This window comes from Bos mutus, chromosome 5, assembly GCF_027580195.1.
Source record: "Bos mutus isolate GX-2022 chromosome 5, NWIPB_WYAK_1.1, whole genome shotgun sequence".
Taxonomy (NCBI): domain Eukaryota; kingdom Metazoa; phylum Chordata; class Mammalia; order Artiodactyla; family Bovidae; genus Bos; species Bos mutus.
In genome coordinates, this window is record NC_091621.1 from 45106690 (window position 1) to 45176875 (window position 70186).

General features: G+C 47.8%; 3 protein-coding genes across 4 annotated transcripts; all 3 read right to left on the bottom strand.

Moving 5' to 3' along the window:
- Positions 1-9184: 9184 nt before the first annotated feature.
- On the bottom strand, positions 9185-21284 carry LOC102269495 (keratin, type II cytoskeletal 72). Of its 2 annotated transcripts, XM_005906997.3 has the most exons (9): positions 20823-21284; positions 18411-18625; positions 15710-15770; positions 15275-15370; positions 14339-14503; positions 13628-13753; positions 10913-11133; positions 10243-10277; positions 9185-9493 (listed from the first exon to the last, which is right to left on the bottom strand). In XM_005906997.3, the coding sequence occupies exons 1-9, from the start codon at positions 21282-21284 to the stop codon at positions 9300-9302; spliced, it is 1575 nt and encodes a 524-aa protein (XP_005907059.1). In that variant the 3' UTR covers positions 9185-9299. The 2 variants fall into 2 exon arrangements, with proteins under 2 accessions (XP_005907059.1, XP_005907060.1); XM_005906998.3 differs by lacking the exon at positions 13628-13753.
- Positions 21285-31829: 10545 nt separating this feature from the next.
- On the bottom strand, positions 31830-41653 carry LOC102269962 (keratin, type II cytoskeletal 73). The gene is made up of 9 exons (XM_005906999.2): positions 41207-41653; positions 39744-39958; positions 38863-38923; positions 38119-38214; positions 37218-37382; positions 34499-34624; positions 33895-34115; positions 32889-32923; positions 31830-32086 (listed from the first exon to the last, which is right to left on the bottom strand). Exons 1-9 carry the CDS (start codon positions 41651-41653, stop codon positions 31830-31832), a joined length of 1623 nt encoding a protein of 540 aa, XP_005907061.1.
- A 5294-nt stretch (positions 41654-46947) lies between these two features.
- KRT2 (keratin 2) lies at positions 46948-54688 on the bottom strand. The gene is made up of 9 exons (XM_005907000.3): positions 54110-54688; positions 52620-52834; positions 52199-52259; positions 51285-51380; positions 50496-50660; positions 50111-50236; positions 48794-49014; positions 47631-47665; positions 46948-47527 (listed from the first exon to the last, which is right to left on the bottom strand). Exons 1-9 carry the CDS (start codon positions 54686-54688, stop codon positions 47172-47174), a joined length of 1854 nt encoding a protein of 617 aa, XP_005907062.2. The 3' UTR covers positions 46948-47171.
- Between the last annotated feature and the right edge of the window lie 15498 nt (positions 54689-70186).

Genomic DNA, 70186 nt, shown 5'->3' on the forward strand with positions numbered 1-70186 from the left:
TGACTCTTCCTGGGCCAAGTGTGCCCCTCCACTGCCTAGTGGAGTATGAGCCCTAATCTGTTAGGGGAGCTGGACCTCAACAAAAGAGAATTTACAGGAAAGGGATGAGACTAGGTCTTCAAAGCTGGAGAAGATTTAGAATAGATCAAAACCAGAGTTTCAAGTGCCCAGGAAAATGCTACAGAATGAACTGGGCCCATCTATGCTCAGAAGTGACAGGCTGGGGAGAGCCAGGAGCAGGGCTAGGGGTCCCTGCTCTCTCTGTATTCATTCTGCAAGCAATCAGTGAGTGCTGGCGTGGGCCTGGCCCAGTGCTGAGGGCTGAGCAGTAAGAGTCTAGAGCAGTAAGAGCAGTAAGATAGTGATGATGGTGATGGTCGTGGCCGTGGTGGTTGCAACACAGAAGGAAGAGGAGGAGGCAGAGAGGAACTTCCTGACGACAGTGTGGCGATCGTGGCCAAACACAGAGGCCCCTCCCAGGAAATTTAATTGCAGAGAATTGCCTTTGCTACACAGTAGGATCTCTGACAGTTCCAATCTTCACCATGCGGGCTACCCTCTAATTACTCATCGTAGTCCACACCCCAGTCTTTGAGTTCACAGGACTAATGAGTGTCCCAAGGCTTGAAGAGATTGGTCCACTCAATAAGTAGAAAATTGAGCGCTACTCGGTGAATTGCTCTAAGCTAAGCTAGACATCGAAAGAGAAACAGGTAAGACCTTCTCCTTCCAAGAAATTTAAATTGAACAGGAGGAGACAGCATATAAGCACGTGAAAGTTGTTTTGCTGTTGTTATTGCTACAGTTTAATTCCTTATGTTTAAATGAGTAATTCAGATAAGCTGTTACTGAAATTCTGCCTTTAAAAATAAATCAGAATAAAATATATTGGTCTTCCTGAGGTGGGGGCTGGGAATGGGAAGGTGGATAGATGCACAAGCATCCCAGAGGCAGTGAGTAACCCAGGTGGACTGTAGGGGAAAGTTTGACTTGGGAAGCAGAGGTTGCTAGGAGAAAAATGACAAAACAGGCCAAGGTATTTCCCTTCTCCCTGAGGATAGTGTGGAATCATGTGAGGGTCCTCAAGGGAAGAAACCTCACAGCGTGTGCTTTAGATTAAAGAACATGCTCTGGGTTGCATGAGGAGAACTATGCGGGGGAGACAAGTACCCTAGGGAGACCGGAAGGAGCTGAGCCCATGTGCACCATAATCTCCTGCCATCTTGGTGAAAGCTGCTCCTGGAGGGGAGAGGTCTGCAGAGCACACCACACTGGAGGGGAGTAGACAGTAGTGCCACAAATAATCCCAAATGGACATAACTGAGGTCATGTCAAATTGGTTTGAGAATGGATGCCAAAGGTCTTTTTTCTCTAATCCATTGTCCATTTGACTATTCCTAGACATAGTCAAGGAAGCCAGCATTCATAGAAGGTAATTAATGGGGAGAAGAAGAAGCTTGACAGATTCTTGAAGGAAGCTTGATGGGTAATAAGACTTGGGGGCAAACCACAGCACCTCAGAATGGAAAGGACATGAAGCTGAGTTCTCTGCTTTCCTTTCAAAAATGAGCTCAGGGCAGAAACCAAATACTCTCAGCCTGTCTGAACCAGTTTGAAAGGAGGCTGTTTTTCCATCCTCATCCAAAGTTAACTAGAACAAGCAAGAGAGTTCATTTGCTTTTCTCCCTCTCTCCCCATACCCTCTCCCAACACCCTTCACCTTCCTGACATGAAATTCCCTAGGTCTTAGGGTATCAAGTCCAACAGCAGATGGGACTGAGGCTTGGGTCGAGTTCACTGCTGCAGTCTAGAGGCCTGGGCACCTGGCTGGGGTACAGTGGGTGCAAGAGGATGTTCAGAGACTGAAGTTGAAAGTCCCGTGTTTGTAAGGTGGGATAGGGGGAATTCTGGGCACATATGATGAGGGCCAGCACCCCAGGCCAGACGACTGAAGCAGCTAAAGACCATTTGGTAGGGTGACCAGCTACTCCAGTTTGCCCAGGACTGAGGGTTTTTCTAAGTGGGACATGGGACTTTCTATGTTACAACCTGGACTGCTCTGGAAAATCTGGACAGTTGGTTGCCTGACCATCACCCACCACACCACAGAGTAAAGAGTATCAAATTCTCTGGTACTTTAGGGGGGTCCCTGAAGTTAGAACATCTCTCCAAGTCTGAAACTTACATAGTCAAGCAATTCACTGGCCTCTCACCATCCCCACTGTTCCCTTGACTCCTGTCCCCAACACACACCTGTTAACATGAATTTCCCAGATTATTAAGAAAACAGCTGGATGGCACCAATATAAATTCAGTTCCACTGTCATATATTCAAGTCCTGTTATAAGGCACTGTATTGAGTGAAAACCCAGACAGGCAGTCAACAGGGTCAACATTTCTGCTTCTTGGTGCCACATTAGTATAAAGGACAGTGTGTAGTAAGCTTCTGTTTATTAAAACTTAGCAGAGGCTGTTCAGTGACCTGAAATCTGGAAGCAGCTTCCTTATCACAACTGGTTTCATAGAACTTCCTACCCATGTCTCCACACACCCCATCTCTGAGTCTGGGGCTTTCCGCACGTCTTCTTCTCAGCACCAGCATCTCCTTCTTTCTCTCTGTGGTCCAGCTCAGGAGACAAATGTCAGAGCAGTTTAGCCAAGTGGCTGCAGTGCCTTTAAATGCTTTTGTGCCAGTTAGAAAAAGGCGCCCCTTCCTCTGGGCAGATGCAGCCCTTTGCCAGGTGCACAGCTGGATTTCAGGCCCCCCACTCACCCTCTCGCCAGGCCCTATTGCTGGACATAACCCTCGCAGCCCTCAGGACATTCGTGGGTGTGTGCCCGAATCTAAGGGATAGGCTCGTGTTATACAGGTGAGTTGGAGCCTTTGGTCATCAAGGTCTCCTGGCCTCCCCCCACCACCCTCAAGCTGGAGCCTACTTCTCCAGATCTCCACTCTGACTTCCAGTCCCCTGGATCTTTCCTCTTTGAGCTCTTGAAAGAAAGTGATGGTCCCCCGCCTCCCACCTCTGCCCACTCTGGCCTCTGTCCACTGGGAGCCCTGCCCAGCTCTGCTCCCCTCTGACTTAGGGGACTGCAGATTTGTTTTCACTGTTCCCAGCCTGAGTGTCCTTTGCATTCAACACTTCCTGGATATCCCTCACTAAGCTCCCCATTCTTGATTCTCTTTCTCCTCCTGCTCTGGCTCCTGAGGCTTTTATGGCTGGAGAGACTCCTGATCCTGAGGTGGACATCAAGCATGCTTTAGTTCTCTTTCTGTCCTCTTTTTAGAAAGAAAAGCTCTCTGGACTCTTTACAACTCCACCCCCGCCCCTGCCCAGTCATCACCGGAGCTTTCCTCAGCGCGAAAGCACTGAGGTATGTGGAGACAAGCGCCGTCTTGCTCTGGGAAGGACATGCTGGCTTTCATTTGCTCTTTTCAAAATACCACCAGCCCCCGTATCTCCATTATTTCATCCATCTCCTTACCTCAGACCTCTCCCCACTGCCCCACCCTGCCCCGCAACTCCCAGCCACTTCTGGAAGAAGTTTGTAAGGTACTTTTCTAACCCCCAAACCCCTTTATGGGGTGACTTCTTTTTTTTGAAAGAGAACAGTCAGGCTGGGGGCAAGGCCTTAATCTTTTCATCATGGCTGTGAAGTCTGATGCTTGATCCGCCTCTTCCTTTGCCCATTTCCAAAGCAAACAAACAGGCTGCAAGGCGGGCTGTAATTAAACCAGTTGTCCCAATGACAAGCCCTCTATCTCCCATTGGAGCCTCGCGCAACCTGATCCAAACGGGACGGAGCAGCCCACTCTCACCCCATCCAGTAGTGGGAAGCTGGAATGGTGGGCTGGGGGCACCTGCCTCAGGTGTGGGGGAATAGCCTTCCCCCCTTCCCTGTATCCATATTGTAACTAAGCCTGGGGGCAGGAGTTAGGAGAGGGTGGGAGAAGGGGAGGAACACCCAGCAGGGCAGGAGCACCAAGGGGCTTGGATGACCACAGGCAAAGCGGGAACCGAAAGGGGAAAAAAATCTGAAAGCAGGATGTCCAGAAAGAAGTGTAAGAAATAAGAAGTGTGTGTTTTCAGAAAATGAAGCTTGTCTAGCTCCCTGAGTGGTGGGGAGGGAAGAGTTGGTCTGGAGGGGAGGAGCCAAAGCCTAGAGAGGGAGGAAAATGAGGGAGTGGGGAAGGGTCGGAGGGAGGCACGGGCATGGCCTGAGCCCCTATGGATCCATGACAGACTCCTCATTCTTGATTCTCTCTCTCTGCCTACTCTGACTCCTAAAATGTTTATGGCTGCAGAGACCCCCTAGCCTCGCAGTGGAGATCAGCCTGGGTGGAAAGGATGAATTACCTGCTGGCTACAGGGAACCCCCTCACTGCTGGGAGGAGGGGCCTAAGCTCCACCCCCCAGGACACAAGCCTGCCACGGACTTAGAGGCTCAGGCAGGCTGGGCTGAGGCTGGAGTCAGCCTGTGAGCTCCTCCATCCAGAGCTGAGACCACAGCCGAGCCCCTTCAGAGAGTTGCATCCACTTGCCCTCGTGGAGAAGGAGGCCTCAAGACCAAGCCCCCTCCCCAGTGTCATGGTTCCCCCCAACATTGAAGCAAGTGGGATATTACGTCTGGACATAATGGTGGTACCAGGACGTGAGTGGTCTGCAACGTGGGCCAGGGAACACAGAAGACTGGGCGCACTGGCTCCCACTTGAGGGAAAGGGAACAGAGGGGTAGCAGGGAGCAGGAGTGGAGCTGCACATCATAACAGAGAGCCAAGGAGAGGGCTGAGAGGGACCGTCAGCCGTGGGAGAGAACCTTCTGGAAAAGAACGTCGGCTGGGAGAGCAAAGCAGAATAAGGGAAGAGCTGCCAGCCTGAGACTGGAATCAAGCTGGAAGCTACTCTGACGGTCATGCCAGGGGTGTAGGCATGGGGGGATCACTGGCTGAGCGCTTGCTGAGGACATTTTAATGCATTTCATCTTCACACCAATCCTACTAAGTAAATACCCTTATTTTTTTCACTTCACACATGAGGAGAGGCCATCCTGATGGCTCTGTGGTAAAAAATCTGCCTTGCAATGCAGGACATGCAGGAGACGCAGTTTTGATCCCTGGATCTAGACAATCCTCTAAGAGGAGGAAATGGCAACCCGCTCCAGTATTCTTACCTGAAAAATCCCATGGACGGAGAAGCCTGGTGGGCTGCAAGTCCATGGGGTCACAAAAAGATGGACATGACTGAGCGACTGAGCACTTCGCACATGAGGAAACAGGAGCAGGGAGACTGAGCTGCCCAAGTCGTAATGATGAGCAGCAAAAGAAACAAACTCTTGGCTGGCCGGCTGCCAGTGTGTGTCCTCTCAGACTGGGTGATCCCTCTCCAGCCGGCAGCCACCAAGCTGTGATTCTTTTGGGTCCAATGAGTAGGGAGTAGCTTTAATCTAGAACTTGGGGCTGCATCTGGAGTCTCAGCCAGAAGGATCTGGAATCCCTGAGAGAGAGGATGGATGGGTTGGAAGTAAGACGGAGGGATTCCAGTGATGAACCTCTAAGAGGACCGAATCTACATGGTGGTGTGGTGTGGATGTGCGCCAAGTGAGGAGGGAGAGGCAGGGTGGTGGAAATTGGTCTGCAGGAGAGGGGACCCTCCGCATCTCCGCTGGCCTGTGCAGCACTTGCTAAACGTGAGTGTAAGGGCTGAGGGATGGTGCCTTAAGCAGGGGGCTTGTCCTACAAACAGGAGTGGTAGCGGCCCTGGAAGGGAAACAGGAGGCAGCTGGCAAAGCGCAGCTCAAACCTCAGAGCAGCTGCCAACGGTGGCTTAAAAAGTCTAAGACACTCCCGGTCTCCAACAAGTCATGTCCCCTTCACCTCCTCCAGGAAGCCTTCCCAGACTTTGTTCAGCTCTGATGCCTTCCTTCCTCTTAGCCCCTTGGCTGTGCCTCACCATGCCTCCAAGCCCAGATCGTCCTCCAAGCCCCTTTGCACTAGGGAGTGAGAGGTCTCAGAGGGTTCCCCTTGCAGCCGGGATGGGAGCCTGACACAGTACAGGCGAGGCGAGGGCACAGTACTGCTGAGAGATGGGAGCTCTCCCTCCCAGGACTCCTGGATCAGCCCATCGAGGAAGAGCTGTCGGAAGGTCCCGAATCCTCTGACTAGATGTAAAGAGGTTCAGGCTGTGGCAATGCCAGCACTACCACAGCCCCTACCCACCCCCCAGTCGTGTGAAAGAGGGATGGGAAAGAAGGAGGGGAGACAGAAGCCAGGGCCTGGGCAACACGGAGGCTGGGGCCTGCCTGGGCATGCCAGGGAGCGAAACAGCATCTCCTCCAGCTGGCAGCTCCGCGGTGGGCACAGAGCCTGACTAAGGTTGTCTCACACCGTCTTGGTTTTAAGTGTCTTTCCTCCAGAGTCACAGCGTTGGAAGGTGCAGTACCTGGGGCCGATGGCAGAGGGCGGTGTAGGCACAAAATACCAGCACCAAGGAGTTACTCTTTCTGCTTGGAAATGAGCAGTTGGTGACTGAATGGGACATGTGTCAATGAACAGACCCAGTGTTTGCCCTGGCCCCGCACTTAGCCCACCTGAGTCAGGTCTCTGGGCACAGTGCTGCTCTGGATTGACTGCTCATGGACCAGGGCACAGCTGGTAAACACAAAGGCCCTGTGAACACGCATTAACAGTGATTATTATCGTAACAGCTAACATCTGTTGGCTGCAAACTGTATTCCAGATGCTGTATTACTTGCATTATCCCTTTTCATATGCTCAACTCTCCTCTCCAGTGAGGACTTTGGCAGGTATTGAGGCATTGTGCATGGAAAACATGGACTGGACTCTGAGAGCTGGACCCCCAACTCTGCCATTTCTGTGTGACATTGGGTAGATTATTTTACCCTTTGAGCCTCAGCATATCATGAGTGAGATCCACATTATAGCAAAAATACCTGTTGGGTTGTTGGGAGAATTCATTGTTGCCAGATATAAAGTGCTGAGAGTAGTACCTGGCGTATAGAAAGCACCCATCAAAAGCCAGCTTGTATCAACCCCATTTTACAAGGGCAGGATCTTGTACCCAGTTACAATCAGCCATTAGAAGAGCCAGGATTTGGAGCCAAAACATATGACGCTCGCCAGGACGCCAGACGTAAGATAGCATATGCCTGACACAGTCCTGGCTTATGCCTGCTGTCTGTAGATCCAGTTTCACATATGTCCAGAATAGAAATGCCTCAATTTGGTTCATAAATTCTATAAATAGCATACACATGGATGAATGTAAGACACAAATCTCTTTAACACAATTGTGTTTCATCACTTGCATGCCAAATCATCAGGACACACGTGTGTTACATGAGCTCTTTCTCCCCAGTGAAGGTGGGTGAGATGGAGCCGTGCATACCTGTGACAAACGTTATGCTGAGTGCTGACCAGGAGCCAGACTGAGGGCCCCAGAACAGAACACGGGGCTCTGAGGAATGGGGGAGGGGACAGACATGAGGGCAGCTAACGTGACACCAGGAAAATAGAGCCTCAACTGTCATATGGGTTCAGGGACAGTGCTATGGATGTGCAGGGCCCCGGTCCCCACTCTGCTGCTCATCAGGGCTGTGAACAAGGGCAGAGTGCTTAGCCATCTGGGCCTCTGTTTGCTGGCCTATAATAGTGGGGGGGATTCAAGGAGTTATTGGCCACAAACCCCAATGTTCTGTCTCATTTATGCTTTTATGACTTGATGGAGTCCACATGGAGGGACCAGAAAATGCATGCCCATAGGAGGTGGCAATTCAGCTGGACCACCAAGCATGGGCAGGCTTTCAGCAGATGGGGCATGGGTACTCGAGATTGGAAGTTATATTTGCCAAGGTCCTGAGGTGTGAAAAGTCCTGGCTGCCAGGAAGAAAGACTGGAGTATGAGGCTGGGGAATGATGAGGGGGAGAAGGGGACACAGGCACCCTGAAGGTCACCCTCAAACAAGGTTCATCGTTGGCAGGTGGCCTTGCCCTGGAGGACTCTGCTCTTCAGCACCTTGTTCAAGGAGACTGTGTCAACTGCTTCTGAGAAAGCAAACATTCTTACAGAAACATACACATGTGTCAAAGAACACTCTTCTTACTCCATTTAATTTTTCTTCACAGAAATCATCACTGCCTGACATATCGTGTGTTTGTTAGCTGCTGACTTTTACTCTCCCCACCAGACTGTGAACTACCCAAGGACAGGCTCTATGTGCTGGTTTGCTGACTCCTGCATTCCCTGTGCCTGACGATGCCAGACTCACCAAAGCTCGTGAGCCACTGCTACATGGACACAGTAGACACAGAGGCATACACAGGCAGGTGGGCGTGCTGGCCTCAAACTTGAGGATGGAAAAGAATCAGCCGGAAGAAGAGGAAAGCAAGGCTGGTGTGGGAGAGCAAGATAGGAGGTGGGTTGGCAAGAGACTGAGGAGGAAAGAAAGAAGAAGGAATGACTCTCTGACAACAAGAGACAGTTGTAGGGACACTGTGGGAGCTTTTGAGAGGCGGAGCAGGAAGCTGCGCTGAAACTCAGACACCTGAGAGTCCTGGGGTGACTCAGCTCCTTGATCACAGCAGCCTGAGCGTCTTTGTATGGGGGGCAACTGTTCCCATCTCACAGGGCCATTGTGTGGCCTACCGGGAGTAAGTGCCCAGGTGCCCAGGAAGACCCAAGCCTGCCCAGAGGCAAATCTGTAACAAATCTCTGCTGTGTACAAAGAGCAACTCTCAACCAATGCCTGCCTGGCCAGGACCAGATGGCAAAGATCCATATCAGACCAGGGACCCAGAGGGAAGCAGGAGCTGGACCAAGAGAAGTTGGATGGGGCAACTCAGATGTCAGTATGCCGGGCAACAGATTCAACACTGAGAATCAGATGCTATTGACCATTTATTGCAGAGAAGCAGAGAAGTGGGCATGACCCCAATCAGAGGACAATGAGAACCCCTTGACTGTGAAGACCCAGAAAGGTACAAGGACAGAGGGGCTTGCCTCTGGTCACAGAGAAGCATCCTGGGGATGTGTGTAATCTCTGCATACAGGGCAGTGACCCAGAGAAAGGTGCCCAAGGAGGACACTGAGAGAGCCCATGGCTGGACGCCCTGCATCAGAGCATCACCCCACTGGGAACAAGGAGCAGGGATGGGACCAAGGCTGTGGTTATGGAGGAAGCACTTCCTGACTTGGGAAGGGGACCCAGAAGAGGAGATGAGGACATGGTGAGATGGGTGAGGTTTGCAGCTCTCTGCTCGTGAGCCAGCCTTCATCCACCCTTCATCTCGAGGCCTTTTTGGTTGCACAGCTACTGCCTGAGGTTTTGGCAGGAGCATCCTTAAGCTCGCTGCCTCCACAGCTGCCTTTGGTTTTGACATCCACCGCTGAGGATTTATAGCTGTAGCTGCTCAAGGCACCGAAGCCCATGCTGAAGCCAGTGCCTCCTGCCCCGGTGCTGGTGTTGCTGATGACAGCTGCAATCAGCAAGAAAAGGCCCAGTTCATTCAGCCTCCTGGGACATCCTGATCATTCCCTTAGTTCTCTCCCCTTGGGTGGCTTCACATGGAGACACATTCTCCATTGTCTATTTTTAGTTTATTAAGAGATTTTCATCAGCACTGGTCATTTTTCATGTACTTGACCCCATGTATTTGATCTTTTCCTAATTAGTCTATGTTGATCTATCAATGTCAGACTGTAAGCACTAGCAGATTTTATCAGTGAATTTCTGTCTGGATAGGACTAGATGAAGAAAGGCACTTCAAGGAGGCCTTCTGATGCTTCTGCTAAAGACAGCGGCTGCTGGGAGTACCCTACACTAGAACCCTGCGTTCTCTCTAGCTTTTAAACCTGCTGGAGGTTATTTCTGCTTTTTTCATCATTCAGCCAGTCAGGCTCCTCTCATTCCTTCTTACTTCAGTCCAGTACCTCTCTTATGGACTGGCCTCAAAGAAATGGAATGTAGTCATTAAGCATCATTCACTGTTGGATATCATTTGATCTCTCTACAAGTTATACTTTTGTATAACCTGTATTAAAATAGTATTTCACAATACTGTTTTTCTCCTTCATTACTAAATCCAGCTCCCTCTTTGTGCCCCTAAGTCTCCCCTTAACCCACTCTGTTATTGTTATTCTAACTTTTCTTTGGTGTCATGAAAATAGAGGGGCTTTGACTTCTGGTAGGTGACCAAGGGCAGAGCTAGGTACTGCAGATACTCACAGATGCTCACGGAATTTGGATATTCACCAGACATCCTGCAGAGGGAGAGAAAAAATCAGATAAACCTCCCTAAACCTCTTTGATCCAGGAAGATCCCTCTGTGAATCAGCCTCTCCTCTCAGACATGCCTTCCACTCCAGCCCAGCCTTCTTTCTTCCCAAACACCCGAGTGGGACCTCTCAAGAAACAGAGAACTAAGATGAAAAGTCTGCTGCAGGGAGTCAGCCTCCCCATCAAAGTGGCTTTGGGATTATCTGATGTGTGGGATAATTGTGCTCCTGCTTCCAAATAGTTATGCCTTTGGTCTGAGACAATTAAGAGGAGTGAGCTCACATCCTCACTGGGCCTCAGGCTTTGCCAGAGCAACCTTGAACCTGGGTGACTTTTGGAGACTGTCTCGCCCCTCCCACTAGCCTCAAGAATGAATCATGAAGGGCCAGGGATGCTCTATTTCTCAATGTCTTCGATTCCTCCTGTGCCACCTGTTTGGGATGTTTACAGTCCTGTCCTTCCTGCTGTCTAACTCTGGTCTTTCCTACCGCACCATGTCAAAACCATTTTAATAGAGTTTCACCTCAGTAGGACCTGAACAAAACCAAACTGTTTGCCCTCTACCTTCCTACTAAAGCACAGAGATAATGCTCCAAACAAAAGACATCCTCCCCCTCACCTGCACTCCTCGCCCTCCAGCAGCTTGCGGTAGGTGGCGATCTCCATGTCCAGGGCTAGCTTGGTGCTCATCAGCTCCTGGTACTCACGCATCATCCTGGCCAGTTCCTCCTTGGCCTGGAGAAGGGCGGCGTCCAGCTCATCCAGCTTGGCCCGGGCGTCCTTCAGGGCACAGTCGCCCCGCTGCTCAGCATCGGCGATGGCCATCTCCAGGTTGGAGCACTGAGGGCCAAATGGATTCAGTGCTTTGGGTCAGAACATAGCTCTGAGATCCTGCTCAGAAGACCTCCCTTCTTTTGATCCTGATTGATGGTAAATGCTTTGAGGTCGTTCTGGTTTTCCCATTTTGTGAACATCACTAGAGGTGATGTCTAGAATCTGTCCTTCCCCCCAACTCCAGGCACAGTTTAGTCCAGCTCATGCCATGGCATGTAAAGGTGGAGTGCCCTTATCTTGGGAGAGAGGAGGGGAAAGGTATTGATTGAGAAAGTGGCCAGATGGGCACATGGCTCCATCGTCTCCCTCCTAGTGTATAACATCGGCTGTTCTGCCAACCTTAAAAAGTCTACCAACCCTAAAAAGTCTCTGGGTCACTGGCCTTAATTCTACCCCATAGTGTAAAAGTATCTTGGGAGATACTGTAAATAGTGAAAAAAATAGGGACCAATCAAGTTCCTATTAATAAAATGTCTATCCAATAAACCTATCCCACAGAGGATCTGGCCTCCCAAATTGCAGAGACTCATGCTACAAGGCAACAGCTTCCAATAATACTTTTGCATAACTAACAGGTGTTACTAGTTCACAAACTTCACTTTTAGGTGTTACCTGCAGAAGCAAACTGCAGGTGGGCCTCAGTGCTGCATCCAGGGGAAGCTGGGCAGATGGAGGGGGTGTCTTGGGCCTTTCAGTCATGAGCACAAGTGTTTGCCAGTCCCTGGGTTAGGCTTTGGTGGGATCTAAGGATCTGTCCCCTTCTTCTGGAGTCAAAGTTGCTTCACCCCAAGGACAGCAGCTGGTCCTGAGGCCAAATGGAATTTTTCACTGCTGTCCAGGTGGCGCTACCCTCCTCAGCCAGGCAGGCCCCCAGCAGTACAAGCATCCACTGTATTTCGGGTGAGTGTTCACAGCCTCAGCAGGAGAACCTAGGACCCAGCTACTGAACCAGGGAAAAGCACCACTATCCTCAGGACTGTGGAGACCTGATTATTTGGGAGGATGCAATAAACTCTACAACTCGAATTCCACCAAACTGTCCTCTGTTCTTTCTCACTGACCGAGATCCTGCAGGTGAACCTGGGGGACTCCAGAAGCTTGGGTCTTGTGAATGTGGCATGAGTTGAAAGGAGGACCTGAAATGTTGGTTCCTTTGAAACAATTAGCAGCTGCATTCTGGAGCCACTGGACGCAGAGTCTGCATGTTTAAATGTGGGCTTCTTTGGTGGAGAGGTCAAAAGGCAGGAAAGCACCTTGGCTGAGAGCCCTCAAGAGGAGCCATCTTGGGGACCAAGCATCAACAGTGACCTCCACTGGCTCCCCGAGGAGGACATCTCCCCTGACCTCCAAAGCACGGTGGCCTTTTCATCACAAATGTCACTTTCTGGTAATAAGTTTGCCTAAACAGGTACACAGAGCATTTTATCAGATAAATAGAGTAATTGGGTACCAAATGTAGCTTCACACACCTTGTGTTTTTCTTTCATTTATGCAGAATTTGATTAAATACAAACATCATAGGTTCTTAATTAGTCTCTCTTCTTTCCACTGCTGGAGGAGGGGTGTGTGTGTGTGTGCACACATGTACGTGCACAAGCAAGACAGAGGAGGGAAGGAGATAGGGAACTTGACTTGTCCAGGAAGCTGAGACCTTAAATCCTTGCACCAAACTCCACAAACTTTGGGAGATTCATGAGTTTGCTTGCTTTGGAATCACAAGCGTGGCCCTGTATTGTGTTCCTATGGGCTGCGTTCAGTGTAGTGCCCCCCACAGACAGCCACAGGAAAGGGCAAACCTGAGCAGAGCCCTGTGCCAAGACTAGTGTTGGGGGTGTGTGTGGCGGGGGTCAGGGGGGGTTGGCGGTCTTCCTTCTCCACTTCTAAAATGCACTGCTGGCTCTCCTTCCTCTGGCACGGACTCATCCTGGGAAATTTCCAAACCCTTTCACCAATTGCACTGGGTCTAAGGTCCACTGCCCTCTTTGAAGACTGCCCATAATCCACCCATTCCTACCTAGGGTGTCCTGGTCCCTGCCACCCACCCATCATGGACCTTCTGCTCAGGGTGGGTGTCTTTCCTTCTAGCACACATGCCCACCTCACATCCACTGCTCCTGTGAGTTCCTTCACCAGACCCCCTTTCCTCTCCTTTCTGCCTTCCATCCCAAGGTAATCCCCCTCCTACAGGAAGCCTCACTCAGGTCCCCATTCATCCAGAGCCCCTTGGAAGCCCTGCAGCACTTAGGGAGTGTGATGCCCAACAAAGGATGCTACATCTTTCCATATGGATTCCTACTGTTCTCTCCTGAGAGACCGTGTTTTACCCTTTTAAATAGTGAGCCTCATACAGATTGGTGCAAGATCCTCACCGTGCTGGGAAGGGCAGGATGCTCTTCTCATTTGTATAGTCTGGTACAACTGCTCTCATACTGACTGTACCAAACCATAATTGGTCTCAAACCGATGAGTGCTGTCAGCTGACTCCTTTCATAGAACCCACCTGCTTCTTCACGTTCCCAATCTCTGAGCGGATCCTCTGGATCATCCGGTTGAGATCTGAGATCTCAGCTTTAGTGAGTTTGAGGTCATCCCCATGCTGGCCTGCTGTGGCTTGCAGCTCCTGGATCTGAGATTGGGGGACAAGAGATGAAGAGCACAGGACAGTTGAGAATTCAGCCCTTACGGTGTTGGAGGAGAGGGAGAGTGATGGGGCACCATTCTCTTTATCTAAGCAGCACAGACACAAGAGGAGGAGGGAAGAAGGGAGAGGGAGGGGGAGAAAGACAACCCTTTCCTTCTGGATAGGAAGGCCCAGCCCCAGCTCAACAGGATCCTCGGTTTCTCAAACATGAGAGCCCTGATGGAGTCTGAATTTCCTGTCCTCGTTTTGACAAAGTTGGAAACAGAAGGAAAGCTGAGATAGTGGATTGTCCACAGAAACGGCGTCAGAATCTCATTGAAGCTGTGACTGAGGTGGCCTCAGCTGTCAGCAAGGGCCTTGGCTGGGGAAGGGCTAAGCCTACACACGGCCCCCAACACCTGCCAAGACTGTGGTGGATCTCTCTGGACCACAGGAAGGCACTTCCACAAGGCCCAACTCCAAGAAGCAGGAAGTCTCTGCCCAGCCCCAACACACGTGCACGCACACACAAGTACACACGTGCACGCATGATGCCAGGGTGGTAGCTGTGGTCTCTGGGCCTCAGCTCACCTTGGTCTGGTACAGCGCCTCGGCCTCGGCCTTGCTCTTCAGGGCGATCTCCTCGTACTGGGCGCGGACCTGGGCGATGATGCTGTCCAGGTCTAGGTCGCGGTTGTTGTCCATGGATAGGATGACGGATGTGTCACTGATGTGGGACTGGAGCTGAGCGATCTCCTGGAGGACAGTTAGGGGAGGGGACTCAGTTAAAGGTTTCCCAAGGTGGGGGGGTCCCTTTTCTTCATCCTCTCCAGCAAACCCCCTGCTTCCCCTTCCTGCCCCTCCTCGGCACATGAGCTCTGTCTTCAGCAGAGGCCTGCAGTGCTCAGGCCTGTGGGTGTGAGATGAAAACATGGAGCTTTCCACCCAGCATGGGACTGCCCTCTCCATCACACACGCAGGACTCCTCCCACCCTACCCACCCTCTCTGCCCCAACAGCCACCATGGATCAGTCTGACCTCCTTATGTGGCACTCGGTCCTCTAGAGTCACCAATGAGCCCCCACTACTCTGGGCCCCTCATACTTTAGCACAACTCCAGCTCCAGGTCTCCCCTCATTCTGCTCCTTCAGGCTGGAGTCCATGCCCTTCCCTGCACCCACGGGAATCTTGCTCACCTTTCTCCTGGAACTTTCACTGACACCTCAGGCAGAATTCACCATTCCACTGCTCTCCCAAAGCTCATTTACATGCTGTTTTCCCTACCGGACTATGGATTCCTAGAGGACAGGAATCATTTCTCCTCCATCACGGTCTCCTCAAAGCCTACCCCCACTGCTCAGCACATAGTAGGGCCTCAGCAAATGGCAGCTGTACTGACAATGTGGGTCAGTACAGAGGTCAAAAGGCCTCTCTGCCAACCTTTGGTCATGTGACTATCCAGGCCAAGGGCCAGAAACCACTTGCAAGAGGAACAGACCACACCAGAGAGCTCAGCAGGGTCCTTACCCCTTCATAGAGGCACTTCAAGAACTTGATCTCATCTGTCAAGGAGTCCACCTTGGCCTGGAGCTCGACCTTGTTCATGTAGGCAGCATCCACGTCCTGGGGAACACAGAGAGGGACCTGTCTCTCCCCCTGCCCTCCCTCCTGCCACAAGGAGCCCCAGATTCCCTGCTCTGTCCCCTTCCGCCATGCTTCACAGGGAGGGCCCGATCCCTGTGCAAGGCCACGGCTGCACCTGGATCTAAAGTTGAAAGCTTCTGGAAGCAGCACACTGCCCGGGCAAGGGGCTTGAAGAGATGAGTGGGACATTAGAATCCTAGCCATCTCTGCTAGAGACTAAGTGACCCCTAAGGGCCTTTCCTCATCCTACAAACATCCTCATGCCAGGCGCCTAGGGAGCCCCCCGGCTTCTTCCCGCCCTCCCCACCTGCCTCTTACCTTCTTGAGCATCACAAACTCATTCTCAGCAGCTGTGCGTCTGTTAATCTCCACCTCATACCTGCATGGGGCAAGAGAAAGGAGCGTCACCAGTGGGACAGTTCCATTCTGCAAATGCTCACTGAGCAGTGAGCAATCGCCTCTGTGCCAAAAGCTGCAAGGCAGTGACCCACAACCTGCACTGTACGTTCCCCCAGGGCACGGAGAGCCTTCTCAAAGCGGGTGTGACAAGGACAGCTTTAAAGGAAACAATGTGCAGCTCCTTCGCTCATGGTCAGGCTACCCTAAAATGTATCTACTTGGGAATGCATCTGTGATGGAGACATCATGCACGTTCTGCTGTCCCACCTTCATCGTGACAGCCGAAAGTCACCCCCTCCCCACCAGCTGGCACCTTGGTATGAGCCCTAGCCAGGGGAGAAACCTCCCAGGCACCAAAAAAAAAAATGCTATTCCCACCTTCACTCTGTAAGTTATGCCTGTTTCTTACACAGGTGAAGCAAGGTCTTGGAAATAGGGTGTTTGGATGGGGGTGAGATATTCTCATCACACATATTGTAGCTTGGAGGGTCAAGAGCACCGATCATTTCACTTAAAGATCTCACTATTCCATCCCTTACTATTATCAAAGAACATGTCATCTTCCCCCAGGGGCTTATAGATAGAGTATAAATATATAAGCAGAAAAGGGGTAGGTGGGGAAGGGGTGTGGGGCTGGGGTCTCACATTCCCTCTTCCCCTCTTGCCTTGCCTCCTATCCATGCGACCTTTTGTTTAAAAAGAATAAAAAGATTCTTTAAAGAACATAATACAGGATATTTGCAAGAGCAAACAAAACAGAGCATTGGAAAGAAATGATCTGTGCCCCCAAAAGGGCTATTTTTCATACACGTTAACTTGAGCAATTCTTTTCAGCTTTTTACTTCCTAAGCCATGGCACTGGCTGCCAAGAAAATTAAGTTGTGTTGGAAGGCTGAAGTAGTACAGGTTAGTGAAGTGGGCTATTTAAAGTATTTAAACAGTGGAGCATTTTCTGAGACTGCCAGATTTTTCTAGTTGCACTGGGTAAAACACAGGAAATAGCTTATATGATTTATCTCAGATTCTATGTGTTTTATTCAAAAGATAATTGAAAAACTCCTTTCTATCAAGTTATACTATGAAATACTTGTTTCCATCGCAATTTTATCTCATATTATCTTACATGTTATCACATTATATCCATCCTATTAACAAAAATAAAAGTATATGCTAATTGAAGACCAATTAGCTTTTAGCACCTTATATCTTTCTACTTCATAAAATACATTGGGAGAGTTTGATCTCATGATCAAACTCATGGGCTACCAGAATTGATGACATTCCTGTATTATAAATAACTTCTCATCATTTACTTCTAAAAATTGAATATCAGACTTCAATATACACATACAACGTTTATAAAGAAAAACTGCATTTTACATTACTATGGACTTAATAAATAACATATAACTTTTAAAAACAGATTAAAATGTATAATTAAAAGTTAAACCATGACAAAGTACACATGGATTTATCTTGTTTTAGAATATAGATGTATTAATTATGTTAAATCTGCATTCTTTTCATCTTTAATGTTTTCAATAACCTACCGTACAAGATGTCACCCTTAGTTTGTTGCTGAGTGGATTTTAAAATAGTCCTCAGTGAATGTTTATATTTTGATTCGATTTTAGATATGAAGCCACACTTCTTCTGATAGAAAGCAACTCTTATTTCTCTGGTTTGACAACGAAAGCTAGATTTCCAATTAAGCTAGATGGTAGATGCTCTCTATAAATTAAATGAACCAAAATTTTGGAAACTGTATTTGAGCGTGTACACATATTTAAAGAGGGGGCTCTCTGGAGGTGTTCTTTAAGCCTGTCCCCACAATCTGTGTGCTTTCAGAAGGCCAGGACTACATCACCGCCACCTTCAGGGCCTCCATACAGAGCTCAGGCCAGAGTTCCACTTCAGGGGGACTTCAGTAGAGATGGATGGGCAGATCACAAGTGAACCAAGAAAAAAAGCCCAGTTCCAACCATCTTCACCACCTTGTGGAAGAAATCACTTATCCCCAAAAATCCTAACACCTGGAAGCAAAACACCAAAATATCAGATCACACCAGGCATGGGGCATCACTCTCTCTCCTCATAGGTTGAACTTAGAAGGAGAAACCATCTCCCATCCAAGCACACTCTCAACTGTTCTCTTTAATAGTGGGATTCAGCAGCATGGAGATGCCTCACCATAAAAAAAAAAAACAAACTCTTAAAAACTCATTTTTGCTTAGCTTTAAGATGTGTTCTGAGATTGGAAGGATGTCTCCTTCTATAGGAGTCCTGGCAACTCCTATAGAAAACCTCACTCAGGAGGAGCTACAAAGCCATTTGGGTTGTTCATCTGGTTTTGAGACAATTCTCTCCCCCTCCACCCCACATTCTTCCATTTCCAATGTTTAAAATGAGCACATCATCTCCTGGGCAATTTGGAGCACCATTTTGGGTAGATCTTTTCTCTTCCTCCATTTCATCCTGTCTAGATCTCTCTCCCTCCCTTACAAGAAAGAGTAGTAATGATATCAGCACAGGATTCAAGAAGACAAAATTGCTGGCTCCAAATCACAACCTCATCTACAATCAAGACCTTCGAGCGGTGTTAATCCACCTCTCCACTCACCTCTTCTTGTATTCCTCTACCACATCACGCATGCTCCTCAGCTCCGAGTCCAGCCTCACCCGGTCCCCCGACAGCGTCTCCAGCTGCTTCCGCAGGTTGCTGGTGTAGCCCTCGAGGATGGGCTCCAGGTTGTTCTTACAGTTGTTCAGGTCCAGCTGCTGCAGCAACTCCCACTTGGTCCCCAGCACCTGGTTCTGCTGCTCCAGGAACCTCACCTGGAAACCAAAGGTGGTCATAGCCCCCAAATCCCCCCCAAGTGTTCTTGCCTCTCAAGAGTGAGGACAGGGCCCCAGAAATCAGAAGGTGTCATCCTGCAGTGGGAGTCAGGAAAGAGCAAGGTTCCTCAGAGAGTGGATTCAGCCAGAGGGACACGCCCATCTTGTCTCTAAGACAAGAAACAGGATTCAGTTTTAAATGAAATCAGGAAGTGGGTGTAAGCAATGCTGTCTATCATCTGCCACCATGACTTACCATGTGGTTAAGGCAGCATCTTTTGCTATAAATGCTGGTGTTTTTGGAGTGAAGGGAAATGAGAAGCAGGAAGAAATAGTGACTGGGGAATGGCACTGGAAAGTCACTCTGGTAATTTGCATGTTCTTTCTTATATGCAGTCTAAATTGCTCCTGGTTTGTTTCTTTCATTGGTTTTGGAAGCAGATTGTCGCATCTTTAAACTCAACATTCAAAAAAGTAAGATCATAGCATCCGGTTCCATCACTTCATGGCAAATAGATGGGGTGGAGGGGAATGGAAGCAGTGACAGATTTTATTTTCTTGGACTCCAAAACCACTGCAGACAGTGACTGCAGCCACAAAATTAAGACGCTTGCTCTTTGGAAGAAAAGCTATGACAAACCTAGACAGCATATTAAAAAGCAGAGACATCACTTTGCCAACAAAGGTATGTATAGTCAAAGCTATGCTTCTTCCAATAGCCATGTACAGATGTGAGAGCTGGACCATAAAGAAGACTGAATGCCAAAGAATTGATGCTTTCAAATTGTGGTGTTGGAAAAGACTTTTTTTTTTTTTGGAAAAGACTCTTGACAGTCCCTTGGACAGCAAGGAAATCAAATCAGTCAATCCTAAAGGAAATCAACCCTGAAGATTCATTGAAAGAACTGATGCTGAAGTTCAAATATTTTGGCCACCTGTTGCAAAGAACCAACTTATTGGAAAAGATCCTGATGCTGGGAAAGATTGAGGACAGGAGAAGGGGATGACAGAAGATGAGATGGTTAGATAGCATCACTGACTCAATGGACATGAGTTTGAGCAAACTCTGGGAGATAGTGAAGGACAGGGAAGCCTGGTGTGCTGCAGTCCATGGGGTCGCAAAGAGTCCGACACAACTGAGCAACTGAACAACAATCACATCTTTACAAATCTATTCATACTTGACGGAAGGTTTCTCATTTTTGTACTGAATAACGTCAGGCCTCTGCTATGCCAACATTCCTCTTCTTACCAATCTTTTTAGTTATTTCTTCCACTGCCCTCTGTCCTCCAATACTTCACTTCCTCTTCCCAAGTACAGTTGGGAGGGACATAGGCTACTGTCGCTGCCTCTTCTATTACCCTGGCACATTTCTTAGCTTCCCTCTATCTTAATTTGAGCTTCTGCAAGATAGAGTGATCACTGAATCACGGGTTGATAAATGAGAACCACTTGGGTCAGCACCAGGCACTGAGGAGTGTCAGCTATTATTAGTATCATATCCCTCATGGTCTAGATCTTTCCAGGTGGAGACGAGAGAAGCCCATTCTTTGTCTCCTCCCATTCAGCAGGATCACTGCCTATGACTCCAGAGCCATCTTCTCTGTTGCCCCAATTTCTGGACATACACACACCTACACAACATACACACACATAATTTGACATGCCCTCCTTCCAAACCTTCTCCCCTCAGCACCTTCACTGTTCTAGCCCTTTCCTCTCACCTCCTCCAAAAACCTTCCTAGTTTACATCCTTATCCCACTTCCCACCTTCCAGGTCTTTCTCACCCACCAGCCATCCTGTCCTGGGACACCCCCTGTCCTGGAACTGCAAACCCATCTCTCTGTTTGGTAGTGAGAGCCCTCAGGGGGCCCATTATGCATCTCCTGCCCCTGACACCATCCTCCCTTTCCTGAGTCTTTTCCTGCAAGGAAGGAATGAAGCTCCTCTTTAAGGGGGAGGTGGGGTGAAGGTATGCCAGACACTGTTTTAAGCACCTCAGAAACATCCAGTTCATCCTCATTATAACCTTATGGGGTTAGAGCTACTCTTGTGCCCATTTTACACAAGAGGCAAGGGAAGTTTGGAGAGCATAACTAACTTGCCCAAGTTCCCACGCCAGTGGCAGGGGCAGAGTGAGACCCGCATGTACATTGGTCATCAAGGCATGGACCGGTAGACGCTCCAGCACCAACCTTGTCAATGAAGGAGGCGAACTTGTTGTTCAGAGCCTTGATCTGCTCCCGCTCCTGGGTGCGCACTTTCTGGATCTCTGGGTCCAGCTCCACGTTGAGGGGGGACAGGAGGCTTTTGTTGACAGTGACCTGAGGGATGCCGCCCGGAGGGCACACGGATGGACACGCGGGCCCCAGCCCCGCGCTGCCGAAGACAGTGCCCACGAAGCCTCCCCGGCGGCCACCACCCGTGGCCGCGCAGGAACCCAGCGCGGAGCCACCCCTCCCGGCCGCGGAGCTCAGGGCCGGGCGCCTGCCGCCCCCACAGTTGAAGAGGCTTCTGCTACCGAAGGTGGCCGTGCCCTTGATGCCGCTGGCCCGGAATGAGGCGGTGCTGCTGCTGACCCGACTGGAGATGATGGCAGAGCAGCCGCTGAAGGCCAGGCGCTCCCCACCGGGGTAGAGGTTTAACTGGCGGCTCATGGCTGAGAGGTGGAGGTCAGGGGTTGCTGGGTGGACAGGCGCAGAGCAGCTGGGCTTTCTGTCCCTGCTCAGTCCTTAAATAGTCAGAGGGCTGGGCCGGCTGGAGTCAGCCTAATATGTAGTTCATGAATATCTTTCAGGCCACCTAGGGCCTCTTGGTTCTCCATTTATGAAATTGCCATCTCCCTTCTGAGATTTTTGTCTCTTCCACCCTGAACTCCCCATGAATTCCCTATAAAATGGTCCGGAACCCTGCATTTGCTCTGCTTATCTCCTGCATTATAGTAATTTGGCTGCCTTATCTCCCCTCACTGCCCTGCAATCACTGGGGTTATCCCTGCCCAGATCTCCAGTGGAAGTTCTCAGTGGGTCTGGCCTCTTTGAGTAGAGGAGGGACCAGGGTAATAGGGTAACAGATGTCCAGGCTGGTTCTGCTTCAGAAGGACATGAACAAGGTCAAGAATATTCCAGAGAGTCCTCCTTAGTCTGTCCCCTGCTCTCTGCCCAGAAGGAAGTTCCAAGGGTAGAAACTTCTGATCTGTCTGAAGGGACTTCTCAATCTGGGAGACCAGACACGGTGACAAACAAGGCTAGTGAGAGCTCTGGTCACAAGTGCTGACAGATGGTTTTGGGGCCAGAGCTAAAAGCTTTCTCCAGAAAAGCATTTCTGGAACACGAGTTGGGGAGATGTTATCTAGGATGGAGGGAAGAAGGCGGCCTGGGGAGATGGCACGGGAGAACTTTAGGAAGACGGCCTTTCCTTAGGTTTAGGGGTTGTTTCATTGTTGTTTGGTTTGGTTTGGAGGTTTTTGATTTGTTTTGTCTTTGGTTTGTTTGTTTGAGTTTTATGTTTTGTTTTTAATAGTAGAAGAGGACCATTCCTCCAATCAAGGAAACTTTGGTCAGGACATTTGCTGCCCTGACATCTCTGATTCTGGATCAACACGTGATGGACTCTCAGGAACAGGTCAGGAGAGCCCAAGGACGACTCCCCGAGTCTGAAATTAAGAATTCAGTTCTAGAACCTGATTCCATGTAAGCTCAGGAGCATCTTTCTTCAATCTAACTCAACTTCCTTTTTTCCAACTGGAGTTGCCTTCAATTCTTCTCTTCCGTGAGAAACAGTTCCTTCCTGCTCCTCTGGCATCCAGGGGGTTCTGTCTCATCACTCTTATAGCTCAGTCTGTCTGAGTCCTAGAACTCTATCCCATTCCTCCATCAGATTGACAGGTCCCTCTGGATTAAGGTCCTTCCCTCCCTGCTCCCCTGAGTTCAGCCAAGGCCTTGGTATCAGAGATACTCAGGACAAATGTGAAATAGACTGGAGGTCAGGACAAAGCTCGTGTTGTGTCTTCTACTCTTCGGTGGAGCCTCAGCTTCCCTTGGGACCCTAATGGGCCAGCCAGATAGTGCCTGGGGGTAGATGACTGACACAGCCTCCACTGAACCAATCACAGAACATAATAACAGCCAAGGTGTTTACCCCACAGGGAACAAGGCTCTGGGGACAGTGGTGAGTGCTGGAAGGTGGCGCCAGCCACAGATAAACAGATAGAGGAGTCTGTGGTGTTCTGGAGGGCAAGAGGTGGGCTCTCTTTGCTACCTAAGAGGAGATGCTATAGTCCATTCTCTCCAGAAAGGGGAGGACATCAGTGTGACTGGGTGATCATTAGGCCATTCAAGAAACTCAGGATTGTGCTTTCCACAATCTCATGAAAATGAGATTTCTCCCTCTGCCCCATGATTTTAGCCAGTGGTTGTTTTTGTTTTTTTTTTCCCCCTATGAACACAAAAATTAGTTTATAAGTTCTGGTCACTGAGTTTAAAAAAAGGTTTTAAATTGAAGCAGGAAAAACTTACATAGAATTGTAACTTACATAGAGCCTGGTGCAGAGAATGGACCGAGTGAACACACTCCAAGAGTGTGAACAGCTCACATGGGGTACCTGCTACCAGAATGCCAGTGTGTCTGCGCCCCTGGCTTTCAAAAGGAACCTTTGAAGTCTCCCTTTTCTTGGACACCTTCTAAGAAGCTGAGACACTTAGCCATCTGAGACCAAGCCATTTCTGCCCAGAGGTAGGTGTTGGCCACCCCTAGGCAGGAACAGGTAAGGGAACAGGTAAATGACCTTTTCTTATCCTCCAGTGAAGGGTCAACTGGCTGGATGAATCAAGAACTCCTCAACCCTCAGGCTCACCTTAGAGATTATGAAAAGGCAAAAGTGACACATCCAGGCTTCAGAGACATCAGATATGTGAGGACGTGGGCAGGTCGAAATGTGGCTGAAGCCTGATAAGCAGGGTTCTCATTGCCCCTGACGGCAGCTTGCTGTGTCACCTCAGGCCCTGTGACCAACTCTGCCACTAGTTCTGAGAGACAGCAACCCCTGGATTGCTGGATGGGGCCAGAAATAGCACCCTCTGAAACTAGAGGTCAGCAGTCTAACGTGGACGAAACTGTTTAAGCAAGGATTTGCCAGTGGGTCTCTTTTGCCCCAGAACACTAGTTCTAAGGAAATTAATAGATATCATGTAGAAAAAAACTGTAGGGGTGGATTCATTGCTGGGTTGAAAAAAAAAGAGTTAAGGAAGCATCTTATTGCAGGATCACTTAAAACACTTAGTGCTCCTGCTACACCAGAGTGAGCAACACTCAGTGCTTTCTCGCATGGTGACTGGGAAGTGAAATTCTAATTCTTTTTCTTATACTTTTTAATATTTTTGAATTTTCTAATATAAGCATATAATTTTTAATATAAAATTTTTTTAATTGGAGACTAATTACTTTACAATATTGTATTGGTTTTGCCGTATATTGACATGAATCTGCGATAGGTGTACACATGTCCCCCATTCTGAAGTCCCCTCCCACCTCCCTCCCCGTACCGTCCCTCTGGGTCATCCCAGTGCACCAGCCCCGAGCACCCTGTATCCTGCATTGACCTGGACTGGCGATTCGTTTCACATATGATATATACATGTTTCAATGCCATTCTCCCAAATCATCCCACCCTCTCCCTCTCCCACAGAGTCCAAAAGACTGTTCTATACATCTGTGTCTCTTTTGCTGTTTCGCATACAGGGTTATCGTTACCATCTTTCTAAATTCCATATACATGCGTTAGTATACTGTATTGGTGTTTTTCTTTCTGGCTTATTTCACTCTGTATAATAGGCTCCAGTTTCATCCACCTCATTAGAACTGATTCAAATGTATTCTTTTTAATGGCTGAGTTACTCCATTGTGTATATGTACCACAGCTTTCTTATCCATTCATCTGCTGATGGACATCTAGGTTGCTTCCATGTCCTGGCTATTATAAACAGTGCTGCGATGAACATTGGGGTACACGTACCTCTTTCCCTTCTGGTTTCCTCAGTGTGTATGCCCAGCAGTGGGATTGCTGGGTCATAAGGCAGTTCTATTTCCAGTTTTTTAAGGACTCTCCACACTGTTCTCCATAGTGGCTGTACTAGTTTGCATTCCCACCAACATTATAAGAGGGTTACTTTTTCTCCACACCCTCTCCAGCATTTATTGCTTGTAGATTTTTGGATTGCAGCCATTCTGACTGGCGTGAAATGGTACCTCATAGTGGTTTTGATTTGTATTTCTCTGATAATGAGTGATGTTGAGCATCTTTTCATGTGTTTGTTAGCCATCTGTATGTCTTCTTTGGAGAAATGTCTATTTAGTTCTTTGGCCCATTTTTTGATTGGGTCATTTATTTTTTTGGAATTGAGCTGCAGGAGTTGCTTATATATTTTTGAGATTAGTTGTGTGTCAGTTGCTTCGTTTGCTATTATTTTCTCCCATTCTGAAGTCTGTCTTTTCACCTTGCTTATAGTTTCCTTTGTTGTGCAGAAGCTTTTAAGTTTAACTAGGTCCCATTTGTTTATTTTTGCTTTTATTTCCAATATTCTTGGAGGTGGGTCATAGAGGATCCTGTTGTGATTTATGTCGGAGAGTGTTTTGCCTATGTTCTCCTCTAGGAGTTTTATAGTTTCTAGTCTTACGTTTAGATCTTTAATCCATTTTGAGTTTATTTTTGTGTATGGTGTTAGAAAGTGTTCTAGTTTCATTCTTTTACAAGTGGTTAACCAATTTTCCCTGTACCACTTGTTAAAGAGATTGTCTTTTCCCCATTGTATATTCTTGCCTCCTTTGTCAAAGAGAAGGTGTCCATAGGTGTGTGGATTTATCTCTGGGCTTTGTATTTTGTTCCATTGACCAGATCACAACAGACAACACAGAAATACAAAGGATCATAAGAGACTACTATCAGCAACTATATGACAATAAAATGGACAACTTGGAAGAAATGGACAAATTCTTAGAAAAGTGCAACTTTCCAAAACTGAACCAGGAAGAACTAGAAAATCTTAACAGACCCATCACAAGCACGGAAATTGAAACTGTAATCAGAAATCTTCCAGCAAATAAAAGCCCAGGTCCAGATGTCTTCACAGCTGAATTCTACCAAAAATTTAGAGAAGAGCTAACACCTATCCTACTCAAACTCTTCCAGAAAATTGCATAAGGTAAACTTCCAAACTCATTCTATGAGGCCACCATCACCCTAATACCAAAACCTGACAAAGATGCCACAAAAAAAGAAAACTACAGGCCAATATCACTGATGAACATAGATGCAAATTCCTTTAAAATTCTAGCAAACAGAATCCAACAACATATTAAAAAGATCATACATCATGACCAAATGGGCTTTATCCCAGGGATGCAAGGATTCTTCAATATATGCAAATCAATCGATGTAATATACCACATTAACAAATTGAAAAATAAAAACCATATGATTATCTCAATAGATGCAGAGAAAGCCTTTGACAAAATTCAACATTCATTTATGATAAAAAAAAAAACAACCCTCCAGAAAGCGGGAATAGAATGAACATACCTCAGCATAATAAAAGCTATATATAATTTTTGTAAGTGAGTTTTTAAAAAATTTTACTTAACATTTTCAATTATTACAGAACACTGGCTATCTTCCCCCATTATACAATATATCCTTGAGTCTACCCTACACCTGAAAGTTTGTACCTCCTACCCCAATATTTCCCCTCCCCCTTCCCACTATTAGTATGAGTGTTGTTTTTTTCCCCAAAAAAATTTGGAGAAGAAAGTAGAATGCTGATTCCAGTATCAGAAATAAAGTACTGTTATAATAAAAAACTCAAGGCTTTCCAAACCTTTTTTTAGGTCACAGAGCCCCTCTCCTTGACCAAATATAGGAATCAGGGTTTTAAGGAATATACTTTAAGAAATACTGAACAAGTCTTCTCTAGTCCACTATTAAGTAGACAAATTTCCAAGTCCAAACAAATTTACAGTATCTCCTTAAAAACCTGAAGGAGATCTAAGTGTAATAAATATAATGTGCAGACTGATCTGGTTGATAGCAACATGTCTCCAGTTACACTGTCAAAACCAAAGGGAAGTTGTTTATGTGGACTGGAGGGCAGATGCCAGCATCACCCCAACACCACTCAATGGAGTTACCTTCTGGTGGGAACTGATGGCTGTCCCTACATTGAGGAAGGTTGTACCGAGGACTGCCAGTGCCTACCAAGTGCCCTTGGCTCCTCCCCATTTCCCAGCCTCCTTTGGGATTTGGCTGGAGATTGGGGCCATGGTGGCCAGTTGAGTGCGAGTGGCATTAAAGTGTGTCATTCCTAGAGTGAGGCAGTCAGCAGCCTGCATACTTCTTGAATCTCTCTTTTCTCCTACCCTAGTAACTCTGGAAACCGGGTGTTCCAAGTGACAGGGCTACAAAACACAAGAGGCTTGGCTCCTGAGACATCCACTGTCACAACCATATAGATGAGATGCCTTAGACTGGGAATGAGAAATGAGCCCTTTTCATGTTAAGTTAAACCACTGAGACTTCAAGGTTTTCCCACGGGGGCAGTCAGTGTTAATTACCTGAATCCAAGCATAGAAGTTAAGTGATAGAAATCTCTCTTAATAGACAATACTCTTTATCCTTAGTTCCTGTTAGTGAAATGTCTTATCGTTATTAGACCTTCTCTACTTTTCCTCTCACTTAAGCTTCTTGAAAGCAGAGTGTATCCTAGTAATAGTAAGAGCTATAATAGTAACAGTGATTTATTAACAACCATTTATGGAACACATACTATGTGGTAGTCACTAAATTAAAGAATTCTCCTACATTCTCTCATTAACTGTAATTCTCATGACAACTTTACGAGGGAACTACTATTATTAACCCCTTTTTACACCTGAGGAAATGGAGACTCATGGGACAGAAGTCACAGAGTGAGTGGTGGAGGAGGCCCTCAGTTGGGTCTATCTGGCACCCAAGATCTAGGCTTCTCCCACGAGCTCTACAGAATGAAATCCCAGCTCCTTAGCAGACATAGGGCCTCTCTGATGTGGCTGCTGCCCGCCTCCTCAGCTTCAGGTGCCACTGCCCCCTCCCTCTCCACCTTCAGAACCTCTTCAGCCTTCCTCTTCACACTCGGGCAACCGTGACCTGCTTATACCATCTAGTGCCCCTGGGTACAATGCCCACTTCTTCTTGTCTGCCTAGTAAGCTCCATCCTCTCAAAACTCCATAGGTGATGCCGCCTCTGCCAGCCTCTCCTGACCTCCCTGAAGTTCCCACTCTCCTCTGTGCTGCCTCTGATTTCTTATGTTGCCCATATCCCTCCTGGGTTACATTTTTTTTTGTGGTTACATCTTCATTAAAAGTTCATGCTAAATCGCTTCAGTCGTGCCCAGCTATTTGCGACCCTATGGACTGTAGCCTGCCAGGTTCCTCTGTCCATGGGGTTTCTCCAGGCAAGAATACTAGAGTGGTTTGCCATTTCCTCCTCCAGGGGATCTTCCCAACCCAGGGATTGAACCTGCGTCTCTTATGTCTCCTGCATTGGCAGATGGTTTCTTTACCACTAACACCACTAGGAAGACCCTCATTAAGAGTTTGGACCCTTTTCTTTTTCTTTTCCCCAAATAATTTTTTGTTGACTTTATTCCCATCTTTTATGATAAAGTGATTTTCTTTTTCACATTAGAAATGAAAAAAGTTGTATATATTTCATTTAAATGAAAACTTTTTTTTTTCCTATTTGAGAATATGTAGTGATAATATTTAGATATATACCTAGAGATCAAGTCATAGCCTGGAAATGCCATTGCCTTGCTTCTTTGACAGTACAAGAGGATACATTTACATATGCACTCCAAGCTTTTTGAAAGAAGACATAATCATTTTGTTTGAGATCTAGTTATAATTCTCCAACCCTTTCGTTTTGTCAGATTAATCAACAACTAGAATGATAGATGCAAAGAACTGACTCATTGGGAAATACCCTGATTCTGGGAAAGATTGAAGGCAAGAGGAGAGGATGAGATGGTTGGATGGCATCACCGACTCAATGGTCATGAATTTGAGCAAGCTCCAGGAGTTGGTGATGGACAGGGAAGCCTGGTGTGCTGCAGTCCATGGGGTCTCAAAGAGTCGGACACAACTGAGCAACTGAACTGAACTGAGGATGATAGACAGATGGAAATGGATATATATATTTATATATATCTGTTTTGCTGACATTATCTGTTCTTGACATAGACCTTTTTGCTGTATATGTATATTCATTTTGTTTCTCTTGACATGAGGAGAGGGAAAACCTATTTAATTGCCGAGAACAGCCCCCATTTATAACAAAGTACTTTATATATAATGGGCAACCAGGACTTATTTAATGGAGCATGGGCCTTTTTCTATATCACTATATCCCCAACACTAACTCATGCCAGGCATGTGATAGCTACTTCCTAAAGATTCCTTGACTTGACCACCTTTCTTTACTGGCCCCAAGAGTGTCTTCCCTGTGACTAGTTATTCAGCCAGCCAGTTCTCCTTTGGGCAATCAATAAACTGCATATAGTTTATAAGATGGTTTCTTTAAAGTTTAGATTTTGTTAATTGCTTTACCAGCAGCATGGGAAATAGATGGGGAAACAGTGGAAACAGTGTCAGACTTTATTTTGGGGGGCTCCAAAATCACTACAGATGGTGACTGCAGCAATGAAATTAAAAGACACTTACTCCTTGGAAGAAAAGTTATGACCAACCTAGATAGCATATTCAAAAGCAGAGACATTACTTTGCCAACAAAGGTCCGTCTAGTCAAGGCTATGGTTTTTCTAGTGGTCATGTATGGATGTGAGAGTTGGACCGTGAAGAAGGCTGAGCACCGAAGAATTGATGCTTTTGAACTGTGGTGTTGGAGAAGACTCTTGAGAGTCCCTTGGACTGCAAGGAGATCCAACCAGTCCATTCTAAAGGAGATCAGCCCTGGGTATTCTTTGGAAGGAATGATGCTAAAGCTGAAACTCCAGTACTTTGGCCACCTCATGTGAAGAGTTGATTCATTGGAAAACTCTGGGAACTCCCTCCCTCTGATGCTGGGAGAGGTTGGGGGCAGGAGGAAAAGGGGATGACAGAGGATGAGATGGCTGAATGGCATCACTGACTTGATAGACGTGAGTTTGAGTGAACTCTGGGAGATGGTAATGGACAGCGAGGCCTGGCATGTTGTGATTCATGGGATCGCAGAGAGTTGGACACGACTGAGCGACTGAACTGAACTGAACTGAACTGAAATGAAACACCTTTCAGTGAGCTCATTATGGTTTGAATCACAAAGATCAAGAACAAGATTCTGTTTCCACTTAACATTTACTAAGCATGAACTTTGTGCCAGAAATTGCACAGAACATCTTCATATTGCCTCATTTTAGCTTAACTACAATCTGGTGGTTAATTCTGCTTATTTTATAGCTACAGAAATGAGGCTCAAAGAGGTTGAAAGCTTTGCCCATGATCACCATTTGCAGGGATTGAATCTGAATTCAAGGCTATCAACCTGAACTCTAGGACTCTGTCTGGACCCACAGGGACCCTGTTCAGATGCGCCTGTGAGCCCTGGTCTCAGTGTGTGCTGGCCTCTCACTTACTCTTTGCTTCCTGTTGCATGCTGCCAGCATGATTTTGGCCTGGGGGCCTATGAGAAAGCTCTGAGCACAGGAGTGTTTTGGAAGTTGAGTGACATGGAACAGAGATGGCCCCCACGCTTAAACACAACTCATACATACATACATGTGCATTCACGTCCACCTCAACCCAGTAAAACTTCCCCAAGGATCAAGAGAACATGGGTCATTAATTAAAACAGAATCTACCTTTGATCTTTGTCCAGAGAACAAAGAGCAGCCAAAACTTGAGCCCCAGGCTTTCTGGAACTGGCCTTCTGCTGCCTCTTGGCCAATTTTTTTTAATTGGAGTATAGTTGCTTTACAATGTTGTGTTATTGGAGTATAGTTGCTTTACAATGTTGTGTTCGTTTCTGCTGTACAGCAAAGTGAATCCACTATGCATATACATATATCCTCTCTTTTTTTGGATTGCCTTTCCATCTAGGTCATTTGTTCTCTATGATTATATCTCTATTTCTGCTTTGCAAATAGGGTTATCTGTACCATTTTTCTGGATTCCATATATATGTGTTAATATACGATATCTGTTTTTCTGTTTGGTCAGTTTTAAATTTTGCCACAAGACAAATCTTGGCTCCCTGTCTGTCCCAACAATCTAGACGTTCTCAAAGATTTTCCATTCACCCGTGCATTGACCTGAGAAAAGCGTGACTTCAAAGGTTCATCTGCTGGAGATGGGGGACAGAGATGAATCCTCAGTATTACAAAATCCAATGAAGGTGACCGTGGGGTCCTGCCATCCATGCAAGGATGTCTTTCACTCAGCTCAAAGGTTACTTTGGGGTTCTTTGAAAGACACCGGGCCTCGGGTTCCAGGACATTGACCTCTATTTACAGAAGAGATTTTTCCTAAGAGGTAGATTCCCTTAGGAGAGAGAAACAGCATGAGTTGTATAAATTTATTGGTAAGATGAGGAAGCAGGGAAGAAAGGCCTGAACGAGGACAAGAATGCACATGCTGAGAGCACAAATCACTTCACCGACGGGCCAGTCAGCAGGGCTTCTCCTGGCTGTAGTCTGCAGGGACCATGCAAGGTAAATACAGCTAATGCCCAAGGGTTTCCCTAGAGCTGATGCTGATCTAAGAAGAGACAGTCCTTGCAGGTCTGTCAGGGGACCTGTAATTGTCTGTACCCAAGGAGAACATGGCCAAATAACTACCTAAACCAGGGCACAGAAGGGGAAGCAGGAGGACTGGGATTGCCCTTGAGACAAAAGCTTCATCTGTGAGGGGCTTACAGCCAGGAAAGGGTCAAGTCTTTATCCCTGGCAATTCTGCAGGAAGGGGAGGCTGCATTAAGAAGCCTCTAAGTATGGAGGCAGAAGGATGGGCTAGCATCCTGACTCTTCATTAAGAAAGACTAAGGCAGAGAATTGCGAGAGAGATGACAGTGGTGAATAAAAGCAAGGAGGAGGTGATGACAAATGTGATGGAGGAATATCCCTGAAAAAGGGAGTCCAGGAGAAACCAAAGCAAGCTGTCTGGACAGCTGTCTTTCACTTTATCTTGGGGTCTTCTTGGTGGGTGAGCTCAGAGCTGGGGTCTTTCCCAGCAGGTCCTTGATTTCACTTGTACTCCCCAACCTGGTTTTGGCCTCCCCGTGGGGGCTGCAGTTCCCACTGCCAGTGACACAGCCCCCCAGCAGGAAGCCATAGCCCCCGCCAACAGAGCTGGGCCGATAGCCATAGGTCCCACTGCCGCTGTACCCAAAGCCGGCTCCTGTGCCTGCAGTCCCGGCCATGGAGCTGCTGATGACGGCTGTGGAAGACAGAGGGAGGACTAATAAGTGTGTGTCCCAGGACAGGACTGACCCAAAGTCCTCTCCAGCCTCCCAGATCTAACTAGATTAAATGTGTCCCTCCTAAGTAATACTCCACATCAACTGGGGACTTGGCTTTAGTGACATATGCTCAATTCCTGAGCAGCTTGAGCACCAGGAGAATCAGCCCAGATCCCACAGGACCCCCAAGCCCAATGCCTTCTCATTCTTCGAACAAACAGGAGTAGCAGGGGCTTCCCCCCAAAGAGCAGATGACGCCTAAGCATCATGTAAACCAGCAAATCTTGCGTTTAACTTAAGACATTCTTAATTTTTTCCAAAGAATTTCCTGAGTGCTTGATACAGGTGAGTTTTTTCTGGCTTCTCTCAGGAGACCAGGCTGAATCCTTTGGGGCAGCATCTCAACTGCTTGTGCACGATGTTTCTGTGCACACCTGGGTCTCACTCCAGGTGAAGAGGTGCCCTTCTTCCTACTCACAGCTTCCGGCATGCAGCAAAGCCAGGATGGGGGGTGGCAGAAGAGCATGGGGCTGAGAGTCTTATGAGTGAGGTTTCTGGGGAAGGGGCCAGAAATGGGGAAGTGTGAAATGTCAGAATGTGATGGGAAGCTGACCCCATCAAGGAAGAGGCTGCAGGTCTCAGCACAGGAGGTGATTAGGACAATGTTGCTCTAGCAGGCAGAACCCAGGCTGTTCCATGGGGGTCCTGGTGGTAGGGGACCACTTCCTTTGTGTTCATTAATAGGCTAAAAATACTCTTTCAGGGGTGTGAAATACTCACATATGCTCACAGAATTGGTGTATTCTCCAGACATCCTGCAAGGGGACAAAGGCACAGGTGAATCTCCATCACATGGAATCTGAGTTACCCTCAGCCCAGCCTGCAACCATCAGCCAGGCTAGTGCGTTCTCCACAAGTCCTCCAGCTGGCCAGGTGGCATGAACTGCCCTGGGTGACTCTAAGCACCTCTCTCTGGTCTCTCCCCTTAGGAGATGTGTGAACTTGCAACCCTGGATCCCCTGTGGTAACACCACCTCCCAGGGGCCCTCCTGCTGTGCTTCCCATCAGCCCACTTCTTCATCCCTGTGGGGCTACTGTCTGAATAAATACAAGTGTAGAAATACTGGCATCAGGAGTTGCCACTAAGGAACTAACTTTATGACTTTAGGACCAATAAGTTCTCTTCTCTGGGTCTCATTCATAAAATAATGCTAGGTTAGAATGGGGATTTTCAAGTGTCAACACTTCATGTACTACCCTTTCAACTGTTGCTATGATCACATATAACTCATACTGTTATATGTTTAGTATTTTTCATTGACTGTCTTCTATGACAAAAAATGTATTTCTCTTAAAAGGAAGTTTTATATCAACAGGGTACATAGAAAAAGAGCATCACTGGACCAAAAAAAGACAAAAACAGTAGCAGTGGAAATAAATAAAACAAAAAAATTTTGGCTAGTTATTGTCTGCTCAGAGACTTTGAACCTAGGATCTACCATCTCTTTACTAATAGAGATATTTACAAGTGTCAGGTCAGTGTCATATATACAAGAGCACCACGCTGAAGCTTTCTCCTTGTTGTAGTCTGAAGATTGGAAAGAAAACCATAAAGGAAATCACCTCTTATTATCTGACAGGATGCTGTTTAAGGCTATGTTTGTAAGTGACCTAAAAAGTATCTCCAACCCCTCCAACAGCCTGCCACTCATACCTGGGAAATTAAGTCAGAGGATTCCAAAAGTCCTTCCAGCCCTAACATTCTGAGAGCCCTCCCATCACCTACCTGCACTCCTCGCCCTCCAGCAGCTTGCGGTAGGTGGCGATCTCGATGTCCAGAGCCAGCTTGGTGCTCATCAGCTCCTGGTACTCACACATCATTCTGGCCAGCTCCTCCTTGGCCTGGAGCAGGGCAGCCTCCAGCTCATCCAGCTTGGCCTGAGCATCCTTCAGGGCACAGTGGCCCCGCTGCTCAGCGTCAGTGATGGCCGTCTCCAGGTTGGAGCACTGAGGACCAGGAGGTGGCATTGCCCCCTGTGTTCTAAGGTACCCTTCCCTTCACTGCCCCCCTCCAAGTGCTTGCTGTGGTTGGACCATGCTCTATCCTGCCCACTTCCTAGAGCAAAGCCACATCCATGGAGTTAGTGTCCTGTCAACCTGGAACTGAGAGGCTTGTTATTCTCAGCCCCTTGGCTTTCTGAAAAGGCCTTTCCAATTATTCCAGGATTCAGGTGAGAGCTAAGTGTGGAAGGATGAGAACAGAGGCTCCATCTGAGGAAAGGAGTTCTGAGATGGAAGACCCTGAGAAGAAGGGACATGGGGGAAGCATGTGTGACTGACAGTTTACCCCTCCCTTGGGAGTGAGCCAGGAAACCCCAAAGCCCCTTCACCTGCTTCTTCACACTCTCAGTCTCTGAGCGCAGCCTTTGGATGAGCCGGGTCAGCTCTGCAATCTCATTCTTGGTGTGTTTGAGGTCATCCCCATGCCGACCGGCCACCAGCTGCAGCTCCTGGAACTAGGGTGAGAGGGGCCAACACAGGAACCTAAGCTCAGCCTAGCGGGCCGTGCCTTTGCCTGGGGAGTGTGGTAGAAATGGGTAGGGGTCCCCAGCTTCACAGGCCTATCAACAGCCTCCCGCTCAGACTTCTGTTCTTTGACTTGATTTATCTGCCTTCAGCAGAGATGATCTCACTGAAGGTTTTGGCCATAAGGACAGTCGAAAGTCTCACATCCTCTACGCTGCAGCTTTGCAACACACAACTTTGATTATGATACTCTTCTGCTGATAGCGCCTCAAAGTAAAGGTAAGATTCAAACAACTCCTAGCCTGGCATCAAGGTGCCTTGAGATCTGACTCTATTAGGCTCTTCAGGCTCAGTTCTTACTGCCCTCATCTATCACCTACCTGATTCCGCACCTCTGCCAAACAGTTTCAGGTTCCATAAGGAGCCCATGTGCTCTTAAATCTCTGAGTCTGTGCACGAGCCCCTCCCTCCTGCTAAAAAACCCTTCCCCATTCATCCTCTCTTTTCCCCGAATCAGGTCCAGCTCAGCCAGGGCAGACTCACTTTCTCCAGGAGGCCTTCACTGGTCCCTGCTTGGGTGCCCATCTGTGCCCATAGTCCCTGGCATGCCAGTCTGTAGATCTTACCACTCTGTACTGTGACCACACATTTCAATGTCTTTCCCATCAGACTCAGAATGACTGGGTGGCAGGGACCTTTAGTTTTATTTCTGAATTCCCAGTATCTAGCACAGAGTCTGGCTAGAAAAGGGGTCTGGTTGGTGAATGAATGAATTAATAAGTGAACCAAAGAGGGAGCTGATGAGCCACCAATCTATTTTTTCTGGGACTTCCTCCCCTTCATAGCTCAACTGAGTTCCAGGCTACTGGCAGTCTTGCTGGACATGGAGGCACATTTTGTGTGTATGGGAGTGCGGGGGTAGATTTGGTTATATCCTATCACCATGGGTCATGAATTTGGAGTCCTCTATTAGTTTGGGATTATTCCTGCATTTGATGTCATCCATTGAATAATCAACAGAGAGTACTCCATTTTTACCCCAGAATATGGTAATCTCCATCACTTACCAGCTAAATGACCTTGACAAGTGACATAAGGGGAACACAAAGAACATGTGACATTCAGAACTCCAGTGACTCTGCACTGCCTGTCTGTCTCCGAGGGGTTGGGCTTGCCAGTTGTCTAATATCTGGCTCCAGCATGGTCCTAGAGTCAGGATTCTTCTTAAAGATGCCAAGTTCCCTGGAAGGTACGGGGCACTTCTCACTGCGCTCCTGTGTTTTATCTTTGGTGCCAGGTCAGGTGGCCTTCTGCATCTCTGCACAGTAGCTCTCCTCACCAGGGCACTAAGTCCCTGATTCTGACACCAAGTCATCTCCTCCTGAGACAGGAGATTAAACTCCTGCCATTCAGCTCCCAAGGGATCCCAAGCCCTTCTCATAAATCCTCCTCAACCAGAGTCACCTCCTGACTTTCTGTCTAAGTGCTATGGAACATCAGACATGTAGATTCAGACCCAGCTCCATCACTTATCAGCTAAATGACCTTGGAAAGTTATTTAAACTCCTTGAACCCCACTTCTTCACCTTCAAGAGGGGAGTAATAGTAAGCATTCACAGTACTGTTTCTGGGATGACACTGATGCCATTCCTCTCAGTGAGTGCTTGCCCTGAGCTGGAGAAATCCTGGTGTGGGTAACCTCAAGAAAAAAATGAACCCACATTATGTTTATGCCTAATTCTTCTAGAAGGAATCTGGGATTAAGCACTGGTCACTGACAATCCAGAATGATTGGGCCACATAGCCATCCCTGATCCTGGCTGGAAGCTGGAATGTAGAAGGATATGGGGACTGGGGACTTGAGTTCGCACCTTTATCAAGAAGCCTTGGCCTGAGTTGTCTTCTAGGCCATGAAAGCCTCCCTTCCTCACACCCTTGCAGGTCAAATCTTTCTGCCCCTGAGGTAGCAAGGGGGCAGGGGGAGGGGCAAGATAAGGTCTCAAGAGTGTGGGTTTCCCTTGAGAAGGAACCTGATAAACCTCAAGGACAATTAGGAAGTCACCACTTTGATCTGAGAAACTAAATTATCTGAAGACTCATTTCCCCGCCTACAACCCAGGAGAGGAGTCAAGATGTAAGGGACTCAAACCTCCCCCTTTCTCCTCGGAGTTGGACTTGAATGAAAAGATAGGAATGACCTGATCTCAGATGAGACTCCATAATTTATTGTCATTAACAAAGGAGTTGAGATGCTAACTACTCACGTTTTCCTTCTTCCCAGAATTAGTTCAAAACTCTCTGCCTCTAAGGACATGGCTCCCTACTTGCCCCACCCAGACCTAGTTCCCTAACCTGTGTCTCCCCAAGGTTCGTGTTTCTGTGACACACTCATTTGCACTCAGCTGTGTGTTTTCTCTGATGGCTTCATGGTTCCTAAGGACAGAGCTGCCATCTCTTCCTTCTCTGGGGCTTCCCCAGCACCCTGGACAATGCTGTGCTCCTAGCGAGCATGTAGGCCATGGTGGGTCATGGGATGGACCAGAGGCCCCAGAACACATGACCTTGGAGAGTTGTGCAGCTCACCTTGGTCTGGTACAGCGCCTCGGCCTCCGCCTTGCTCTTGAGAGCAATGTCCTCATACTGGGCCCTGACCTCAGCAATGATGCTGTTCAGGTCCAGGTTCCGGTTGTTGTCCATGGACAGGATGACAGATGTGTCACTGATGTGGGACTGCATCTGAGCAATCTCCTGCAGGGGCAACAAGGAAGCTTGAAATGCCCTTTGTGAGCAGAAGAATGTGCCAAGGTGATGGGCCTGCCCCAGACCCATCCCCAGACCCTCCCAAATAGACGCAAGTTGTGGTCCCCAAAACCTCCAAGAATGGAGTTCACTGGTCCAGAGGTTCCAACACCACACCTAAAACTGCCGCATGGTTTTGAAGTAGCCCAAGAAGAAACCAGCCCCCATGACTGTCACCTGAGATCGGTCAGGAGTGCAGAAGGTGGAGGCGAGACAGCCTGGCCACCACACAAGGGACAGTAAGGACATTTGAGAGCCCGTGAATGGGCCAACAGGCTGAGGCTTGAAACCAGATGGTCACAGAGGCGGTAGAAAGGGTGTGAGACTTTCACCTCCATCCCTGGGGAGTCGTGCTTAGACCCGAGGAAATTTCCAAGCCGCAAAGAGAAGACAAGCAGAAGTGAGAATATGCTTGGCTGAGGGTCAGTGGGGACCCCTTAGGGCCCCATGGCTTCCTGAAGGATGTGAGAGGGGACAGCTGGTGGCCAGGCTGGAGTGGATGGCACACATCATTGGATGTACCCAGATTGGTGTCACTTGCTTTGCTCTACAAAACTCCCAGCATCCCAACACTGAAGATTCCCTGGGCTCTTAAAATTCCTGATGAGTTAGTAACCACTCATTCACACATCTGTCCTTCCAGACGACGGAGCCAGGATGGGTACAGGAACTGGGGGAGACTTACCCCCTCGTACAGGCACGTAAAGAACTTGATTTCTCTCTCCAGGGCATCCACCTTGGCCTGCAGCTCCACCTTGCTCATGTACGCTGCATCCACGTCCTAGGGGAATCCAGAGAGCCCCTGACATCGCCCTTCTTCAAGCCCAGACAGGGGTCTCCAAGGCGCTGGCCCCCCACACCCAGTTCAGTGACTAGCTGCCCCAGAAAATGGAGTCAAGACACAGGGGTCAAGAAGTGATCCCCACCTGAACTCACTGCAAGACCCTGAGCAGGTTCCTTATGCCTCCGGAACTCCTCTTGCCCCATCCAAGAATGGAATCTTTTTATTGCCTACTTTGTCTCAAAGAGAGTATGGGAGAGAGCCCTACCTCCCTATGGTCAGTCACACGGTGGTCAGAGCTGAAGGTGGCCAGAGACAGAGTTGGAAGGTGAACCTGCAGCCCTTCCCAAAGCATATGATGTTTCCCCAAGCCACCATGGGCGTGGCCTGGGAGTGACTGTCCACGTCTGCACTCCTGCCCATTTACACAAGACATAGGCCTGAACAAAGTGAAGTGCACTGGGTAAACATCAAGGTGTCCCCAAGCTGCAAATCCCTCCACCTTCTCCTGTGCCCTTCAGCTCCGGGCCCTTCTGCAGTGGGTAGAGACTCCAGTCTTTCCTCTGATTCACCTCCCTCACCCCCTACACTCCTCACCTCCTACACTCCTCACCCTGCTGGACCGAGGGACATGCATCGTGTCCTCACCTTCTTAAGCACCACAAATTCATTCTCAGCAGTTGTGCGCTTGTTTATTTCCTCCTCATACCTGCAGGAGAAGCATTACGATGAGAAGGGTGTGTGTGGGTGTGGGTGTGGGTGGGTGTGTTCTCATCATGAAAGAAGAGATGCGATGCCCATGTTATGTACCTTTTAATAGATATTATTTTACATTTTTGCAAATCTGCCCAACTCATTAGGACTATGTGGCCAGTGTCGTGGGCAGGGTTTGAAGCAACCTCCTCTTGGACCTGGGGACTGGATGGCTTGGGTCTAGATTTCCTCTGAAGCCTGGAGAGTGAAAAGGTTCTTCCTCCTCCCTCTCTGTCCAATTCACAGGAACACACCACTGCCCCTCTCTCAGTCATGATTCTTGTGTCACCCCAGCTGCCTGACACCCCTATCAATAACTTCACCCCATTGCCAAGTGTGAGTCCCAAGGCAGTCAGACTGTCCCCTGGGACAGGAGGAAGGAACATGGCCTAAATGTCCAGGATCTGAGGGAAGTGAAAGGAAGCCCGATGGAAAGTCCAGCCCCCTGCCCAGCTGGTAGGTTCCTCGGAACTTGGGGACAACTTGAACAAGTTTAGGACCTGAGAGGCTATGGTATGTACACCTGGGCTCTTGTGAATGGGGAGCAAGAGAGCCACAAACTAGGACAGCCTCCCCACTGCCCGAAATGCTGGCTGTCCCCTCTCTAACCCACTGCCGACCCAGAGAAGGCCCTGATCCTGTCTGGGCAGAGGATCTCAGGATGGGTCACTCTCACCTGAGCTCAGTGCCCCTGAGGCCAGAGGCATACATCTCAGTGACTGTGGGGAGAGCCCGGGCCCAGGAGGTGGTCAGCCTGGGCGCAGGGTTCCACTCACCTCTTCTTGTAGTCCTCCACCACATCACGCATGCTCCTCAGCTCTGAGTCCAGCCTCACCCGGTCCCCCGACAGCATCTCCAGCTGCTTCCGCAGGTTGCTGATGTAGCCCTCGAGGATGGGCTCCAGGTTGTTCTTACAGTTGTCCAGATCCTGCTGCTGCAGCAGCTCCCACTTGGTCCCCAGCACCTGGTTCTGCTGCTCCAGGAACCTCACCTGGAATCCAGCCAACCAATAGTCAATGGCAAGAAGCCAGGGAATTTTCTTTCCTGGACAGTAGCTGTGTTCCCTCACGTTACGTAGCCTCATCCCTCAGAAAATGACTCTCTTACCCCTTCCCACCCAGGTCCTTTGTCTGAATGCAGTTATCTTTTGGGGATCAGCCACTGACATCAGGAGGGGCCTCATTATCCTCGCTTGCCCCTCATCAAGATCTATCTCCTATGCACCTGTCCTTACCTGCCCAGACCAGTGTCGATGGTTAGCCTGATCCACCTTTCTTGGGTGAGTCCTTAGGCATGTAACCTGGCCATACTGGCCTTCACGCTCTTAGGGACCCCTTCTCTGGGTTTCTGGTGGCCTGGCCTGTGCTCTGCCTACTCTGTCTCCTCCATCACCGCCTCTCCCAGCCCAGCCAGAGGCCGATATCCAATTGATCTGGGGTCTCGAGCCCTCCCATGTTGCCTTCATTTCTGGCTGCCTATGACCTCAGAGGATTTCCCCAGGGGGAGAACCAGCCTTTTCAATTTGCAATCTACGAACATTCCACCATTCCCTTGCACAAAACCCTCCAGTGGTTCCACATCACCTACAGGGTCAAGCCCAAATTCCCTTCTTGTGCTTTTCCAATGTGCCAGTGCCTCTCCCACCATTCATCCAACACACAAACCCCAGTTCTCCCCACTCTTCAGACAAGTCCCATCAGGCTGCATGTGACTCTTCCCTCTCCTTAGGTTGCCTTTCTCCACCTCTGTCCGGCAAACTCCTACTTATGCATCACTGCCCTCCCTCACCGTCACCCGTGGTGAGCTTCCCCTGCTCCCCTAAGCTTGGGAAATGTTTATTTCCCCAAACCCTCCTACCCCTTTGCTCTTCAGTGGTCCTCAAACGTAAGAGTGTCTTGACATCACCAGGGGGCTTGTTAAAACACAGATTTCTGGGCCCCACTCCCAGAATTTGTAGTTCAGTAGGTATGAGGTGGAGCCTGAGAATGTGCATTTCCAACAAGTGCCAAGGTGATGCTGACCGATAGCGGCTCATGGACCCCTTTTGAGAACCGCTGTTCTCGCGTACCACTGATCCCCATCTGCCTTGCCTTATAGTTTAGGGTGTATTATAGGTTATGAGTCTGTCTTTCAACCAGAGTCTGAGCTGGTCTGGGTCCCATGAGAGGAGGAACTGGGCCTTAGAATTTCTAGATATCCTAAGCTGCCACAGACCTTGTCTTTCTCCAGGAATTCCCACCTTGTCGATGAAGGAGGCGAACTTGTTGTTCAGAGCCTTGATCTGCTCCCGCTCCTGGGCACACACTTTCTGGATCTCGGGGTCCAGCTCCACATTGAGGGGAGCCAAGAGGCTCTTGTTGACGATGACCTGGTGGATGCCCCCAGGTGGGCACAAGGATGGGCACATGGGCCCCAGGGCCACACTACCAAACATGCTGCCGGCAAAGCCGCTGGCTCGGCCTCGGCTAAACCCATAGGCCCCTGCCCGCCCACTGCCGCTGGCCATGTTGAAAGAGACGCTCCGGGCACACCCAAGGCTGTACAGGCTCCGGCTTCCAAAGCCCCCGCTGAGCCCTTTGCTCCCTCCCCTGTAGGAGGGTGAGCTGCTCCCAGAGAGGACAACTGAGCATCCACTGAAGGCCCCCTTGGCAGCAGCTCCCGACTTGTAGGTGAATTGGCGGCTCATGCTGGGGAGGCCAGCGAGCTGGAAAGAGATGCCAACACTTGGGTGAGATGTAGCTTACCAGCCTACGGTCTCAGATGCCTCCTTTATAGGGCTCAGGAGGGAGCCACTGCCCTAATTTGTGGGCTTAGTTTGCCCGGAGCAAATCATTTTTTCCCAGCAAAATCAGAGACACTGGGCAAATAACTTAAACCTCCCAGAGTGCTAGGCTTGCAAGCCTTGCTCCTGTAATTTGAGTCTTATCTAATTAACATGGGATAATTAGGCTGACTGAATTATCCCTAGAAAGATCTTGGGAAGTTTGTCACAGCCTCAAAATTGTCCTTCCCCAGGGCGTGGGACTGAGGGGACCAGACTGCGGGGGCGCAGAGGGGAGACCTTTAACTGACAGCAGCATCTGTGAGAGATTTCACGACTGTACCAGAATCAGATGGGCTGCACCCAGGACCCTGGCTAAGCTGCTTTTATGTGGTTAGAAAGAGGCTCCGCGGCCTGGCTTCCCAGGGTTCCCGGAGGCAGTCTCATGGCTGGCCTGGGCCATGGAAGATGAGCCCACCAGGAATCCAGGCCCAGTCCTCTGGTTGCAGGGCCCTCTGTGCCCTCCCAGGCTAGTCTCCTGCTCCTCTGTGCCAACCAGGCTGCCCTGCACACCTTTCGCTACACACACTGACTTTGTTCTGGACTATCCCATCACTGCCACCCTTAACCTTGAAGTCTGGTGGTATTGTCACCATTCACAGTGGCTCACACTGGTGCAGCGCTTTCCAGCATTAAAATAGCTCCTCATATACAGAAGCTCATTTAATTCACTAGACCTGGAGAGGAGCTGTGAGGGTCCACCTTCCACAAATGGAGAAACAGGAACTCATACGTTTGCTGTTATAGTTGAGGATCACATTTCATGAGCCTTTCTTTGTATGAGTCCCAGAGGAAACAAACACCAGGCCCTGGCCTTGAGAACTCTTTTGGCTGATCTTCTGACCCCACGTTCGAAGCTCTGCAGGCCTTATTTGTTTGTCCAGCCAGCCAGCCGTTCATGTGTTTGTTCATCCATCTGTCTGTTCATTTAACACACTTCTGTTGAGAGTTGACTCTGTCCCAGGTCTTAAACTAGGTTCTGGGGTCATAAATTAATAAGACAGAAACCTGGTTCACAATTCTAAGGGAGAGAGTAGACATTTGAATTGTATTAGATCCTTGATATTACCAAATTATATGACCCAAGAGTTTCACAATTCCCAATTCCAAATACATTCACAGTACATACTTTCCTCTGTAAAAATGCAATTGTTTCACTAGGCAAGTGCTCAAATGAACAGTTTGCCAATCCCTCTTTTCCATTTCTGTGCAGAGATTTTGGCCTTACTCTGCATTATAATATAACAGTATGATGCTTCTACAACTATTGTACCAAGCAATTGCCAAATTCAACCTCCTCTTCTTTTTTATACAAAAAAAAGCTATTTTCTATTTAAGAATAATCATTTTCTTGGACAGTCTCAATTTCACTATCAGCCATAGTCCTTAGCAATCTTTTCAGTCTTCTTTCCCTAGACACTAAGGTTTTTTCCTCTGCACTTCACAGCCGTGAAACAAGGCTGTGCTGTGATGAGGACATAGAGTGTCCTAGCCAGGAGCACTCCCTAATTGATTCCTTTCCATATGTCAGTGATTCAGACCCGTAGTGTCTCAGCAAAACTGTTCAATACAGACTGCTGTCGTGGGCCTTGAGCTCATTCCCTAAGGGCTAAAAGCAAGTATTCGCACTCAGAAGGCAGTGCAGTGTCCCCCTACATGGCCTTGACTTCCCCTCTCCCCCACTGGCCTTCTCTCCTTGGGAACCTGCCACAGAGATACCCTGGAAAACCTTCTCTGATCACATCCCAGTCTAGCCACTCCTCTCTGGCCAGCTTCCCCAAACTGTACCGATTATCTATGCTAACTCCCTGTCTCTACCTGTGTTCCAGGTGTGTGCCAATCCTCCCAAACAGCCAGAAAGTTTCCTGAGGACAAGATCCAAATCCCATCTTCCCTCTACTCCTCTTTAGTTACCTCGCAGAACTGGGGTGGAGGAAGGGTTCCCAGGAAGCCATGGAGGAGACAAAGAGATGCTTCAGTGACCCTTGAAAGCATTTCTCCTAAGGACAGGATCCTCAGTACCTACCTTTAAATCTCTCCTAAGTGGCTTTTCAAATAGTGGGTCCCTTGCATTTCATATCCTGGCCCTGCCCTCACCTGGGGAATCAATGTCCACTGAACCCTTATCTAATTTTCATGCAGTTACTAAGTCAGTCCCATTTCCCACAGAGGGGCAGTGCTACCACGAGCCTTTGCTCAAGCCTCTGGGGCATGTATCTCTGAGGAATCAGCCCAAAGAAAGCACAAAGCCAATCCTCATCACCCTCATGAGCATTAAAATCATGTTGTAAAAGAATATTTAAGTATTTCTTATCCAGAAAGATGGAGCAGACAGACTTTCTTCTGACACTGCTCTAGCAGGAGAAATGGTGTGAACTCACTCCACTTACCACAACTAGAAACCTGGACATGACAGATATAATAAATATAGGAAGATCTTAAAGGTGGAGAGAAGAAAGTACAGCAACTAGGGGCTTCAGGAGCTAAGGACGATGGGATTAATGTATCAGTTCAGTCACTCAGTCATGTCTAACTCTTTGCAACCCCATGAATCGCAGCACACCAGGCCTCCCTGTCCATCACCAACTCCCGGAGTTCACTCAGACTCACCTCCATCAAGTCGGTGATGCCATCCAGCCATCTCATCCTCTGTCATCCCCTTTTCCTCCTGCCCCCAATCCCTCCCAGCATCAGAGTCTTTTCCAATGAGTAAACACTACCATATATAAAATAGATAACCTACAAGGACCTATTCCTATTGTGTAGCACAGGGAACTATACCCAATATTTTGTAATAACCTATAGGATCAAAGAATCTGAAGAGAATGTATGTGTGCATGTATAACTGCATCTGTGTGCTGTACACCTGAAACTAACACAACATGCAAATCAGCTATACTTCAGTTTAAAAAAGAAAACAAACTCAGAGAACTAAAAGAAGAAATTCAAGTCATATGGAGTGTATTCTCTGATCACAAGGAATAAAACCGGAAATAAAACATTTTTTTAATTTTTAAAAAACAAGATTTCAGGAATTCCCTGGCGGTCCAGTGGTTAAGACTGTGTGCTCTCACAACCGAGAGCCCAGGTTCAATACCTGGTTGGGGAACTAGGATCCTACAAGCTGCACACTGTGGCCAAAAAAAAAAAATTGTAAAAAAACAAAATTTTTTCCAAACACTTAGAAACTAAACAATTTACATCTAAATAACTCATGGGTCAAAAAAGAAGTCTCAAGGGAAATTTTTTAAAAACTTATTTCCAAATGAGGTCATATTCAGAAGTACTGAGTGTTAAGACTTCAATATAACTTTTTTGAGGAAACAATTCAACCCATAACAGAGATCAAAAGCACAATCTATCAAACAAAACCCTCAAGTTAAGTTTCACACTTTAGACAAAAATTGACTCATAAGACAATAGACTTAAAACGTAAACCTAAAAACCTTTTGGAGAAAATCTTCAGTATGCAGGACTATGGATATCTGGAGAAAACTATAATTTGAAAAGATACATGCACCCCAGTGTTCACTGTAGCACTATTTACAATAGCCAAGACATGGAAGCAACCTCAATGTCCATCAACAGAAGATATGCAGTGGAATATTACTCAGCCACAAAAAGGAATGAAATAATGCCATTTGCAGCAACATGATGGACCTAAAGATTGTCATGCTGAGCAAAGTAAGTCAGACAAAGACAGACATATATATATGATATCACTACATGTGGAATCTTAAAAAGTGATACAAATGAGCTTATCTACAAAACAGAAATAGTCACAGATGTAGAAAACAAACTTACAGTTACCTGGGGGAGTAGTGGGGAGGGATAAATTGGGAGACTGGGATTGACATATACAGACTACTATATACAAAATAGATCACTAGCAAGGACCTATTGTATAGCACAGGAAACTCTGCTCAATACTCTGTGATGACCTGTATGAGAAAAGAATCTTGAAAAAAGTGTATATATGTATAACTGATTCACTTTGTTGTACACCTAAAGTTAACACAAAATTGTAAATCAACAATATTCCAACTTAAAAAAAAACCTTTTTAAAGACTTTTAAGAAGAGAATAGCAATGCAAAAGGAAAAATATGCATATGAAAAGGTTTCTTCAATAAGACATAATTGCTAATTCAAACAAGGGGATATTGCTTCACCACCAAATTAAAAAATATTGATTATTTGGTACTGGCCAGGATAAAGTGACAAGGACTTTCTTGTAGAATGTCACTACTTTTTGGAGGACAGTTGAGCATTATAAATTAGGAATTTTAGAAAGACGTTGTGTTTGAGCAAATATTCTTTTCCTACTTTGAGAAATTTATTATTCATTTTTGGGAAAAAAGGAAGTATGGCAAAAGATGTTTGGTGGTGGTTTAGTAGCTAAGTCGTGTTGGGCTCTTTGCAACTTCATGGACTGTAGCCCATGGACTGAGGAGCCTGGTGGGCTACAGTCCATGGGATCACAAAGATTACAACAGGACAGAGTGACTGAGCATGGATACACACCAGTGAACCACAGTCATGATTCAACTGTACTCAATAAACCTCACAATACCTCCAGAACTGAAAATTCCTAAAACTCGCCTGTGTCCTGTTTCATTATTTTACTTTCAGAAAAGAACTCTCCAAAGTACAAATTCCTTCCACCATTGGCTTTTCCTAGTTAAGGAAAAGAACATCTAATCCTTGCCTTAATTCTCATTCTTTTTCCAGTCGAGGCTCATCCTACTCAGTGTGTGTGTGTGTGTGTGTGTGTGTGTCCAATTGCTAAGTTTTGTCTGACCCTTTGCAACCCCATAGAGCCCACCAGGCTCCTCTGTCCAGAGGATTCTCCAAGCAAGAATACTGGAGTAGGTTGCCATTTCCTTCTCCAGGGGATCTTCCTGACCAGATAGCAATGACTAATAGCTCCTGGCTACTCACTTCTGCCAAGGCTTGACATTAAACACACATCACATGCTATGAGTTGCAAATGAAGTTTATTGTGCAGACACCAAGACCACAACACTTTAGCTGCAAAGCCAACAAGAGAGTTATATACACAGAAGCATGTTTCCCTGGGGGCACCACCAGGGAAAAGGCACAGGCACAGATGGGGTGATCAACAGAATACCCTTTGGGAGAAGGACCACTGAAAGGGCAACTGCAAGAAGGGGCAGGGAATGGGGCGGGGCTGGAAGCTCAAACCTAAACAATGCAGACTCTTCCCCTTGGGACAGAGGGTGTTACTGGCTCCAGTTGATTGGTTATGGGCATCTCTTTGCCCCACAATGCCGTGAGAGGTGGATCACAAGATCTGACTTGCTGTCAGTTAGATGTACAGAGACAGGCATTCTGGAGGGGGAGGGTCAAGGACGGACTCTATCCTTATCTGAATGAGAAGGTCACACTGGAACTGCCACCTTCACAAGAGCCAGAACCACCCCTCTCAGAGCCATAACCACCCCCTCCAGAGCTGGACCCTCCTCTGGCACCGCCTCCAGAGCTGTGTTTCCCTCCAGAACTGTATCCTCCTCCTGAACTAGAGCCTCCTCGAGAGCCACCTCCCGAGCCATAGCTCCCTCCACCGCCACTTCTGGAACCAGATCGTCTGCCTCCAGAGCTGTAACTGCTGCTTCCAGAGCTGAATCCTCCTCCATAACTGGACCCTCTACCTCCAGAACCATAACCTCCAAAGCCAGCCCTGGAGGCCACGCTTGAAGAAATGCTGCTGCTCGTCACAGCTGCAGAGAGACAGACAGCATTATACCTCAGTGCCAACTGCCTCGGCGCCTCTGCCCCACTCCACCCCCAGGACAGGACCACTCCCCCGCCCCCTGCACTTACACACAGTCACGTTGCTGCTGAGGTCTCCAGACATCCTGCCAGAGAGAGAGAAAAGATAACTCTAGGCAGAGCACTTAGGTACTCTGCATACGTGGTTTTACAACTTCCACCTATAACCACCCATGTCAGCCTCAAAACTCAGCCACCACGGCCTCACACAGCCCACTTTCTTTGGTGCTGCGGATCATGGAGATGGGGATGGGCCCCATGTTTCCACAGTCTGGCATCCCAAGTCATCTCAATTTCTTGCTCTGATAAAACTGATCGAAAGCAAATTCACTTCTGAACTGGGAACCCATTGTTTTATTTAAATCCATCTTAGGGAGTCTGATATGCAGAATCCAAGCCACACCAGAAATTCTCAAATGAAGACTGTTCTGTCAACATTCAAATCAGAGAGAACTGCGACTCTGTACAGCCTCCCTGCCCTGCACCCACACCGCCCTCCCCTGCTTCATCTGAATTCATTCCCACATCATCTTGCAAGCTGGGGAGAGGAGGCCCGGCCTCCAGACAGGTACCCAGCAGCAGCCCGAGCAAAGCCAAAGCCACTCCTTCTCTGTAATACTGGCTCTCTGGTGGACCGAGGAGCTTTTGCCGTCTAATTGCTTCAGCCAGACTGAATCACCAGGGGTACTGAGGACACTGACAAGGGTCTTAGACCACAGAGGAAGGAAAGGCTCCCTTCCGGAGGTTAACACATGGCTCTGTAGTTCACTCAAGAAACCTGCAAAGAGCTAGATCTGGTGCCTGCTCCTTGGGCATGCCCCAGCCAGGCGGCACCTTCCAACCCACGACATCCCACGCTGCTTCACAAGGTGGAAGGAGAAGACGCCACACACCCTGCAGACCCAGAGATGATGTTTCAGATCGTTGAGAACTAATCTTTGTTCACACCATCAGTTTTCCCTTTCAGAAAAGAGAAAGATTAATTTACTGCTTCATTTAATTTAAAATTTAACCTGCCTTGTTAGTCGTTCCACACTGATAAGCCTACAGCTGCACACTGCTGCTCTATGTCCTGAATCTCTCCAGGGAGGTCAGCTCTCAGCTGTCAGAAGGCCTTGCCCCTGCCCCTGCTTTCTCTGCCTCCACCTCCAGCCCTGGCTCCAGGAGAGGAGAAGGTAGACCAGGGTACCCTCTGGCCTCCTGGGGCCCCTCACCTGCACTCCTCGCCCTCCAGCAGCTTGCGGTAGGTGGCAATCTCCACATCCAGGGACAGCTTGGTGTTCATCAGGTCCTGGTAGTCACGCAGCAGCCGGGCCAGGTCCTCGCGGGCTTTTTGAAGAGCCTCTTCCAGATCATTCAGCTTGCTCTGGGCGTCTTTGAGGGCATTCTCTCCCCGCTGCTCAGCATCTGCAATGGAGTCTTGTACATTCTTACACTAGGAGAGAAGGAGAAAAGGTTTCTGTTGGGACAGGAAGTGCAATCTGTCTTGGCAGAGGAGGAGAGGGAGGGAGCAAGGATGTGCAGGGTGTGAGAAGCCAGAATCACTGGCCCTGGAAGTGTGTCACCAGAGAGTTAATGCAAGTTACAAGCAACTTGCTAAGACTTGCTGCTGTCTCTGAGCCTCTGTCTTCCCAAGTCCCTTTTAACTGGACCCTTAACCCTTTCCCCATCATGACCTTTGATGCTCACAATCTAGGACCAGAGTCATTACCCTATTTTACAGTTGCAGCTGCAAACACTGATGTGAATGGCTTCATAGAACTTCTGTTGCTTGTGGAGTCAGTTCTCTGCCCCACATTACCTCTTCCAGAGCTAATGTCCAAACCTGGCCAACCCCCTGCAGCACTCCCTGCCCCTGTATCACACAGCCAGCTGTGCAAAGAGGTACAAATGGGAGGTGACGCCTGTGATCTTTGGTAAACCATGACCTCTAGCTTCGTAAGCCACTGTTCCATTTCTCCCATGAAAGCAATCAAAAAGTTAACACAATTCTTTCCCTGCACTTAATCCCTACTTGAGAATGAGCCTTAAAAGTGAAAGCAAAAGCTGCTCAGTCCTGTCCTACTCTTTGTGACCCCATGGACTATACAGTCCATAGAATTCTCCAGCAGATCTTCCCAACCCAGGGATTGAACCCAGGTCTTCCACATTGCAGGCAGATTCTTTACCTGCTGAGCCACAAGGGAAGACCAAGAATACTGGAGTGGGTAGCCTATCCCTTCTCCAACAGATCTTCCCAACCCAGGAATCGAACTGGGGTCTCCTGCATTGCAGGTGGATTCTTTACCTACTGAGCTATCAGGAAAGCCCCAAGAATGTCTCTTGATCACTCTAAAATTGTTCTAAGTCTTAATTATGTCAAGCCCAAGGTTTTTGTGATCAACATACACTATATTAGAATTTCTCTCTTTCTCTCTCTCACATACACACACACACACACACACACCTGCACACCTGCACACCACCTCCCACCCCACCCTGAGCTGCACTCAGCCAGGAGAACTGCAGCCATCCTAGGGCGTACACCCCACCTGCTTCTTCACTTGCGCGATCTCGCCTTGCAGCCTCTGGATCATGCGGTTCAGCTCGCTGATCTCCATCTTGACCTCCTTCAGGCTGTCTCCATGCTTTCCAGCAGTTATCCTGAGCTCCTCATACTGCACGGAAAGAGGAGGAGAGTTATCTAATCAGGGAGGGTCAACCAAGCTGAATGTCATGTCTGCATTTGTGGGAGATGGGGGACCAGTGCCATACTTGACTGAGGGCATTTGGGGTACTATAAACACTCTTTCTTGGGAATGATGCCCAATTTTCACTAGACAAAACCACCAGTAACTTTACTGTACACTTACTGGCTGGGCTGGAACACAGCTCATTAGAAAGAGCTGCGGCTCTCCCTGCCCACCCAGAACTTGCCTTGCTGTGGTACACTGCCTCGGCCTCGGCCTTGCTCCTCTGGGCAATCTCCTCATACTGGGCCCGGACCTCAGTGATAATGCTGTCCAAGTCCAGGCTGCGGTTGTTGTCCATGGACAGGATGACGGTGGTGTCGGTGACACTCTGTTGCATCTGGGACAGCTCCTGCAACACAGGGAAGGTCTGGCCACGACGTCCCTGCCCACAGCCACAGGCAGTGAGGAGGGATTCCCCTCCCCCGGTGTCAGGGAAATGCAGAATCTCAGACTAACTATGTACTGGGTGGGGTGTAAAGTGATATAGCCACCATTCCCAGTCAGGTAGTACTGAGAATTACGGCCGGGGTGGGGGGGTCTGCATTTCTGAGCCTCCTAGTTTATGCAGCTTAATAAGTGCCCCCAGAAAGAAGCCAGTTGATGGCAAATGCCTTAAATTGTACTTCCTGTTGCAGAAGTCATGTGTGTGCACTTGGGCAGGGAAGCGGGGAGTACATTATATTTTGACCTCTGAAATATATTGGATATAAGAAGAGAAGCAGGGTGAGTCTTTTCCTAAGGGGAGCTGGAGTGAGGGAATTTGTCCTAATAGAGCATTACTTCCTGTGACATCAGAGGAGAAAGTTCTTCTCCTCCAAGACCTATACCAAAGAAGCTCCCAGTGGCCTAGACATTGATCAGTTGAAGTCAGCCACCCATGAACCCCACCCACAGCCCCCTTTCCCAGTGGGAGAGGACTTCCTTTGAGGGGAAGGGTAGGTAGCAAGGGTCCATTTAAGAGCAGCCTACTTACTGCATCAAAGAGCATTTTTGTGAACTCCACGTCCTGTCTCAGCAAGTCCACCTTGGCCTGCAGCTCCACCTTGTTCGTGTAGGCATGGTCCACATCCTTCAGGGAAGGTCAGGGTCTCTGGTGAAGCTCACAGCCCCCCCATTCCCACCTTGCAGTGCTTTGTGTATGGGCCCTGCCCTGCGGTCTCTCTGCCACTCCTCCACCCAGTCCCTGTCAGCTGCTCTCCAAAATCCCAGGCACCGCAGACAATCCACAACCCCACAGGACCTCATCTGGCATGAAGTCCACAGTGCATCTCTGCAGGGGGCTACATGCCCACGTCACTGCTCACACTCCCCCAGGACCATCAGAGCTCTGATGGGACCGAGCTTTGTCAACCATTCTCTCCTTCCTGCTTGGTATGCTCTGTGTTTCCACCAAAAAGCATAACAGCCTCTGTGGCTTTTAACAGTCAGTCCCCAACTCTCCCATCCTATCTATCCATCCCACCTCTTCTGGATTTCACACCAAAGCCTCTGCAGAAACCAGGCTGAGAACACACGCTTCTGCCTTCAGGCTCAAACCTTTGTCAGCCCAACTGACTACACCTTTAAGTAGGCAATCTAAGGAAGTCCCATGCCTTCCTCGGCCCTTTAGAAAAAAAATCAAGTGCTTTCTATGGTCATAGCTTTCAAGACTCAATACAGTCTTTGAGTACGTAATTATGGGAAATGCCCTAGCAAAAGCGCAGAAATTGCCTGAAGCTTGAACTACAGAGACACCTTTATTTCCATGAGAACCAGCCATGGACATGCTTCACCCTTTCCTGGCTGGTGCTTTTTTCACTCAGAGGTGTGCTCCAGCTTGTCCATCTGGGCACAATGGGCTCTGATGCATCCTCACTCCCACCCCAACCATGACATTCTCTCACTCACCTTTTTAAGTGTCACAAACTCGTTCTCAGCAGCTGTGCGCTTGTTGACTTCATCCTCATACCTGTTGGTACCCAAGGACACTGCAGTTAGATTAGTACTAGTTTGTTTCCCGTTTTTTTTTTTTTTCCTACTGGATTCACCCAAAATACTCCATTTCCTGGGACTATTAAAAAATACTTTTGTCTAAATTGAAATGATGAACCCAGATGAGGATGCTTTTCTATAAATTAACCATCAAACTTGTCAAAAACATGATCTCTAAAGCCCTAAATGTCTTCCTCCCAAACAATCAGCAACGATACAGAAGGCTCTCCCCTTTATCCCCACAAATGCAACTGGGAGATGAGTGGTTTTCTGGGGCAATGACTGGATGGGCTCAAATCAAGGTTTATCTCCACCCAGTTTTCACTCTGCCACTTACTTCTTCTTAAAATCTTCAACAAGATCCTGCATGTTGTTCAGCTCTGACTCTTGTAACATTCTTTCTGAATAAAGCTTGTCCAAATGACTCTGCAGTTGGCTGATGTACCCCTGGAAGAGGGGTTCCAGGTTGGTGGTACGGGTGCCCACATTGATTTGTTGTAGCAGTTCCCATTTGGTCTGCAGCACCTGATTCTGCTGCTCCAGGAACCGCACCTGCGGGGACCAGAAGGAAAGCACATGAGCTCTGGGTTGTCCTTCCGACCGACAGGCCAGGGTCAGCTCTGATTCTCCTTCAGGAGATAGGGAAAACCACGTGGCTTCATCCTCCCCAGCTGCATGCCGGATCATGCTGGGCAGAGCTTCTGAGCTCTCTGCCTCCACACTTGGAAAGTTCTGTAGGCTCCTAAATGTTACATCCGGCACTCTCCACGCAGAGCACTCTTTTTCCTACTTTCCCATCCACTATTTTGTTTGCAGGTGCTTTCAAAACTCCAGGCCATCTCCCTCCCTGATCTACTTGAATTTCCAATAAAGGTCCCATAAATTCTGGGGAAAACCAAAAGCAAGCTTTCACTGGCACTGTTCCTAAGGGCTATGAGTATAAGGGCAGGGCTCCTCCATCTGATTTTTAAGAGCCTTGTAAATTTTTTAGACAGGTTTCTCTGCCTTGAAATGGGAGAGAACCCTATCACACTCCAAAGTGACATCAATTAAAAACTTTGTGGTTTATAAAACTAAGAAAGCTTCTCCTGAAGGCAGAAGTTCATTCATTCCTAAATAGATATTTCAGGCTTAGCTTCCTAGAATTTAATAGAGCAATAACTTCTAGGGAAGGAAGAACAGTCTCAGAAGATGTTTTACCAACCCCCTCTAAAACACTTGGCTTGAAATAGTCCATTTCTTGTCTGTGTCAGGTTTTTACTGATTTTCAGAATTTTCCATTAGTATTGTTTGTTTAGGCTGAGACAGTAAAGCCAATGTCACAATTAATTCCCAACCGCAGACTATTATGGAAATGGCACCCATGAAGCTTGCATCTTTCCCCTGTGGATACTGCCAATTACCCAGGACAGTGTGACTGCACTTGCTGCTGCTGCTGCTGCTAAGTCGCTTCAGTCGTGTCCGACTCTGTGCGACCCCATAGACAGCAGCCCATCAGGCTCCCCTGTCCCTGGGATTCTCCAGTGTTCTTATAAGCAAGAACACTGGAGTGGGTTGCCGTTTCCTTCTCCAATGCATGAAAGTGAAAAGTGAAAGTGAAGTTGCTCAGTCATGCCCGACTCTTAGCAACCCCATGGACTACAGCCCACCAGGCTCCTCAGTCCATGGGATTTTCCAGGCAAGAGTACTGGAGTGGAGTGCCATTGCCTTCTCCAGACTGCACCTATGGCTTATTAAAAAATGAATCTTTATCATTTGCTTTTCAGTTAGCACTGAAAGAAGCAGGGCATCCTGAGCCTTAGATGAAGCCAGCTTCTCATGACTCACCTTGTCGATGAAAGTGGCAAATTTGTTGTTGAGAGCTTTGATCTGCTCCCGCTCCTGAGACTTCACGTTCTGTATCTCCGGGTCAACTTTCACATTGAGAGGCTGCAGGAGGCTCTGGTTGATAGACACTTCGTGGATACCTCCACCAGGGAATCCTCCAGGGCCGAAGCCACCAGGACCCCCAAAGCCACCAGGACCCCCCAAACCTCCAAAGCCACCACCACCTCCAAAGCGGCCTCCACCAAAACTGCCTCCTCCAACGCCGAGGCCGCCTCCAAAGCCACCTCCTCTGCCACCAAATCCTCCATAGGAGCCAAAGCTTCCACCTCCTCCAGCCACGCTAATGGAGGTGCTCCTGGACCCTCCAAGGTTAACGAGACTCCGACTGCTGAAGCCACCTCCGCCGAATCCGCCTCCGCCAAAGCCCCCGCCGCCACCGCCATGGCGGCTCAAGCAGGAGAAGCTGGTTCCTGATAGCCGGCTTCGACCGGGGACCACGGCCGAGCCGCTACTGAAGCCCCGGAATCCTCCTCCACCTCCTCCTCTTCCTCGAGACTGGTAGGAGATCTGACAGCTCATGATGCCTTTGCCCGGAGAGGGAAGTTGCAGGTTCCCGAGAGGAGTTCCGATGGGAGACTCAGCGCTGCTGTTGGAAGACTGTCATGGTCCCCTTTTATACCTGCCAACTAGGTGGTGGTGTGCATGGGTGTGGGCCCATGTATGCAAGAGTTTGGTCTGCCTGGAAGCTACTCCTGGTGAGTGATTATCAAGCTAATAGCCATTTAAAAATCTATTAATCAGCTCCCTCCCAGAACTTGTTTTCATTGCAAACTTCTGTTTATCTGAGCATCTGTGACACCATTTAATTTTTGTAAAATCATCAAAAGAGGAGGTCAGGATGAGTTTCTCAGTCTGGGAAAAAAAAGGGCATTCTGCAGAATGCTGCTCCCTGCTCTGGACCAATCCAAGGGAGGCCAGCTGCCCCTAGGGCCTCTGGAGGCTCGCCACCCAGTTCTGCTGATGGAAGAGATGACGGGCTTAGAAACTTCGGAGGCTCCTCAATACTAGCCTCAGTGTTCCCCCTTGCTTTTTCTTCTGTGCCAGGAAGAGTCTCAACAAGGGATTTTTCAGAGCATGAATGCCATGTGGGGAAACATGCAACCTGTCACAGAAAGGAGTTGACCAAGGATGCTTCAAAAAAGTTGTCAGTTTTAGGGCTTCCCTGGTGGTCCAGTGGTTGAGATTTCACCTTCTAATGCAGGGGGTGAGGGTTTGATCCCCTCTTGAGGAGCTGAGATACCACATGCCTCATGGCCAAAAAGCCAGAACGTAAACAACAGAAGCAATACCACAACAAATTCAATAAAGACTTTGAAATTTAAAAAAAAGAAGAGAATAAAGAAAAAAAAAGTTGTCAGTTTGCAAAATATCTTGACTGTTCCCTTCCCATACCACACCAGGACTCCACAGTAGCCAGTCACTGAGAAGAGGAGAATTTTCCTTCCTGTAACCAGGTCTTTATAACTATCAACTCCATGATTTTTCTACATGAAAACCCAGAGAATGAAGGCCTTCAGAGAAGTTCCTCTGTCCCTGGGTCTGTCTAACTCTAGGTACACAACAAAAGATGGCAATCATAGGCTTTATGCAACTCCAAGTTCCAAGTGTACATTGATTCAGCCATTTAGTAATCATGTATTACTTGGTGATCATGCTAAGCAGTTTGGAAGCTGGACTCTTCAATGATACCCAGAGGTGAATGAACATCAGAAGACCCATCAAGTCACCGAGTACACAGAGTCTCCATGCTTAAACTCAACCAAGGTCCTTCTTTGGTCTATGTGACCATATACATGGGAGATGCAGTATGCAGTACTAGAATGGAACTTAATGTCAAACATTCTGGATTTGAGTCCCCAGTTTTTCCATTTACTGGCTCTGTGACTTTGAATTAAATGCTGTTTCTGTATTCTTACCTATAAAGTGGGAAGTTCATCCGAACTGTTTTGAAAACCATGACACACGATACAAGTGTTAGGTCTCATTACTATTTTGGGTGACGCATAGATACCTTCTTTTCCTTTCACCCTTAGCATCTTATTCTCCCTTCTGATGACTATGACTGTGCACCTCCACAACCATGCCACAAGTTACAGATTTCCCTAGGATTTCTCAGATCCTAGGGCAGAGTTAGCATTAAGAAAATGTAATAAACATACACTTTGAGACTAAGTCCCAGTTTCATTGTATTTGAGTTAAATGACCTTGGATAATTCATAATACTCTTGAAGTCTTGGTTTCCTCATCATAAAAGTGAGTAAGAAGAAGAACATGGCTATTGTAAAAGCAGAACAAGATAAGCTCATGTGCTATGCATCAGATCAGATCAGTCGCTCAGTCGTGTCCGACTCTTTGCGACCCCATGAATCACAGCACGCCAGGCCTCTCTGTCCATCACCAACTCCCGGAGTTCACTCAGACTCACGTCCCTCGAGTCAGTGATGCCATCCAGCCATCTCATCCTCTGTCGTCCCCTTCTCCTCTTGCCCCCAATCCCTCCCAGCATCAGAGTCTTTTCCAATGAGTCAACTCTTCGCATGAGGTGGCCAAAGTACTGGAGTTTCAGCTTTAGCATCATTCCTTCCAAAGAATACCCAGGACTGATCTCCTTCAGAATGGACTGGTTGGATCTCCTTGCAGTCCAAGGGACTCTCAAGAGTTTTCTCCAAAACCACAATTCAAAAGCATCAATTCTTCGGCACTCAGCCTTCTTCACAGTCCAACTCTCACATCCATACATGACCACAGGAAAAACCATAGCCTTGACTTGATGGACCTTTGTTGGCAAAGTAATGTCTTTGCTTTTGAATATGCTATCTAGGTTGGTCATAACTTTCCTTCCAAGGAGTAAGCGTCTTTTAATTTCATGGCTGCAGTCACCATCTGCAGTGATTTTGGAGCCCAGAAAAATAAATTCTGACACTGTTTCTACTGTTACCCCATCTATTTCCCATGAAGTGATGGGACAAGATGCCATGATCTTCGTTTTCTGAATGTTGAGCTTTAAGCCAACTTTTTCACTCTCCTCTTTCACTTTCATCAAGAGGCTTTTTAGTTCCTCTTCACTTTCTGCCATAAGGATGGTGTCATCTGCATATCTGAGGTTACTGATATTTCTCCCAGCAATCTTGATTCCAGCTTGTGTTTCTTCCAGTCCAGTGTTTCTCATGATGTACTCTGCATATAAGTTAAATAAACAGGGTGACAATATACAGCCTTGACGTACTCCTTTTCCTATTTGGAACCAGTCTGTTGTTCCATGTCCAGTTCTAACTGTTGCTTCCTGACCTGCATACAAATTTCTCAAGAGGCAGATCAGGTAGTTCCTAGTTAATAGCAGAAACTCAATAAGTGTTATTTACCTTCTCACACCCCCTCCCCCAAGTCTCCAATTCTATGTCTCAACTAAGTGGCCAAAGTAGGGAAGAGATGGATGACACTGAGCTATTCAGGATATTTGGTTTGCAGTAATACAACACTGAAATGAGTAAGTGAATGTGTCTGCTTGACTTTCCCCTCCCCTCCCCCAGTCTGGCCTATATAATCATACAGATAAACCATAGGCTAAAAGCTTTAGAGTGAACCCCAGTCCGATGTCAAGTGTTATCTGCAGGCATCTGAACAATGCCCTAATGGCCATTACACCACTGTGACTGTGCCAAGGCCATGCCAGACTTGGTGGGCTTGGGGGAGGGGAGTTCTTAATCCTCTGAGAAGGAAAGGAGCAAACATCTGTGGAGCCTCTACCATGCTCTAGGCTTGTGCCAAGCACACAGCCTGGCCTCCATGCTGTACTGCTCTGTAAGTCACCCCAACTGACTCTCCCTCCCACGCTCACTTCAGGGTACCTTCCCTTTCTAGATCTATTTGCGAGGTTTTGAAAGTCAGGTTTAAGAAGGAAGCACCCTCCTCTTTTCTTGAAACATGAAAGGTAGAATTAATGCAGATTGTATGTTTTAGAACATATTTTGTTTCTGTTTTAAATTTTACCTTTTATATAATCTGAATGTGTTTTTCTAGAAAACCTGTTTTGCATTCTTTAAGGCAGTGAAATCCAAGTTAAGATTCATGGTTCTGGTTATGATTTTGTGACTGACTTCCATACAGCCTTCAATTTCTTCATCTATAAACTGAGAACATTTATCCTAGATGCCTAATGGGCCAGAACAACACTAACCTCTTGGTACATAGGGTTTTAAGCTTTGCTATCTCTGAGAACAGAACAGAGATCCTGTAGGATAAAGTCCTTCATCCGGCTCCTCAATTCTTCTTTCAACGAGTTGCCGGCAAGCCCAAGCCTCTAAGTGTTTAGTTTTTCAAAAGCACATCCTTTGGCCAATGGAGCAGAAAAGCAAACTCAGTGTTAAGCAAAAAAGGGGTGAACTGTTTAGCCAATGGGAAATTGGTATGGATGCTAACCTCAGATTCTCCCACTGGAACTTAATGTCGCCCACCCTAAACTCCCGTGCCTGCCTATGTATCTCTCTTACAGTCACATCGCCGTCTTCCTTGGGTTACATTGAGCTGCGTCCTTGGGCTTCCACAGGGAAGAATATCGCTTCCTTTCCTGCTATTGTGGCCTCAGATGTCCCATGCAGTTCTAGTGTTCTAACTGGGAATTTTCTCATTTCCAGCAGATCCGACCAGACAATGCAAGGTTACACATCCCAGCTTTGTTTTCCATAGACTCAACCAATAGTTGAATGAACTCAGCTCCTGTTCATTCATGCTACCTACAAGTCACTGGACTTGTGGGCTAAAATGCTATCTAGGTAATACTATCACTCCAAAGTGTGTGCCTGTGTGTTCTCACCCATAATATGTCTTCATTCACACAGAAAGAGCCAAAAAAGGCTTGTCCCCATTCATCTTGTCCCCACCCCTTGTTCCAGCTAAGCTATTTTCTAAACTAAGTACTCCCCCTTCTCTGGCACAATATTCTTGCTTACCCACTATCCCTATAACCACCCTGATATGGAAGGATAAGACAGCCATCAAACTCCCCCTCCCATCCTGGTTAAGATTTCACAAAAATAGTCATCATCATTATACTACTCACTGCTTCCCCACAGTTCAAGAGATTTCCCTGGGTTTCCCCAGATTAAATCTGCCCCCTCTTCTTACTCAACCCCTCACTTTTGGGGAGACTTACTACTAATCCTAGATTGCACTGCTGCCGTTCACAGCTACAACTCACCTGCTGTGCCTCTAACTGGGAACGTGCCATTTCTTCAGCAGTTCTCTGTGCCACGTGCCCACTGGAAGATGCTTCCATTCGGATGCTTTCAGCCCACACTTTTCCTCCTACCTCCAGCTTCCATCTCAATCCTTCCCCATCATTTTATCTCTTTCAAGGCTTCTGTGGTGGGTTGTCTCAGAATAATACTAGGAGGAAGCAAGTGAAGAAATACTGTCTCCCTTTTAAAAAGGGAGAGAGAGAGAAAAGAATGGTGGGGAAAAACTGGAATTGTAGAAGCCCAAATTCAAGAGACTCTTGCTCTTCAGTCTAGCAACAAAGTTCTTAGAGATGTCTTCAGAACTGTATGCACTGGGATGCCTTGTTTTGGAAGAAATGCCCAAAGGTCTTGATTCTAGTTGGTACCTTTGCTACAAGGATTTTTATCAAGGGGGTGGGGGGGAAGAGGATAACTGTTCAAAGCTCTCTGGACAGCTTTTTACTTTCCCCATCAAAAACCATGGGTCTTCCAAACTCTTCTTTTTTCTTTTTCCAACACTTTATTTGGAAAACCTATCAAGCCCACCTAACATCCACTAGAGGAGCAAATTAAAATCCATATTCCATTGTAACATTTGCCATAGCTCTTTATTTATATAAGTATTAATTTTTTTAACTCTTGAAACTTTTGAGAGTAACTTACTCTCAGATTATGAAATTTTACCTTCAAATATTTCCTTATGCAACCTAAAGAATAACACAGTTTTGCTATATAAGCATGACACAATGATTGAATTCAGGACATTTAACAGTGGTATGTAATTTTCTGATATATGGTCCATATTAAAAAATTCTCCCCTTATTCCAACTCAGTCCTTTATAGCTTTTTTCCTTTTTAAATCAGGATCCAGTCCAAGATCTCACATTCTATCAATTTGTCTAGAGACAAACTCTTCTTTAAAAGCATTTTAAATTCTGAAAATGCAAGTCATTGCTAAAGAAGCAGTGACTGTTTACTGAAGCTAGTACAGTCACTCATGTGAGATGTATTAAATTAATGACACGAATTATATTTTTATGAGACTTAGACACACTTAAATTCATGAAGCAAATTATATTTTTATGAGCTATAGCTCACATACTGAACCCATCAGGCATTCAAAACAGCCTATTTGTCCCTGTTTAGCAATACTTTTATAAAGGAAGCAGTTTAATGAACTAGGAAGACTGTGTTTAGTTGTAAAGGTCAGGTCTCTCTGCCAGAAACTAGCCATGTGACTTTGACATGTTACCTCTCTTACCAGACCTCCCTCCTCTCACCTGTGGACTGAGGCATCTAGGAACCAACACGAATGGGAAGAACATCATGTGTGGGGTCAGAGAAGCTGCAGCCAACTGACTCCAGAACTTCGGGGCAGCCCTTTGCCTTTCTGAGTCTTGGTTTTCTTGTCTGTAAAATCAGCGGTCCCCAACATTTTTGGCACCGAGGAGTAGTTTTGTGGAAGACAGTTGTTCCATGGATTTGATTCAAGCACATTACATTTATTTTGCATTTATTTCTATTGTTATTTACTAATATTTATTTATATTATTACATCAGCTCCACCTCAAATCATCAGGCATTAGATCCTAAAAGTCGGGGATCCCTGTGTAAAATGGAGTCACTGGATTACAGACCCCTAAGTGTCCCTCCCATTCAGAAGTCAGTTTGCGCTTCAAACCAACATTAACAGGAGGTAAAGCCCTGACTGCTGAAGCCAACTCTGGGAAAACTTGGAAATCAAAATCCACACTCTGCTTTCAACAATTTTTCTCACAGAGGAACAGGGAGGTAATAGCAGCAGCAAAGCAGATAAAAGACAGCCAGAGAGGAGGAAGAAGGGCAAATATCTATGACTTCAGCTAACAAAGGGGAGTTTTAGCATCAGGAACTCCTGCCAGGTTGAGCAACTAGGATCTGAATGGCACAATTTTCTTATGTCTTGATTCTCCACTGTGAGTTCCTTCAGAGTTTATATTCTGTTTTTCAAAGGTTCCTAGAAACAAAATTGATTGAAAAAGTAGTTGTCTCTTTGGGCTTCCCCGGCAGCTCAGTGGTAAAGAATCCGCCGCAATGCAGGAGCCACAGGAGACCTGAGTTTGATTCCTGGGTTGGGAAGATCCCCTGGAGGAGGGCGTGGCAACCCACTCCACTATTCTTGTTGGGAAAAATGCCATGGACGGAGGAGCCTGGGGGGCTATAGTCCATGAGGTCACCAAGAGTCGGACACAACTAAAGCGACAGAACAAGCGTATCTCTTTGAAATAACATTTCACTAAGGCATAATCTATTATGTATAAAGTAAGCTACAGGGATGTGGGGAATATAGCCAATATTTTATCATACTATAAATTCAATATAACCTTTAAAAGTTGTGAATCACTGTATTATACACCTATAACATATAATATTGCAAAGCAACTATGCTTCAATAAGAAATAAAAACACTACTGACAGTTCATTTTAAAAGAAGGCAACAAATAGCATTTCACCACCTCCAAATTCTGACTCTAGCAGCTAAAATTCCAGTCTACTGCTTCTCCTTTTACTCTTTCTCTCTCCTTGATGTCAGAGCTCACCAGCAGACCCGGGAGCAGGTGGAGAACTTGACCTCTTCTTCTAGGACTCCACATTAGCCATAAAACTTCTTCTCAAAGATTTTGAGAAAAATATAATTAATTAATTTAAAAATGTTTTAGATTCTGAGACAAGTCTGTCTGAAATTTGGAGTCCCCGAGATGTAAAATCTCCAGAATCTTTCTCTTTTGGGGGAGGTAAGTACGTCATGAGAAACGCTGGGCTGGAAGAAGCACAAGCTGGAATCAAGATTGCCGGGAGAAATATCAATAACCTCAGATATGCAGATGACACCATCCTTATGGCAGAAAGTGAAGAGGAACTAAAAAGCCTCTTGATGAAAGTGAAAGAGGAGAGTGAAAAAGTTGGCTTAAAGCTCAACATTCAGAAAACGAAGATCATGGCATCTGGTCCCATCACTTCATGGGAAATAGATGGGGAAACAGTAGAAACAGTGTCAGAATTTATTTTTCTGGGCTCCAAAATCACTGCAGATGGTGACTGCAGCCATGAAATTAAAAGACGCTTACTCCTTGGAAGGAAAGTTATGACCAACCTAGATAGCATATTCAAAAGCAAAGACATTACTTTGCCAACAAAGGTCCGTCTAGTCAAGGCTATAGTTTTTCCTGTGGTCATGTATGGATGTGAGAGTTGGACTGTGAAGAAGGCTGAGTGCTGAAGAATTGATGCTTTTGAACTGTGGTGTTGGAGAAGACTCTTGAGAGTCCCTTGGACTGCAAGGAGATCCAACCAGTCCATTCTGAAGGAGATCAGCCCTGGGTATTCTTTGGAAGGAATGATGCTAAAGCTGAAACTCCAGTACTTCGGCCACCTCATGCGAAGAGTTGACTCATTGGAAAAGACTCTGATGCTGGGAGGGATTGGGGGCAGGAGGAGAAGGGGACGACAGAGGATGAGATGGCTGGATGGCGTCACCGACTCGAGGGACATGAGTCTGAGTGAACTCCGGGAGTTGGTGATGGACAGGGAGGCCTGGCGTGCTGTGATTCATGGGGTCGCAAAGAGTCAGACACGACTGAGCGACTGAACTGAATTGAACCGAAGAATATCTTTGCTCTTTTTGGCACTTCCCTGACACCCTGATTGTTTAGGTTTGCATCTTTGGAGTGAGGGTGGATTGTGGGAGAGCCTGTATGGAGCCCAACTTCCCCACCAGCCCTCCACATCAGCACCTCAACTGACTCTCAAACACTAAAGTGTAAGATGCTGAGGGTTTCCTGGGCTCCATTTTCCAGGGTGGGCCCCACACAGCCACACCCTCAGTTCAGGGCCCATCCTCTGAGACCTGTTACTATAGCCATGGTTCACTGTCCATACATTGGGTACCCCCAGAGGGCCAGGACAGTGTCTGTAGTTCACTCTGTAGGTTTAACTCGATGCCATTTCTCTGGTTAAAAAAAAAAGAATGTGCGGATACTAAGTTGCTTTAGTCATGTCCATCTCGGTGCGACCTCACGGACTGTACCCCACCAGGCTCCTCTGTCCATGGGATTCTCCAAGCAAGAGTACTGGAGTGAGTTGCCATGCCCTCCTCCAGGGGATTTTCCCAACTCAGAGACAGAATCCACGCCATTCACTCTGAAACAGAAATAACGTTTCTCTGGTAAGAAAAAGAGATGACAGTGTCAGACTTTTGTGCTGGGATATTGAGGAAGTGTTGTCTAGGCAAGTCCCTGGAGGCGCATCATTGCCAACATTTTCCCTTGCCCTGTTCTGTGCAGATACTGAGCAATCACAAATCCTCCTGTCTGTGAGCAGCAGAGAGGAGTGTCAAGTATGGCCAAGTGCATCTCCCTGGAGGCCCCCTCCCTCTTGGGCAGCAGATGCAGCATCCGGAGTTACGTCCCTTGGAGGGGACAGGAGTAGTTTGTCACTTCGTTTAGCCTCCTTGGCAGGATCTTAAATATCTCCCATCCCACAGCACTTTGTCCTTCATGGGATGTTGTTTCCGTTCCTGGTCTCCAATCTGCTAACAGTTCTATGTGATGAGAATTATTACAGAGGGGAAAACAGAGGCATGGGAGGGTCTGCTGTAATGACACACGGCTTGTGCCCAGGAAACGTTTTGTTTTGTTCATCACTGGGATCCCAGCATCTCTCCAGATACCAGAGGATCTAGGTCAGTGCCCCTCCTCCTGCTCATGTCAGATTCCCCTTTGCTGGAAAGCTTTTGCTGATCCATCCCAGGGGTGCTACTCCCCCTAACGCTGTGCCCCTTCACTCTGTCACACCTGTGCCCTTGTTTCCCCATATCCATCTGGTTTCTTAGATCACCGACTCAAGTGCTCAAGCCATGTTTGTGGGTCTTCAGCCCACAAACTCCCAAGCTGGCATATTAAACTGGAGCCATGGAGCTGTCCATGGCTGGGCTCCAGACAGTTCTGGCAAAACTGGCTGCTTGCCTGGGACTGTGAAGTTTCACTGAGGAGACAGAGCACAGACATAGAGAGCTCTCCCAGATTCTCATCAGGGCCCATGACCCAAATATCTCATGCATCACTATCCTGAACTGATCTCGCCTCCTTGTATCATGAACCAGCCCCAGGCCTGACTCCCAGAACCGGCTTCGGCACACTGTTTCCTCAAATGTGCCAGCTGACTCATCTCTCTCAGGCCATTGCTTCCCAACTGTGCATGGAGGCCACGAGAAGAGGACTTTGCTGTGTCGGGATGCTCAGGGTTTCTGCTCACACCCAAGAAGGTGGAGATGCTGGGCGGGGAGCACAGAGGAGAGGAGGGCTGCTATGGGTGTAGACAGTCAGGGGGAGAGGGAGTATGATAGATTATCAGACAGAGTGTGAGAAACAAGGGTGGTCCCCTGCCCCCTCTTATGTTCCAGGAAGTCTATGTGTCACCAGCTAGAAAGGACAGAATAGCTTGGCATCCTTCCCCTCTATACAAAGTGTGGATTCAGCCCACAGCCCCCATCACACATCACTGCAGGAGACAGCAGGGAGCTGCCAAGGTCTCTGTAAGAACAAGTTTCAGGGGCCCTCCTGTTTCTCTCTTTGAGTACAGAGGCTCAGGGGGGCTCAGCATTGAGCCCAGATGTGCCTTGACAAAAAGGGCTAGTGAGAGGCCCGTTCACTCCTGCCTGGTCCCTGGGAGCCCTGCTCCTGGGGCCATGGGAAGTGAGGAGTGAATCAAAGATGCCATTTGGGAAATTGTCACCAGCACTGTACTGGAGTCACCAAACTCCCTAGTGTTGGTCTTAGCAGTGGTGGGAAACCTGGGAGCTAGAGAGTGTCCGAGAGGCTGGAGGGTCATCCAGGGGCAGACACTGGGCTGGGCCTGAAGCCCCTGGGAGGAGCAGCACAGAGCAGTAGAGAAGTGGGAGGGGTAAGTAGCCTGTCCTGCTTTTGATCTGTGTTGTTGAAGCAGCGCCAGGCTGTCTGCACAGTATTTTAACAGTTTCCACACCCTTGGGGGTTGATCTCTTCCTCACCAGTCATCCTGTATTTCCCACCTCCACTTCCCTTCTGCCCAGATCAGCAGCTGGGAGATGGAGCTTAGCTGGATCACAGGATTATTCTGTACCTTCCTGATCCTTGTTCCTGCAAGAGGTTCCTTCAGTCCCTCCCCTCCACAGGACCCTGGTGCACCTCTGGTGTCCTAACCTTTGTGGGGCAATGGCTTCCCCAGCAACAAGTTGAAGACCATCGTATTCCAATGGGCTTGTTGCTGAGATGATCCTAGAAAAGCAAACTCTGCCTTTGCCCTAAAGCTCAGACAACCATCTGCCCAGGGATTGAGCAAGTCTCCACCAGAGAGCCAGAGGAAGGAATAACACTGGGCAGCAGAAGGGGGAAGGTCTAGGTTATCCTGATGATGAGGCTGGTGGGAGATGCCAGGTGAGGTTTCCTCACTGGTGTTTTAGCAGCAGCACTCAGCTCTCTCTCTGGCATTGAGAGGAGCACTTCCCCAGTGCCGGGCAGACCAGGGCCCTCAAAGGAGAGAGGAGGGCTCCTCATTATCTTCTGTGCAGATCCTGGTGGGAAAGTGTGAAAAGGGAGCTCCTGAGGCTGGGCCGAGGCTGGGCCAAGCCTGAGCCACCTTGTTCTCACCAGGTGGTCGAAACACAGGCTTCCAGACACTGGGTCTGTGGGTTCCTTCCTGTCTCTCAGATCTTCTCCTTGACTTCTGTCTCAGCATGAAAGTGACCACGTTATCCCAAGAGAAAAGAATCCCCCTCCGTTGAGGGGGAGGAAAGCTCGAATGCTAAAGCACCCTTGAAGGTGACTCTGTGTCCTGGGTGAGGAAACGGATTTGTGTCCCACACCTGGATTGAATCCCAACCCCAACGCCTATTAGCTTCTTGACCTTAGAAGGATTACCTATCTGTTCATGGCCTCTAGTTCCTCATCTGTACAGTGCGCATAATAGTACCATTTACTTCAGAGAGTTGATATAAAAGTAAATAAAATAATTGGGATGAAATACTAAAATAAATAACACATGTAGCACTTGGCACAATTTCCAGCAGAAAGCAAATGTTTCTACTTTCTTACTGTCTATAGGAGTGGCTAAAAATGGCTAGAAATTCCAACACTGTGGTAATAAAATAGAAATGTTACTTTGTAGGCTGCATCTTGCCACCTGACCGTGCAGGCATACCTGAGTCTCACGAGCCCACCTCCCAAGCCCTACTCCCTGGAGGTCCCAGTTGGTGGTCAGCTCAGTCCTGCCTGGGTGTTAACCTGCCACTCACTGCAGAGCTAGTGGTAATGGTGCTAAGACATAATCCTTCCCTCCAATAGGTGAGTGTTTCTTTTATATAATCCTGTTGGGGGATTTTTGTTTTGTTTTGTTTTGGCTTCACCATGTGATATGTGGAACCTCCCTGACCAGGGATCAAACCCCTGCCCCCTGCAATGGAAATGCAGAGTCTTAACCACTAGACCACTAGGGAAGTCCGAATGAGTATTTCTTTTAAAAGGAGGACTCTTGAATGCATCAAGACCTAAAGAATGAAGCTATAGAGAAGAATGAGAGGCAGGACTCCCCTTGTCCCCAGGGAAGCTGCCCCTCCCAGGTCCCCCAGATGCACTGCTGCTTATGCCCCACCCCCACTCCAGCCCCTTCTCCAGAGAGAACAACAGTCGAAGGGACGTCAGAGCACCCTCGCAGATATCACTTCATCTCGACCATTTCTAGCCACCCGTTTCACACATGAGCAAAGTGAGCCTCTAAGATATTGCTGAGATCTGCCTGTGGTCACAAGACGAGTCACATGGCAGACCCAGGACTTGCACCAGCGTCTTCAGGTTCCACAGCCTTCTGTGAGCCCCACTTCTGCCCACCCCACCCTCTTCTCCCTGATCTCCGCTCCCCACACGGAGCTTTCCTGGCACTGCTCTGCCCTTCTGCAAGGCACTCCAGCCCATTCTAGTGTCTATACTACTAACAGCTAGAAGCATGTCAGAGACCACTTGATGGTAACTTCCTTCCCTTTTAAGATGAAGAAACTGAGTTCAATGACTCGTCAAGCCCACGTGACTAAGGAGTGCCAGAGCCATCTCTGCCACCCAGCCACCCGACCCCTGACAGCATGGGAGTTCAGAGCCAGAAATGTGCCCAGAAAGACCAACACCAGGGGCTTAATAAATAGCCCCACCCCAAAAGCTGTTACCCACAATGACGAAAAATATGAAATAAATAGGAGCAGTGTCCTTCCTAAGCTGCTAAATCTTCCACTGCAAAGATTCCCCCAGGCTGTTAAGGCCTCAGACTGACTGCTCCTTCTACTCATTTGTCTGTGGGAAGGGGCTAATGATTTGCGTCCAGAGTCAAGATAATCCAGCCCTTGCTCCATCAGACCCTCAATAACCACAGGCTGGTAATTGTCCCACCGTGGTGTGGACTGGCTTCTTCCCCTGGTCCTGCCAGGTGCACACCTCTCCACGGTGGCACGGGGCAAGTCACAAGTGACAATGAGGTAGCAGAGGCTCCTGCCACACCCCCTTGTCTCAAAGCCTCACCATGGCAATGTGTTTATGTACCATAAGGCCAAGAGAGATCACTGAAGAGAAGGCAGCCAAAAACAGGGCACTCCCCTGGAGCCCATAGGGGTTTCTCTAATCCCAAACACACCTTTGCAGTTAGCAGAGTGTGAATTGGAGACACTCAAATGTTAACCTGTTGATTGGAGTGATTTCAACTACAGGACCATCCCCTGCTTCCCTCAGGGACATAGAGTTGGTGCACTATATGTCCTTTCCACGTGCCCAGAACGTTCTTCAAGCTCACTAGGTGTAGAACAAAAGGAAATCAACTGTGCTGACAACAGGAGAAATTAAAGCTGACACCAAAAGGGACTAATCAACAGCCTCATTGCACACAGAGTAGAGAGGAGGAGAATAGGAATGTATAGGTTGTTGGATCCAGAAAGCTAAACCAGGGAACTGCCCCCACCCTTGACACACCCCTCTCACCTTCCAAATAGTTGAGGTTAATTAAGGACCTATAACTTAGAGGATGGGGCAAGAACAGCCTCACCTCAATCCTTGTCTCATGCACACCCTGCCATGAACCATCCAAGATCAAGGACTGAACTTCAGTGTCTTCTTAACTGAACAAAGATGTTCTCCAGATCACCTGTCAGATCAGCTCAGACCAAGACCAAACTTTTATACTCTTTAAACAGTTGGTCAAAATATTTTGGAAGTTGACTCTGAAACTTAGGGAAGAAAAAGAAAGGAAATTGAATATGGAGTCTTGGGAAGGTGATAGGGAAACAAGGAATGAGTCTCAAGGTTGGAAGTGGTTCCAACCAGGGTTTGACTCTTCTGAAGCACGCCTGCCTGGAGAAAGGCCAGTCTACTCAAGTATGTCCAGTGGAGGTTAACTCATCATCACAGGACAGCCCCTACCACCATCAGACAACTGGACCTCAGTGAATGTCCTTCAGAGTGACTTTTATCACTTCCAAACAAGAACAGCCCTGACTTTCTACTCTGCAACAGTGGTGTGGTCCATCTTCAGTGAGAGTGACCTTCACACACACACCTTCAGTCACCTTTGATTAAGTCTCTTCTCTGCCCCTGTTCTTGCCCCTGAGCTCACACTAGCTCTTCGGTGGGTCATTTGGGCTTTCCAAATGCTCATGACTGAATCAACACCCAAGTTCAGTCACTCAGAAGTGTCCAACTCTTTGTGACCCCATGAACTGCAGCACACCAGGCTTACTTGTCCATCATCAACATCCAGAGCTTGCTCAAACTCATGCCCATCTAGTTGGTGATGCCATCCAACCACCTCACCATCTGTTGTCCCCTTCTCCTTCTGCTTTCAATCTTTCCCAGCATCAGGGTCTTTTCTAAAGAGAGAGAACTTCCTCCCACCAGAGATCTCTGTACCAAAAAGGGTTTAGCTAGTTCTTTATGTCTTTACAACCAACAAAATAGAACCAAGGCAAAAAACTTTCTATTATTTTTATTCTGTTATTATTCCCAAGAAGCTTTCTGAAACACTCCAATTACATACTCTTCACTCCCACTGCCCCTGGGAGCTGCTGCTTTGGGGTAAGCAGCACAGGTTCCAGCACTGTGTGTAAAGGAGCCTTCGTGCCAGCAGAGGACACTCCAGGCTGTCAGGACAGAACTAACAGAGCCTATTGACAAATTGGAAACAGGGCGTGAGCAGCAGGGAGGGGGGGGATAACTCTAGGTGAACCTGGGCAGGTCACAAGTTAACTGAGATGGCGCCATTTCTCTGATAATGGGCTGGCAGGGAGTGCCGCGTTCCCTGCAGCAGGTATGGGAGGGGCAAGCACAGTGACGCATAGCATCCCGGGGCAGCTTCTGCATCCATTCTTCCAAGAAACAACCACAAACGGCTAGCACCACCCAGATGTCTCTCGGGCATCTTTACTTTCCCTCAAGGAAGCAACTTTATAGACCTCTTCTCTGACCTCCAATTGTAGTCAGCCTGTCAGCCATGCCCTCTTCACAAGGAGAGGGGCTTGGAGTGTCCCCTTCATCCCTTGGTGGTGGTGGTGTAATCACTAAGTCATGTCCAACTCTTGTGACCCCATAGACCGTAGCCCGCCAGGCTCCTCTGTCCATGGAATTCTCCAGGAGTAGGTTGCCATTTCCTTCTCCAGGGCATCTTCTTGACCCAGGAATTGAACCCAGGTCTCCACTGCAGGCAGATTCTTTACCAACTGAGCTACAAGGGAAGCCCTGCCCAAATCCCATCCATA

Excerpts from the sequence above, each read along its gene's own strand:
- LOC102269962 (XM_005906999.2), bottom strand. The coding sequence starts at position 41,653 with ATGAGCCGCCAATTCACCTACAAGTCGGGAGCTGCTGCCAAGGGGGCC. Across the intron at positions 38,215-38,862 it reads AATTTGTGGTGCTTAAGAAG|GACGTGGATGCAGCGTACAT; the intron begins GTGAGGACACGA and ends GGATTCCCCTAG. Across the intron at positions 32,087-32,888 it reads CACCAATTCTGTGAGCATAT|CCGTCATCAGCAGCTCCATG; the intron begins GTGAGTATTTCA and ends TGTCTTCCACAG.
- LOC102269495 (XM_005906997.3), bottom strand. The coding sequence starts at position 21,284 with ATGAGCCGCCAGTTAAACCTCTACCCCGGTGGGGAGCGCCTGGCCTTC. Across the intron at positions 15,771-18,410 it reads GTAGAGGAATACAAGAAGAG|GTATGAGGTGGAGATTAACA; the intron begins GTGAGTGGAGAG and ends TGCCCCATGCAG. Across the intron at positions 13,754-14,338 it reads AGGCGCTGTACCAGACCAAG|ATCCAGGAGCTGCAAGCCAC; the intron begins GTGAGCTGAGGC and ends CCCCAATCTCAG.
- KRT2 (XM_005907000.3), bottom strand. The coding sequence starts at position 54,688 with ATGAGCTGTCAGATCTCCTACCAGTCTCGAGGAAGAGGAGGAGGTGGA. Across the intron at positions 52,260-52,619 it reads GTTGAAGATTTTAAGAAGAA|GTATGAGGATGAAGTCAACA; the intron begins GTAAGTGGCAGA and ends GGGTACCAACAG. Across the intron at positions 47,528-47,630 it reads CAGCAGCAACGTGACTGTGT|CTGTGACGAGCAGCAGCATT; the intron begins GTAAGTGCAGGG and ends GTCTCTCTGCAG.